Genomic DNA, 72089 nt, shown 5'->3' with positions numbered 1-72089 from the left:
TTAGTTTGTGATGTTTATTATTTGAACAGAATAAATACTTGTCATAAAACTGAGATTATCTTCTATCCCGAACAATATGCAATATAAATCGGAGATGCCGGAAGGGCATATAATGGAATATAATTACTAATTAGCCCACGTCATTCGGCACCTATAAAAGAGAGCGGGGCTAGAATAATTTTAGACATCATTTAGATTCTTTAAAGTTAGACACGTATTGGGTTCTTTAGACGACCATTTCATGTAGTAGTGGTTTTCTGAGTCTCGCCACGCTGGTTAGAGAGGGGTTGAGAGAAAGAGATGTTAAATTTAAACATTGTCATAGGCTATTGTGTAACCGTTGCGATATAAAACGTATAGAAAACAACTATTTTGGTTCCTGTTACATGATTTCGGTATCGTGAGAAAACTCAATGGTGAAACCGTAAGAAGTGAGATACAACAGAAGCCAGTCCAGAGTCAAACCAACCCGTAGAGTTCAGGTCAAAACAAAGATATGTGGCAGCGGTAGTGCTACATTAGCCATAAAATTTATTAACATTGTTACTTTTAAACATGTGTATGATACCGCTTTTGTTATTTCCTTTTTAAAAATAAACAAAACCAATATTGTTTGAAACTTGCGGTGGATCAGAAATGGTTCTGGTATTTGGATTGAACATATTCACATTCATGCAAAAACTCATTAGGCTATGTAAAAGGGGGGGTTGGGTGGCCGAATGGTTAAGACGTGCAGGTTTGATCATAATGTCTGTCATTGAGTCAAGTGGCGTAGTTTAGTTTCGATTCCACACTTGTACGTGAAAAGGAGTTGGGTCGCATGTCCAACCTCGTGGGTTTTCTCCGGGACCTTAAGAAACATTTCCCTCTCTCTCTCCCTTTCTCTTTCTCTCGCGCTATGTAAAACTTGAGGTGGATTATTCATGTAAAAGCCCATCAGGTTATGTAACATGTCAATATAAAATATATTATATTAGGCTATGAATATTAGTTGACTGAATCATATATAATGTGGTGAACAATATACGAGTTCACCCAATATACGTTAAATAACTGAATCAGTTGGTGATAAAATGTGGTTTATAGTATAAAAGTTATCTCAATGCAGAACACCGTTTCATTTCATTTTCAAAGTATTTAACTGAATCCAGACCGTGATTTATTATAAAATAGTTCAACCCATAGAAGATGTTGAAAGCTAACACCGTACCCTTTTATATAATAAATGAAATGAAATGAAATGGGTTTTAACATCCTACTCTTTTAATTTTATAGAATAGATTAAAACGTGATTTGTTGACTAAAACTATAGCTTGTTTATACAATAAACATAAATAGGTAATACTCACGGTAAATGCCTGAAAATATAAACAATACAAATAATTAGTATACAATTATTTATTAACAATATGAATTACATATAAATATATTTGTATTTTCAATATAAGATACGCCTTGGTTTTGATTAGCCGTGCTGCTAATCAACTGTGAAAAATTACCAACAGCCCTGCCCTTGACAAATATAAAAACCAAGAGGGGTCGTGTTAGGAACGACCGAGGCCAATTTAGTTTGTACTATGGTTATGTTCGGACAGGAACATGTACACTCGAGCGGGAGGGGGCTGGGTGAATCCAGAACAGGGTGACGACATAATGTGCCACACTAAAATGTGGGCGTATAATTAGATTCATATTAGACACGACTGCATAGATGTTTATAAATTCATCATTTAATGCATCGTAAAATATTCTATCAATAGTTGGCAGTGTCCCACTATTGCAATGGGAGTACGAATGGTGATTGTTTCTTACAAAATCAAGCAGTTGCCATGCAAAATACGTCAACATTTTGTAAGAGATGTACAGAGAACAAGCTAAGAAATAATCGAAAGGAACCGAAATCCATCAAAGTCGGATAAACATTTTGACCTTTAGAGGGTCCACAACCTTGGTATTTCATACTTTTACACTATTTGCGTACCAGGAGCGGCCATTATGGTTCTTTCGTCAAAGGCGATAGACAGGTTTTATCAATTTATATAAAATCAGAAGAAAAATCCTAGACCATCTGTAAGATGCAAACTATCAATATTTCGTTTTATTGTTTCATTTAGAATACACACACTGAATGTTTAGTTGAAAAGAAATGTTGTCCACATTCCTACTGTTTAAGTAAATTGTCATGTTGAGTAAAGTAATCAGGGAAAGTATTTATATAACTTTTATTAGCTGTCACATACATAAATAGTGTTTTTGGACGAGTTTAGTATTCTCTCATTGTAGAACCCACCAAACATGGTTGCTGAAATTCCCTCTCATAAGGCATGATGAATTGCATATATAATGTTAACGCTTTTTTAAGCCAAAAACTTATTCTTGTGATTATTTTCTAATATTCGTATGCGCATGTCCTTGGTATATTCAGTAGATAAATATGTTTAGCTTATTTTGACTTATGTGAAAGATGTTTTACATTTTATCATTGGAATTTAGAGGTCGCATAAGACAGTCAGGTAGTAATTTGTATGTACTGAGCTTATGAAAGTTATCTTTGTGTTTTCAAACAATAACCATTGTTGTCAACGTTATCACCGTTGGTTTTTGTCATCTTTGTTAAATCCATCTTCATTAGCCCAGTTTAGGAGCAAAAGAGTAGGACGTTAAACCCATTTCATTTCATTTCACTTTTGAGAATATAGTAGGGTGAATTACGACCCAATAGTAAATGTTTAATCCGTCGTGCTAATCCACACAGTATTACTTAATTCAGTAAATTATATTTTATTGAATCTTAAACCACCTTAATTACCTCTCATTTATATCTATTTCATATTGTCATATATTTCTTTAATCACCTGTCTCCAATATTCTTTGTTTTACACTTTAAATTGGCCTGATAAATTGTAAATTAATTCGTCTACGGACTAAAGCGTTTTGGTTACCATGGTATATAGTTTGTATAGACAATAGATTTATAGGATTAATGCCCTAGGCAATGCATGGGGATATACAGACCCAAATGACAGAATTAAGGGGATCTTTCTAAAAACCTGTCACAAGGAGATCAACTTCAGATCACATCCCTAAGGACAGACCTTATTTACCTGTATTTGGATATTAGCTTATTTACTATTAAATATTGAACCAATAATTGTTATATTAAGAATGCGTTTGCGAGAGAACCATGCAGAGACCGATTTTCACCATTTTTTTTATGTATGATGGGTAACCCCTCCAAAACTCCAGTGCCACAATTTTAGATCAATCGAACTATTTTTAGAGTGTAGAAAAAAGTTTGAAATTTTAAGACCGAAAAAAGCCAAAAAAATCATCATTTTAAGGCCACTTTTCAATTATGGTGTACAACTAAACTACGGCGAGTAGATTAATGAAACTTTATAGGGTAGCAGATATGGTTAGTGAGTATACATTCTGAAAGTTTAATGGACTTTCATTGAGTAGTTTTTGTTTTGGTATAGGGACTTAGTGCTGTAAGGTACCAAAATAGCTAAAGTTAGGTATGTCATTTTATTCTATCTATATCTCACCCACTGCGGGTTTAAGTATGTTTTTGGAATTCTGACTGAAAAGGCAATGATCTATAGTATTAAGATCAAGAAAAAAATTGGGTGGCACTCGACCCGTTTAGTAGTAAATAATTTCCATTTTTGTCCAAAAATAACGATTTTCAACAAAAATGACGAAACATAAACCGCTTTATTTACACACTGAAAAGTGTAACATGGCACTGGAAACCAAATTAACGTGGGTTCCAGTTCCATTAAGACGGGCCATAATAGAAATAGAAATAAACAAATAAATATAAACGCATTATATACTTTCATCAAACAATTCACGTTTAAAAAATGTTCCATTATCAAAACTACAAATACTTATTATCAATAACTATTTCAAATTAAAAAATATCGCTATACTTTACTATTTACTATCTATCTAATCATCTATTTATCTATTAATCTATCTATCTGTCTAATAAGTATCTAATCATGAAAACTGAGCTCACAATTACACCGTTAAAATTTTGAAAAGCTCAATTTACTGTAAATGCCAATCTCGCTAGACTATTTTTCAACATTTTTTTAATTTGGCAATATAATCTCATAAAAACTAAATAGTGTAGTAGTCATGTACATCTGTCTATACTTGACAAACGAATCAAGCGATATTTCAAAAAGATAAAAACAAACAGTATATAAGCGTAAGGTCACTGTTGTAGCATACTCCCCGCAGTGTTTCGTTTGATTAGACCTAATCCCACTCAACACTACCGTAATGAAAGCAAATTTCTGTTCAAAATTATGACTGGTCAATAGTCAACAACCAATACCTAACTGCGTAACAATATCATTCGGGTTTAAACAGAGCTCCAAATATGTTTACATAACGTTACGTCATGATTCACGAAATTTATTACGCCCATTGACCAGTGCATAGCAGAATATTGCAGAAAAACTAATTCCGTGACAAACGAGGCTATCAAAACGGCTACAATGTAAACAATACTGTTTGGAGATGAACAATACTTTTACCGTTTTTAATACCTTAAATCACTCTCCAAAGTTTTAGGGAAGACCCCAGATTAAACGAAAGACTGTACTTAGGAGCGATTTGATTGAACGGGAAGGATAGACACACTTCTCCAAAAACATAAGTATTAGAAGTCAATCCAGCAAAGCCCAGAGCGGTATTTCTCAGGTTATTGCTTCATGAATATGCTATTGTAGTGTCTTCAGGATAACAGGCTACTAAACCGCATTTTATTTGTGCAAAAGACGGGAAAATGAACAGCTGATTACCGCCGCCATCTTGGATGCTGGAGTGCAAATGTAACTTCGGCCTGACGAATAATAATAATAATAATAATAATATGTACATTTATATAGCTCACGTACTCCATGTACAGAGGCATGTCCACTGCACATACAATTAAATTAATTTAATTATTCCTGATAACAAGATGAGTTTTAAATCTTGATGTAAAACAAGAAAGGATTTGAGATGATTTAATTATCTCTGGAAGATTGTTCTGCATTTTAGGCACATTCATTGAGCATGATCCGTATCCAAATGATTTTAATTTCCACCTTGAGCAACACAACTGATGAAGGTTTGTTCGACCGGAGGTTACGCGAGGGAACTTGTATTCGCATAAGGTTAGATAAGTATATTTGAACTAAGCCATTCACACACAGATACGTCAAAGACAGACTTTTGAAGATGATTCTTTCATGAATTGGCAGCCAATGGAATGATTTCAGAACAGGAGTAATATAAGAGTATTTTGATGATCTGGTAAGAATTCGAGCCGTGGTATTTTGTACAAGTTTTTTTTTTTTAAATATTGCCACTAGATGTTTCTATTAACATGCTGTTACAGTAGTCAATCCTTGAAAATACTAAAGAACATAAAAGTGTAGCAGCTGCTTCCTGGCTAATAAAGTGTCTTATATGGCCAATGTTCCTGGACCGAAGATAACAGTTTCAACAAAATGGACCCTAAGAGGACTTCACAGTGTCTCATGGTACAAATATTGCATCTCGTACAACCACATCATTTGAACTTGTATTTTTCAGATGTGTATTTGGACCACATAAAATACATTCTGATTTACTTAATTCAATTAAATTTAATTTCAACATATTTCTTGTCATCCTATCTTTAATTTTAGAACTAGAATTCTAGTTCTATGCTTTAATGTCATGTGTACAATTAGGGGATGGAACAGTTTTTGAAAGGGAGTAATTTGCAATCAGCTGTATATCATCTGCATAGTTGTCCTAAATTCTTAGTATACATTACAGAAAAGACAGGTCCAAGGATTGATCCTTGTGGAACTCCGAATCATCTGGAAGTCGGTTGCTTTGGGCATTATCTGGCCTAATAATCCCGGCAATGAATGATTTTATTGGAAAAATGATGTCAAAAATGAAGTCATTTTCTTCAAGTTTGACCATCAAATTTAATATGAAAGAAATCCTGGCTAGTCATTTTGTCAAAACCAAATATTAGTATTAGTTGTCCCCAACTTCCATTATTAATAGAATTGTCCTCAGCCCCGCAGTGGGTGAGATATAGCATCATGAAATTTATATGTTTTAGCATATAGCAAAAACTACATCTCAAAATAAATTCCTCATAGCCTCAAATGGTTTCGGAAAAATTTAATAGTCATATATATTGAAGTAGTAGACAAGGTCATTCATAAAAAAATAATTTAAAAAAATCAATAGGCAATTTATGGGAAATATTTGAATTTAGTAGGCGGAGGACTGGGAAGTTCTAACTAGCTTAGTTTTCAAAAGTCGTGGCAAATCACCGCTGTGGAAAGTTTTAATATTTATTTCTCGAGAAATAACCCTAATGTGTTGTAAACAAAACTGCCAGACTCCAATTTATGTGCCAGAAACGTTTTAAACAAATAATCTAAACGACAGCATTTTTTGTCCTCGCAATAATAAAAGTAGTGAGACGGCGAGCTTTCAGCCAATGAAAATCTAGTAAATAGCGAATAACAGTAAATACACGTGACCTTAAGGAGAATTTAATAGATCAATGTCGTTGTTTTGCTATAATATAATTAGGTCGATTTTTTTTAGCCAAACTCGTTGTAAATCATATTTCTAATGAAAAGAAAGTGTGCGCTATTAATACTGGTATTTACCGGTGTCGGCTAACATGTAATAAGTGCATAAATGTGAAAGATTTAGGTCAGCAATGACTCATTGGGTAGAGTGTCCAACTGACAGCTGCTTACCACTTGGCGATTATGTGCCGTGTTTTTGGACCCTCCACCCCATCAGACGGACAGTTTTCCCCGATGCCAGACAAGCTTTACCCCTCTTATAACCACGAAGCCGCTGTCGGTAATACCGGACGGACTTGTCCTCTCTCAACAAATTTTAAGCTGTTTGTAGCCTGTGTAAATGTGATGAATCAATTTATTATTCTTAAGAAAGTAGGCCTACACGACACTGTGGAATTAATTTTTGCATGCATCGTGTTTAACGTCCCACCACAGCTCCAAGTATTAAGATAATTTGAGAAGGGTTGGAAATGTTGTTTGATAGCAATGATATAGGCCTATATATAATCGAATATAAATATAGATAATTGCCAAATATCAAAATCAATCAAGGTGTGTGAAGCTATATTTTATTAGAGGCTCTCTTCCTACTGTAGTCTTTGCGTGTGTAGACATACATACTTTGCATTGTCGAGTTCACCCTAATATTAACTGGTTAGAATAGATCCCCGAAGCCCACCCTTCCTCATCTCTAATATAATATAACTAATTAACTATGCATAAATCAAAGGCAAGGCCCAGCACCCCCCCCCCCCCCCATACACTGCTTAATCCCCCCCTCCATATAAGGTTGGAAATACCTTTTAGTATCAATATACCCACAAAACGGAAATTCCTAAAGCCCGACCACATCCATACCAAAAGCACCCCTAATAAGGTTTGACAATGTAATAACAATTAACTGATGTTTTGTGGACAGTTATTTGTGTTTGGTAAATTATGACTTTTTGAAATTAATGCATAGGTATAATACAGGTTGTGTTCTAACAACTGGCTAAAATGTCTTTGTTTGTCCATTCCCCTATTTTAAAAAATATATATAGACTACTTGGTCTTGCTCAAAGGAGCGGTCTATGGGAGTTTTAAAAATAAATTATTTTTTTAAACATTATTTATTAAAGATAATTGGATTATAGAGCAGGCAATCCCAATCTCCAAAAAAAAAAAAAAAAAAAAAAACACAAACAGATATAAATATTACAATCAAAACATAATGAAATTAAAATAATAAATCAAATACATAAATATACACATATATATACATTTGTATTACATACACTCACACACACATGTACACACTACACATACACTAATTCATTGATAATTAACATCAAACAACTGAGAAAAAATGTACCATAATAGACTAAAATAAATATGTATGCTGCACATGTCTGATATATAAAGAAATAGTTAAGATTTTTAATACATGTAGTTCAAAATTTAAACATTAAATATTACTGTAATGACTTTAATTGACAAAAGTTCTGATTTTAATGAAAATGAATATGGAAAAAACAGTATGTACAAGCTCTGTTGATAAGATATGAGTTTATAGGCTTGAATCAGCATACAATAGGTATGTAAAAACATCATTTTAAAATTTAATAAAACATGTTGATTTTGATTTTATAATTATACTAAATCATTCATGGACTAAAGTGTACAAAATATGCATAATGAATTTGTTATGGTTAATATATGTTATAGCGAGTTCAATGATAGGTTCAATATTAACAAAGATTACTTGAATTGTAAAACTGTTCAAAATTTAAACTCGACTAATGATACAGATTTAAAACATTAGTTTTACTATAAAATAAAACAAAATTATAATCCGATGGAATAACTTGATTTTAAAAATATCAGAAATCAAGAGAAAAAAAAATCACTAAACTTCAGCCGATCATAAGGGACAGACACAAAAAAAAACCCTGATGTAAGAGTTATAATCCCCCTCTCATCCCCCTGTGATACATTCTCAATAAAAAAAATAAATATATATATTTTCATTATTACATCAACAAATATTTGTTTTAAAAGTATTATTATTTTTTCCTTCTCTTTAAAATGATTTTCTATCCCCAATTCTTTGTACACCTTTAACCTGGCATTACTAAAATTAAAGCAATATATGGGAGCATGGATTTTATCCTCAGTTGAATGCTACATTCTCACATAGTTTATATTCCATATATGCCCTTCGGGCATCTCAGATTTATATTGCATATTTCTCATTATTCTTTCAAACCATGCACACTCGCTCAAACTTTAAAGGCTAAAAATAGCTCACCGAATCAGTGTGTATAAACACGTGACCACGCTCTATATAAACGATCACAACACTTTCAGTATTGTCTTTTTTAAAGATTTGTTGACAGCCGAATATAGCACAGGGAGGGCTTAAGGGAGGGAAGATAAATCCTCGAGCCCTCGGGCTATATATTCATATTATCCTTCTCATCCGTCACGCCCTTTGGGCGCTAGGATGAGAGGGGGATTATATTCCATATATGCCCTTCGGGCATCTCGGATTTATATTGCATAGTTTAAAGGGTTGTCAACAAAGGAAATAACAACTAAAACAAATTAGTAGTTCATTTATTATTTATTCCGCAGCCAGCATACAAAATAAACAAATTTCGCACATACTGGTGGTAAAACCTGGCAAATATATATCCATATTTCCTGTTTGCAGCCTTCAAAATGTCTGAATGTGAACAACCACCATTAAATGTCGAAGAAGTTGATGCCCCTCTAATTGAGTGGGCTTTAAAAATAGAAGTATCAATACCAGCTAACTTTAATATTTGTCTTAAACACCTAGCAGAAGTTCCTGGAGCTACAGCCTTCTTCGTATAAAAGGAAAACAAATCCTTGACTGGATTTACGGTATTCTGCTGTTATACGGATAAACTGTCTCGAAGTAAAACAAGGACAGATCCTGACATCTTAAAAACTTGGAATTTTAACCCTGAATAACGGTGTTAAAGGTCGAGAAGTTTTCGAAACTTTATTTACTCTCAAGGTTATAACAGAACCTGAATCATATAATGCATCAAGGCAAAAGTCTGTTAAAATTTGACATCTGAGCTGTAGCTAAAGCCAACAAACCAACTGGTTTTATATGTCAGTATTCTCAAAGATAAATTTTGCAATGGATACAGCGTACCCAAATAATTTACTAATATTGAAGCATTCCAAGTAAACAGATATTTATGGAGTTACAGAGAAACAAAAAATGTTTTTTACCCTATAAGGAAATTGTTTCGAAATATCACTTAAGAAATTTATAAAACTACAGATGGATGAAATGAATTAATTTGTTGTCCACAACACCAAAAATTCCATCTTCTCCAGCTAGGCCAATGCATACTGTTCGTAGTAGATGGCCGCCAAGAATTAAGGATGATATTAGCAGATTGCTTTGATATTCCTCTATTATAGAAGGATTGCCAGGTATCCTGCATCCTGTTAGATATAGATTCTTCCCTCGAAGAGAATGTAAAGCACCATTGTGGCTTAAACGTAAAGAGGTTCTTGCGAACAGGTAACCGAACTGGGTCGGCTGTGAGCATTGATAGTAAAATTGGATACCATACAGGAGTTGACCAGCCTGGAATGATTATGGCTGCTTGATCTACTGTTTTGAAATACCTTTCCAGAACCATTGATACATATATAGAAAAAGCATTGCATGCTAGAAAAAAGGTCGGGATGTCAAGAAACATTTTTGTAATTGTCTATTAAGTCTGGAAGCAAACAGATCAACATCATGTATGAAAAAATGATTACAAATCTTTGTAAAGATATACTCGTTTAGCTTACTTCCGTTGAACTAGAAAATATTCTAGACAAAATGTCCATCAATACATTAGATTTACCAACAACATGTTTGGCTGACAAAAAGATTCCTTTTTTCAAAGACCACAGCCAAACTTCTTTAGACAATTCAAAAAGATTACCAATATAACCACCCTGATTATTTATATAAGTAATACAAAAGTATTATCAGACTGGATACAAATGTGTATAAAAAACAAATATGACCACAGACAGAACATTGAATATTACTCAAACTTCTAAATAATTTATATAGTTTCCTTGGTCTTAAAGATTTCAACGGCCATTGCTTTGGAAATTACCCCTGTGGGCACCCCATCCATATGGGAAAGCATCTGATGTTATGAACCATTTATACATGTATACTAGGTGGATGAATATAAAACCCATTATATATATAAACCTTTGATATCCACCATTCTATTTCCAAAAAGATTGCCTGAATATGAATGATATCATTATCATAGCTGAAGATACAGAAATATATTTTTCTGTTTGTCTAAATAATGGATAAAAATAATGCAAGTATAATAGCAGTTCTACTAAAGGAACACTGACCAAAATATGATGGCTCATATGAATTAACAAATCTGAACTAAACAAAATTTCCTCAGCCATAATTATTTATTTTAGAAACTCTCTCATATGTCAACAAGCTTGATAACTTTCTGTATTAATTATGAAGCCTAAAATACTTTCTGTATTAATTATGAAGCCAAAACTAAACCAGCGGCTGCAAGGCAGGATACGCCCACATTTCCGAGAGATGGATTGAGAACTAGCTAACAGGAAAGTGATTTTTTCTACAATCAAGGGCCATAATTCAGGAAATTACAATTCGATATGCGCGAATATCGAAAGGAACCGAGATCTTTGTGTTATAAACTTACATTTCAAGTTTCAACAAAATCGGATAAAAATTGTGACCTCTATAGGGTCCACAAGCTAAAAACGTGATTTTTCGTACAAACAGGGGCCATAATCCATAAAGTTTCGATCCGATACATGCCAATATCGAAAGAATTGTGACCTGTAGAGTGTCCATAAACAAATTGTGGACGGACGGATGGATGGACGGCCGGACGGACAGGGGCGACGGCATAATACGTCCACATGAAAATGTGGGCGTATAAAAAGCCTGTAGCAGATAAAGAATCATCTATAAAGTATGTACATATAATGTTCTGTTTCCTGAGCCAAGCAAACAAAGGTTTGAGAATTTTTGTAAACATACATGTATGTGTAACCGAATAAGAGCAAAAGGTAAACATGTAAACACATAAACTTGATCTCGCCATTTGAAACATAGAGATATTCGATGATCAAGACAAACAGGAATTGAAAAATAAGTCTCTTTAATATCAATGGATGTTAAAAAAATCGTTCCGTTTAATAGCCTTAGGGCAATTGCCAGTGTTTCCTGCTTAAAAATAATATAACTGTATGCTAATGATACAGAATCAATGGCTTTCTTACATATCATTTAAATGACTTCCTCATCCATTAAAGACATCTGTTTATGATTAAAAGGCAGGCTATTTGGAATAGACTTCTGAATATATGAGTTGAAATAAAGTCAATCTTATAACCACTAATGATATTCACTGATCTGAGGTAATAGTGGCCCAGTAATATATAAATTTGAAATTTGTCCAGCATAAAATATTTATTACTTTCCAATGTCTAGTGGTAGTTTTGGCGAGGTAATCTGCCTCTCGCCCTGCCCCAGTTGGAGATGACAGCCCCTGAAGGGCCTGCCGGAACAATCCAGCCGGACAAAGTGTCACCAACAGGTCTTGTTGTTAAATATATTGGGTGCTACCTTTTGCTGCGATATTTCCCAAGAAATAATCTATGCTTCAGAGACAACTCTAAATGGGCCTTACCTAAGGTTATGATAGAATCTACAATAGAGGACTACCTCAGGGTCAATATTTTTATTTAAAAGAGGTATCAGAGGGCATAAACCCAGACATAACAGTTTTAGAACCTCCTGAAGATAACAATCCTGAGCCGCTTAGGGCAAGGCATGACAAATATCCTGGTCCAACAAAGGTGGCAACAATCTCTTGCATTTACCGGTAACTGATAGAGGATAGTTGAATGTCAATTACTTTTTCTCGACCCTATTTATTGGTAGCTTGGTTGATCACAGAATCATTAAAGACATCATCACCCTAAAAGATTTTGGGATGTCAAACTTAGTTTCTTGTGTTTACTCCATGAACTCATCATACAAACTTTGAGGATCCATGATATCTATACCTGATCCATTATTAGTTACTTAAAAATGTTATTGTATACTTTTTATCTTCATGATGTACTGATACCGCATCTTCAAAACCATGTGATGCAAGTCTATTAGCCGACCTAACAGACTGATGAACATAAATTACCATCAAGACTTTGATTTTAAGATGGATTGTTATATTAAATCAGTGAAGATTGGACGTCAAGGAAACCTGGTTTTGAAGAAACTCAAATTCATTTTTATCTACTAAAATGCCACCACCTGAAAATATTACTTGCATTATGATTTAAGCCTATAGCAAGGGCCGTAACGGCTCATTTTGTCGTAACGACATTATTTGTTGCAGGCTTATTAATAACAACCTTCTTATTAGATCTACTTATATACTTATTATTACTACTAGTATATAGTCCATGTGACAGACCTCAGATTTCGGAGTATTATTACCAATTTGATGAATAAATTCAACCATGATTTTCAGTTAGCCTGGTGCCCGAAGTGTTCAAATTTGGCTGATGGACTTCCGGTTCACTTTGCTAAATGCCATTTTGGCGGCCATCTTTAAAAATGGCCGCCGTTTTTTCATTGCAATTGAGCGCGTCAAGGAAACCTTCATAACTCTTTCACAGATTGACCTATTGATATGGAATATGGCTCAAAATGTTCGCAATAACATTCTACAGCTGCTGTTATATGACACATGTTGGTGAATGAATCATATATTTTCCAAATCAACAGATTATTCTGAAAAAAGCAACGTTTTGGCATTTTTTTTTCAAGATTTATTTTATAAGTTCACTACCAAATCATGTTCAGGGTAAATTTAGCCAAATTTTGTGTGTGGTCTTCTTAAGTTATTCATTTGGCATAAATAAATACGCTCAGTGACCCAGTCTGTACAGCTGCGGTGGTCGGAAACTCAACAAAAGTCTTGAGTAGACTGTCAATTTTAAAATGTTGAGCCTCGGCGAGTTAGGGTACTAACCATGTGAACATTTATTTAGGGTTGTCGCAATCGCAACGATATTTGGGGACCGGTTGTTTCTGAAGAAAAATTTGTCACTGAAGACGATTTTGATATTATGTCACTTCTGTGACGTCATTTTCGGTTGAATCCGTCCGATTTCCAAAATGGCCGCCAAAATTTGACGAAAAATGAATTTCTTGTTAGGATGGATGAGTATCACGCAAAGCAAGACTTGTGATATATCATATATAGGGTTTCGGTAGTCATTGTACTTTGAATTGATCTATAAAATTAGTTTCCCAAAATCCAAGATGGCGAAAATTCAAAATGGCAGTCAAAATTTGATCGATGCCTCGGATAATCGTTATTTTACAGTTTGATATGCCCTGTAATATGCCGCTTAGGGGGTTTTCGATGTCACAGAACATAAATACAACCTCTAAAAAAAGGGTTTCCAAAATCCAAGATGGCTAAAATCCAAGATGGCGGCAAGATTTTCCCTAAAATGAATGATTTTTCAGATAATCGTCATTTTTCTGTTTTGTACGGCTTGTAATATGTCCTTTATGGGGTTTTCAGGATCACTAAACTTAAATATTACCTCAAAAATAGATTTTGGATAAGGTAGATGATTGCCCCAAAAATAGATTTTTAATATCGTAGATGATTGCTTAAGAACAAAACGGGACAATTGTCAGTCTTTCTATTGGCTTTGCTTATTATAAAATTGTGTAGTAGTTTTTTAGGGGAGGATGGAATTAATTATACTAGATCTCGTAAATTAGAAAACAAGATTTAATATTATTCCAGCAAAGCTGTATGGAATTTTAATATATCTTTGCAAATATATCTAGTTGTTAAGAATTACCTATTCTGTTTGTTCACAAATGGGCCGAAATAGTGGCTCAGTGGGTAAGGCTCAACAAGGTCCGGAATTCGATCCCTGCGTCTGGGCAAATTTTTCCTCATTTCACACTGTATGACAAATAGCCATCCTCATTGACCAAGTTAGAACAGTAGGACGTTAACCCACATTGCATTTCATTTCTGGTCCACAAATCGTAATGTGATAGATTTTTACTTTGAAGAGTCTTGACAACCTTTTGTGGTATCATCTAGAATCTAGACAGATGGTATCATGGATTCATATTTGTAAATTGTGAAAGTGTAAAGTGTATTTCACAACAAGTTCTAAGTTTAAAAATGATAATTACAGAGATAATTTGAAATACATTTACGACTAGGTATCCCAAAAGCCATGGCTCACGATTTCCTCTTTGTTAATGTCACAACCATCCACCTCATTGGAATTACTGTGACAATCGCAACTACAGTTTTTCTTCAGCAATGTACATGTACACTAGCCAAAGTACAAGTAGAAACAGGAGATCTCGGCAGCGACAATGATGATATCATTTTAATATCATAGGCCTGCCTAAAGCGAAAGAGGAAATTGGTCGACATTATTTTTGTGATGCCTAGTCGTAAATGCATTTCAAATTATCTTCGCAACGATTCTTTTTAAACTTTCAACTTGTTGTGAAATGGATCTGTCGATACAATATCTAGACTATACCACAAAAGTTGCCAGTCATAGAGTCTTTGATGAAAAACCGGTCCAGTTGTACCATATAACGAAAAAATGCGAAAAGTACCGAGATAAAAATCTGAAAAGTACCGAAAAATGCAGACAAAATACGGAAATAGTGATAAATACCGAAAAAACTTTTTGATACTAATTACCGAAAAAATTCGAAAACCCCAAAATATCGAAAAATCAATAAATAACGAAAAAACAACACTAATTACCGAAAAAAAACCTAAGCCACAGATAAAAATTGCTAGGTGGGTCAGACTAGACCATGCATAAAAATGGGGGGAACTGTAGGTTACGCATTAAAATTATGGACACTCTTAGGTGGGTAATGGGTCAAGCAAGATCAGGCATAAATATAGTGGTACACTTTCAGTCAGGGGCGGATTGGGGCCGGGAACCGACCCGGACTTCCGTGTCGGAGCTGCCCCTTTTACTGACCGCGGAGCACGGACGGGGGTTCCGGGGGTTCTCCCGCTGGAAAAATTTGAAAAATGAACCCCAAATATGCGATTTTGTGGCATATCTGATTATAATCTTTGTCAAATAATATATCTTATAAATCGGTTAATTTAGGCCAAAAGCCCGATCTACAAGCAATTTACAACCATCAACCTGTGAAATTATCATATCGTCATATTATTAATTAACGTATTATCATTGTATCGTCGGAGTCAAGAGAATTTAACTGGTTAAAAAATGGGACTAGTTGAAAAAATTTTGACCATTTGATTAACCAGTTAGGAATATTGAATAAGTAAAGTAGGAATATTTTCATTGTAAAATGTCCCATTTTTGTTGCCGGGAGCGCTAGTTGATTCCTCCTGTGATGGGATTCGAAATCCCCATTGCATGATTCCGAATTCCAGCCCAGAAAGTCTATTATACCAGCCCATTCCAGACTCCAGTGATGGCGTGGCGGCCCGTTAAGGCCACCGGCCACATACAACATGATCATCGTCGCTCCATGGCCGGATTTTTAGACGAATTGGACAAAATTATTTTTTTCATTTTTTGTCCCACCGGCCCTTCGGGCGATCGCATGGCCCAATCAGCGCCTGCATTCAGTTGGCCATTGATCACAATATGTCCCGCATAAGACTAGTTGGGCATTGTAGGTGGGTCATGGGTCAGGCATTTAGTAATTGAAGCATAATCAAATAACACACTATTAACGGATAACAATTTCTATAGTTTATTTCACGGCGACGTTTCAACAAGATTTCACAAGTCCTTATCAAGCATATAACATTAAGAAACAAGCCAACAGTGAGGCTGATGTCCCCCGTCCAAATCCCTAAATAAATAGATGACCAATATTAATTAATCGCACATTTTTTTTTTCAAAAGTATCGAGCAATCAAACTGATTATCAACTATACACTAAGAAGTTTCATCACTCTCTATCAGATAGAATCAAAGTTATCTTGTCTGAAAGCATCGATCAATGAAATTGCTTAGCTCTGCTTAGCTTTAGCCCGAAATGTTAATTACTGAACTGAGTCAAGACATTCACCTAATGAACATTTACATCAAGTTTCAGCATTCTACCCCAATTAAAAGCAGAGTTATTGTGTTCCAAAGTCTTGACCAATCAAATTGCTTATCGCTCTTTAGCCTAAGCAGAAAATTCTCACGATCGAACTTAGTCAAGCTAATATCGCCCTGACTTCATTATAACCAAAGTTTTCGTGCCCCAAAGCATCAACCAATGAGATAGCTTATCTCTGTTTACCCTAAACAGACAATGTTCGTCATCGAACTCCATCAAGGCATTCACCTAATGAACGCCTACACCCAGTTTGAACATTCTACCTCAATTAGAATGAGAGTTATTGTGTTCTAAAGTCTCGGCCAATCAAATTGCTTATCGTTCTGCTTACCCTGAGCAGAAAATGCTCATTATCGAACTTAGTCAAGGTATTGATGTAATGAAACTATACACCAAGTTTTATCACTCTCACTTAATTAGAACTAAAGTACTATCGTGTCCCAAAACATCAACCAATCAAATTGCTTATCTCTGCTTACCCTAAGCAAAAAATTCTCATCTTCGAACTCCATCAAGGCATTGGCCTAATAAACACCTACACCAAGTTTGAACATTCTAGCTCAATTAGAAAGAGAGTTATTGTGTCGCAAAAAGTGTGACGGACGGACAGACGAACCCATTTTAATAGTCCTCTGCTTTCTTCGAAAGGCGGGGGACAATAAAATGAAAAGAATATGGTTATATATATATATACAAGAGCAGTGTGGACCCTCCAATGGAATGCAAAATCAGCTAGTATGGGCAACTGTCCCAAGCCGTTAGATAAACAAATGCACATAGACAGGTATAAACTGTAATTGGTATAGATAAGCACAAGAATAAAAGATCAAACAATTATTTAAGCGGTATAATGAACCACGGGCAATAGGCCATAACAGTAAAAACATGATAACGACTTGTGAAATCTTGTTGAAAAGTCGCAGTGAAGTAAACTATAGTAATTGTTATCCATAAATAGTGTGTTATTTGCTTATAAAAGACATATTACAAGCTACATCAAACAGAAAATCGATCATTTTACGGAAATTCTGGCCGCCTTTTTGAATATTCAACACTCTGTGTTTTGGTTCATTTTAAGTTCAGTAATCCCATTCAATTGGATATTACATGTAATATCAAACTGTGAAATAACTATTATCTGACAAATTGGCCATTTGAGCAACTTTTGGCCGCCATTTTGAATTTCTGCCATCTTGGATTTGGGGCACTCATATTAGAGATTATTTTACATGATCAATGTTTCTGATATCTAGTAAATCACTTTAGTTGACCAAATAGATAATTTGGCTTATATGGGTCTGAACAAGATTTTTTTTAGTAAACTTATGAACAGACATCATGAAAAAACCCCGAAAATATTGCTGTTTTCAGATTAATCTTTTATTTTGAAACCGAAAGCATTGATTAAACAACATGAATCATATACCAGCAGATTTAGAATTGTATTATGAACATTTTGAGCCATATTACATATCCGTAGGTGAACCTGTTGAGGAGTTGTGGAGGTTTCCCTGACTTACACTATTTCAAATAAAAAAATGGCGGCCATTTTTAAAGATGGCCGCCAAACTCATATTTGGCAAAGTGACCCGGATGTGCATCAACCAATTTTGGACACTTTAGACCTAAGGCTAACTGAAAATCATGGTTAAATTTATTCATCAAATTGGTAATGAAAATCTGTCTGTCACATTTCCTATATAAGGGTAACCCTCTTTACTATTGTTAATATTATGTTAATAATTAGTACCGGTAATAATGCAAAATAATATTACTTGCACTATGAATATGATTCAAGCCTATAGCAGGGGCCATTTGTTGCCGGCTTATTAATAACAACCTTTTTATTAGATCTACTTATATACTTATTATTACTACTAGTATAAGGGTAACCCTCCTTATTATTGTTAATATTATTTTAATAATCAGTACCGGTAATAATGCAAATTAATATTACTTTCACTATGATTCAAGCCTATATAGCAGGGGCCATAACGGCTTATTTTGTCTTGACGACATTATTTGTTGCAGGCTTATTAATAACAACCTTTTTATTTGATCTACTTATATACTTATTATTACTACTAATATAAGGGTAACCCTCTTTATTATTGTTAATATTATGTTAATAATCAGTACTGGTAATATAATGTTAACATTACGATCATCATTCTCATTATGAATATGATCATATATCAATCAAATTCTGTTGACTCAACACAACTGAATTGGATAAAGTTACAAACCAACTATATTATTGGCGTTCAATTCTCGTTTATGAAATTTAAAGGCCTTTACAGACCTTTTAGCAGAAAATTTCCGTTATTACGCTCGTTTTTACCTATGGGTATGTTAAAAATGTTATTATCGAGTTCGGAATCGGAAGTATACCTCCATCATCGGACTGCTGTTGTAAACATCCGGTTTATTCTCGATTGTCCCACTCATGGGGATATATTATAATCTCTTGTCTAAAAAAGCTGTATAATTTTGACATTTAAATCTAGCAAGTTTGCGGTTACATTATGATCATTTAAAAGATCTGCCTCGCAGAATCCCTCAAAATCGCTTTCCTCCATATAAAGAGTGAAATAAAGTCAACATTTTGTGATGACCGGGACTAAAAACAAACAAAACCCAGTGAATCAGCGATTCTACCTCATGTCATACCTGTCGATGAAAACGAAGGTAGATAATATAAATGGACCTTAAAATACAGGTCCATGATAAAACATAAATGATCAACACACATTGAACACAATGGAAAGAAAATTTAAGAACATGATAACAGCGTTATCACGAACACACGAATGTGCACGGTCTAGATCAAAAGAGAAAAAGACGATACTGAAAGTGTTGTGATCTTTTATATAGAGCGTGGTCACGTGTTTATACACACTGATTCGGTGAGCTATTTTTAGCTTTTAAAGTTTGAGCGAGTGTGCATGGTTTGAAAGAATAACGAGAAATATGCAATATAAATCTGAGATGCCCGAAGGGCATATATGGAATATAAACTATGTGAGAATGTAGCATTCAACTGAGGATAAAATCCATGCTCCCATATATTGCTTTAATTTTAGTAATGCCAGGTTAAAGGTGTACAAAGAATTGGAGATAGAAAATCATTTTAAAGAAAAGGAAAAAATAAGAATACTTTTAAAACAAATATTTGTTGATGTAATAATGAAAATATATATATTTATTTTTTTTATTGAGAATGTATTGATTATTATCTTTGTAACAATATATAGTTTTTACATTTAACATTCTTCTTCATCATCATGATGATGATCATCATCATTATCATCCATAGCCATCTCTGTGGGTGTAGGTGTGGAATTTTGACAGTCTTTACATCCACATAGATCTGTACAGGAAAGAGCAGCAACTTTACACGAACATCTTTTTGATTCACCTTTGAAGCTTCTTCCTTTGTTCCTAAAGAAAATAGGAAATATGACAGAAAAAACATAATTGTATGTCACGTGTGAATTTTTTGAGCAATGCAATCTCTAAATGAAATCAAAATCTAAAATTGCTTATTTAAATAGCATTTCCGCCTGTAGGATCAATAATCTTTGCAGATCTTTTTACGGCTTAGACTAATTGCCTTTGATTTTTCTGTAAAGGCTATTCCAAACTATGCTCCCACAAGACGGCAGGTTTTGTTTTAGACCAATCACCGACGGAATATAAATTTGACAAAGTTCCATGGAACCTGACTAAAATGATTCTAATAAGAATGTAATTTTAAATAGTATGTGCTGTACTCCATATTTCTAATATTACTTTATTGAAAATGATATTTCATAACCCTTGACATTGTAATTAATGACTAATGTAATTTGTTAGTTATGTTTCTTAAAAATGTTTTGTCCTTCTTAGGCTTCAGTTTTGTTTTAAAACTTGAAAGTTTGCCCACCACTGGTTTGCGTGATACCATGTATTGTGAACAAGTACTTTATATATTTCTAAACAACAACCAACGTGAACACTCACAGCCTAGAAAAAATTTAAATACTAAGACTAAGAAAATAATAATAATAAAATAACTAATAATATTAACATACAAACATACCTTCGAACACATCTCGATATGTGATTGCAATGTATTTTTCTTCTCCATCCAAAGTCTGCCACTGTTTTGAATATTACACACAATGCCTCCAGGTGTTGCCGTTAAAAAACAGTAACTTGCAGGGCTGTGTTGCATTCTGATGAATAAGGCACTTCATTTTTCTGGTCAGAATGCCAGAAAAATGTGTCCTTGTTGACTATATACGCCATGATTGAAGGATCGGGGCTAAAAGTTTTCTTTATTTTGATTGGCCAAAATGGCACTCGGCAACAAACTTCGGAGGTTTCCAGATGAGTATTTATCTTTCGAGTTCAAGGCCGATTGCACATCGACCGAACTAGCCGTTACGTCATTGATCATAGTGCATATTCCTACGCGTGTAATGTTTATTTTTTAGGTGATTAGGTTAAAAAGAATTCCATTTTTAAAAAATAATTATTAAATACTGGCACATGCTGAATGTGTGGAGATCATGGTTTTTAAATTAGTACAAAGAGACGTGTAATTTAAAAAATTAAAATCTCCCACAGAGGTTGTTGCAACGAACTTGAACGATAAATTTCTTCGGTCTTTTGCCTATAGGGATTTTTTTGAAAAAAATAAAGTTTTATTTTACTCTAAAATGCCATAGCTGGTTCTCCGTAACTACAAGGTTGGTGAACCTCATATTTCATGTGGGATATACGGGGTACCCAATGACCAAATCTGCAAAGTTTGGTCAAAATCGCCCGACACCGCTTGTGCCGGATTTTTTAAATTTTGCATGATTCTCTCGCGAACTCATTCTTAATTGTCTGCTGCAATTTATGTTGATTATTGTTAATCAAAGACTATATAGTAATATTAACAACCAACAAGATTCCTGTCTTCATTTATTCAACCCACAAGTTTGATGAAACTTGAAATACATGTTTATAGCCCAAAGATCTTGGTTCCTTTGCATATGTGCGCATATCAGATATTAACTTCCTGAATTATGGCCCTTGACTGTTCGAAAAATCACGTTTTTAGCTTGTGGTCCCTCTAGAGTTCACAATTATTATCCGATTTAAAAAACTGTGTGAATATATCACCGTTACACCGTAATGATGGTTGAGTTCGAAATTTTTCCGATTTTGATTCAACCTTAAATTTATGCTTATATCACAAAGATCTTTGTTCCTTTCGATATTCACGTATATCTGATCGTAACTTCCTGAATTATGGCCCTTGATTGTAAGAAAAATTGCGTTTTAAGTTTGTGGTCCCTCTAGACTTAACAATTTTTATCCAATTTATAAAACCATTTGAACATATCACAGTTACACCCTAATGATGGTTGAGTTCGAATTTTGTGAAAATCGGACCAAAACTGGGGAACAAAATGGATGCCCCTCGTACCCTTATAGTGTAAAAATATGGTATATCAAGATTGTGGACTCTCTAGAGGTCACAATTTTCACCCGATTTTGATGAAACTTGAAATGCATGTTTATAACCCAACAATCTTGGCTCCTTTTGATATATGCGCATATCGGATCGTAACTTTCTGAATTGCGACCCCTGATTGTACGCAAAATTGCGTTTTTAGCTTGTGGTCCCTTTAGAGGTCACAATTATTATCTGATTAAGAAAAACGTTCGATTATATCACTGTTACACCGTATGGTTGGTTGAGTTCGAATTTCATGAAAACCGAACCAAAACTGCAAGATAAAATGGCCCCCACCCCCATATGCAAATAGTGTAAACACCTGTTATATCAAGGTTGTTGACCCTCTAGAGGTCAAAATTTTAATCCGATTTTAAAGAAACTTGAAAAGCATGTTTATAACCTACAGATCTTGGTTGCTTTTGATATTCGCGCATATCAGATCGTAACTTCCTGAATTATGTCCCCTGATTGTACGAAAAATCACATTTTAGCTTGTGAACCTTCTAGAGGTAACAATATATCACCGTTACACTGAAGTGTTGGTTGAGATCGAATTTTGTGAAAATCGGATGAAAACTGCCAGACAAAATGGCTACCCCTCTATGCAAATAGTGTAAACATCTGGTATATCAAGGTTGTGGACCCTCTGGAGGTCACAATTTTGATCGTAACTTCCTGAATTATGGCCCTTGATTGTACAAAATTTAGAGGTCACAATTTTTATCCGATTTAAAAAAAACGTGTGAATATATCACCGTTACACACTAAGATCTTGGTTCCTTTTGATAATCGTGCATATCCGAATGTGTGAATATATCACCGTTACACACTAAGATCTTGGTTCCTTTTGATAATCGCGCATATCCGAACGTAATTTCCTGGATTATGGACCCTGATTGTTCGAAAAATATCCGAACGTAATTTCCTGGATTATGGACCCTGATTGTTCGAAAAATTCCTTTTTTAGCTCGCGGATTCTCTAGAAATCACAATTGTTTTGTTCGATTTTAAAACCGTTTAAATATATCACCATTCCACCATAATGAAGGTTGAATTCAAATTTCGGTAAAATTGAAATGAAACTGCCCAACAAAATGGCCGCTCTTTGTACGCAAATTGTGTAAAAGTATGTAATACGAAGGTTGTGGACCCTCTTTGGGTTATAAACTTACATTTCAAGTTTCATCAAAATAGGATTAAATTGTGACCTCTATAGGGTCCACAAGCTAAAAACGTGATTTTTCATATAATCCATGAAGTTTCGATCCGATACATGCCAATATCGAAAGCAACCAAGATCTTTTGGAGATAAACTTATATTTCAAGTTTCACCAAAATCGGATAAGAATTGTGACCTGTAGAGTGTCCACAAACAAATTGTGGACCGACGGACAGGGGCGACGAAATCACATTATTTTTTTAGCTCGTTCTCTGTCCATCTCTTGCAAAATGTGGGCGTATCTTGCATGGCAACCGCTTGTTTTAAATTGGCTAATAATTTTTCGTACAATCAGGGGCCATAATTCAGGATGTCAATAGGAACCAAGATCTGTGAATTATAAACAGGTATTTCAAGTTTCAACAAAATCGGATCAAAATTGTGTCCTCTAGAGGGTCCACAACCTTGATTTACCATATATCTACACTATTTGCGTACGAAAAGTGGCCATTTTGTCCGGCAGTTTTGGTCTGATTTTCACGAAATTCATTACAGTGCAACAGTGATATATTCGAACGGTTTTTTTTAAATCTGATAGTAATTGTGACCTCTAGAGGGACCACAAGCTAAAAACACATTTTTCGTAAAATCAGAGGCCATAAATCAGGAAATTACGATCCGATATACGCAAATATCGAAAGGAACCGAGATCTTTATAAACATGCATTTCAAGTTTCATAAAAAATTAGATGAAAATTGTAACCTGTAGACTGTCTACAAGCTAAAAACGTGATTTTTCATAGAATCAGGGGCCATAATTCATGAAGTTATGGTCAGATATATGCCAATATCGAAAGGAACCGAGATCTTTGGGAGATAGACCTATATTGTGACCTGTAGAGTGTCCACAAACAAATTGTGGACGGACGGACAGAGGCGACAACAATATACATGAAAATGTAGGCGTATAAAATGTTAAATAGGAGACTCAACCGTTCGGTCACAGCGCAAACGATTTATTAAAATATCTAAGATTAGATCACTGTCCGATTACTCACTAGGTATTTTTTTTTTTATCAAGCTCGGTGGACTTTATCAAATCCAAACTATGATATAAGCCTAAGCAATGTTAATAAGAAAGAAAATCCGCAAAACGCTCACATTTTATCAGGGAATTCTTGAACGAAACATGGAGGTCTCATGTGAAAATATACATAGACGGATCTCACTATCAAAACAAGAACAAAACTGCGCTAGGTGTCAACATCCCTGAATCCAACCGTATTTATTAGCCCAGTGGGACGTTAAACCCTATTTCATTTCATTTCCTCAGTAATGTCAGTATAAAAGGGTTACCAGATGGATGTTCCATCTATACAGTAGAATCAACGGCAATATATCCACAGCTTTTAACTGGCTTTTATCATCAACCAATCAAAGAGCTGTCATTGTGTCAGACTCTCTTAGCAACAATGAGTCAATAATACTTAATAAAACAACATGTAGACCAGAAATTGTTCAGAATATTTGGGCAAGTGTTGATTCCCTACGAAATAAAAATAAAATCCGTAGAATTTACATAAATACCATTCCATGTCGGCATAGTAGGATATGAGTTTGCAGACAATGAGTTATCAGACGAACTCAAGGCCTGCGAGACCGAAGACTTAAAATATAGCTTCCTGGAATTTAATAGTATTCTTAAAACTAAAAATAAATCAGAATGGGCAAACGAGTTGGCAAGAGCAAATATTTTCAGACTCAAATTAAATGTAAATTTAGATGTAAAGACGAGGATCAATCACCTGTCGCGCAAAATTTGTGGATTTGTACGGAGTTAAACCCTATTTCATTTTTTTCTATCTTTCATTTTTTTCTATCCGGATTGATGATACCAAACACCAATCAGCTGGACCTCCTGTTCTACATTGACACTGTATTTTAGTGGCTTTTTTATATACAATAACTTTTCATTAATTGACCTTCTTTTAGTTTAATTACTCCCTCATATTATAAATAACCTTAATTTAATCAACCTGTCAATCATATCATGTATTACATATTGGAAGTTAAATTTGTAATAAACAACAACTGTATCAGTATTGTGGTTGTTAACGACAAGATATTCCTTGTAAAAACGTAGCTCCGATTAAAAATACATTATTTTAATTTAAATGCAAACAATCTAAAACTTCTATAATATTAACTAGCTCAAAATGTTTATATAGAAGTATTTATCAATTTTCTTTGTGGCCATTGTCATACATTTTTCAAATGGCTTGACTACCATTTCTATAGACCAAACAAAATATATAATTCAGCACAAATAAAGTTGAACTTACACTTTTAGAGTGATGATTTTATCTGTACCACTTTCTGATGTTTTATTTGTTTCATCCTCCTTGCCCTGAAATAAAACACCCATATATATTCAACTTGGATATTAAGATTAACGTATAGATCTTTTTACAATATATATAATAGTATTGAGAGTACAAATATATCTAGAATAATACATGGACCTTATATTATATCTAGAATATTACATGGACCTGATGCATGACCTGTCTTTCATCCAACTGACAACTGGTATCATGTGTTTCAGAAAGAGTAAGTATGTCTGTCACGAATTGCAGCTATGGAGAATAAGGTCATACTGATAATTAGTTGATAAAACCTTCTAGTAACATGTCTCACTGATCATTAGTTGAGAAATCCTTTAATTATAATTTGTTGCAATCTATAAGTACAGTTATATATTGTCAAAAGATGGTTATATAATGTCGTCATCATTAATTATAGTTATATATTGTCGTCATCTTTTTGTCCATTGAATATTGGAATTTATGTTTTTAAACCACTTTACTATAGAACATATTTTAAGGCGCCATATTAAATATGGCTATCCATCAATATATAGTGTTTTGAATACTGAAACATATGCCCTTTAAGGAATTGTATACGTTAATATCTTACTGGTGTTAATGTTCTTTCTGTTGGCTGTGCAGCAGATATATCTGCATCTGCAAGAAAATAAAACAACAATTTGTCACCGTAAACAGTACTAAATATAGTTTGGCCTATTTGTCTAAATCAAGCTTTAATTAATTACCGTTTACAGAGAGAGCTTTGAAAAGAGATATTCTTCAAATAAAGTTATGCAAATAATTAAACTATGATCAATGTATTACAAGTTTGACAAAAGCCGAAATTTTAAACCACAGAGTAAAATTTTGTCCTTTTATTTGGATCCTGAAGTGACCCAATGTCTGTATCTCATGTATAAATAATGATGATGTCCAAAATGTAATTACTTCCTATGGTACAACATGCAGACTTAGGTGACGATACTACTTACCTATTAATAGCCCATCCACTACTTTATTTAATCCCATTTCTCTCAAGCACCCAACAAATTCCTTAAACACACCTTCTTCCTTTGTGCAAAGGACATCTATCAACCTCGATATACCTGTCTCTGAGTCGCCCACATCGCTAACCTGTTGAATTTTCTTCATTTCAAATTCTTGCACAGCACGCTTTTCAAGTAATCTTGCAGTGAGGTCTCTGCAGGATTTAGCAAGCTCGGAAATTAACAGTCGTCTGTTTCTTTGGAGTTTTAGTTTGTGATCAGCATCGTAACCTGAACATAATGAAAAGATAGGTTGTCAGAAAACAAAACATTCATCCACCAGCAACTGTTTCAAAAGGTACTATATGGGTTCTCATTGTTTGAATGGTTTGTGAATTTTTATTTTAAAATTTCTCCACAAATTTTCCTATATTTTGTCAAAGATATGATAACATTAATAAATTGTTCCAAAATACAATGCATTTATGAAAAACTTTTGCATAGTGCGTGAGCGGTATTATTCAGACTTGGTTAAAACTGCTACATGTATCTATCCACGGTAACATGCATAGTGTGTAGAACCTATCTCTAAGTATTGACTAACTGGCCTATGGGTTAGAATATCTATATATCAATTAGAAAGGGTTCATTGTGGTTACTATTCATGGAAATTCGTGAGAAATATACGTGTTGTCAGTAGTCGCTTAAACCCGTCAGTATTTGTACCGTGCGTCAGTATTCCTATAAATGGTCAGTAATAATCATAAGGTGAGTATTTAAGTCAATTGGTTAGTATTCCTTACTTGTGTCAGTATGTAAAAATAACGTGAGTAATTAAACAAACGTGAGTTAAGCCGACCATATCAAAAGCGTGACTAATTAAGAAACCGTCACTATTTGACCTCTGGGTCACTATCAGAGTGAAACCGCCAGTTATCTTTGATGTGCGTCAGTAACTGGATCCGACGCCAGTAGAGCGTGAAATCGTTAACTATATAAATTTTTGGTAAGTATTGTTAGCGAGTATCGTCGCTATATGCTGAATAAATTATTAATTAATTATTTACTAATATTCTCGAATCGGGAAATGTTTTTAAACAATAATGGATGACAGTCAACAATAGGAATATTTGTCGGCGATTTCTGCAGAATACGGCGCAATGTGTAGTGTTATTTAATTTACAATTTATATTTATTCTCGTTATATAACATGTTTTGGGACTTGCGGCACTTTGATATCTGTATGGATTAAATTTGGAATCACTGTATGGATTAAATTTGGTATGGATTAATTTTGGAATCATTGTATGGATTAAATTTGGAATCACAACTAATGGTTAAAAAAAAGATCAACACAAATCTGTTTTCACTAATTTTATTTAAACAGATAATATGATAGCAGATAACAGAAATAATGAATTTCATATACGTACATACAAGCTGAAATTCTGATCACTGAACAATCGTGTGAATATCTATATACATTATTATTGATATCTTCAGATTTGCAACATATTACAAACCGATTCCTTTTTTTTAAAAAAACATATAATTCAAACGTCAACCCGACCATTTCAAGAATAATTGTCCGTGTCAAGGCGACTGCAGTTCGATTGCTTTATTTAAAAAGATAACTGATATTAAACTATACAACTGACTGAGCTATTCAGGGTTCATATTGGAAATATTTTGGTGTCAAGGCAACTGGAGTTTAGTTGCTTTATTTAAAAAGATAACTAATATTAAACTATAAAATTGACTGAGCTATATCCGTTTGAGGTTGTTTGAGGAAAAGCAAGTTAAAGATATCGTTATGTTCTAAAAAAAATCACATAGCAACCACGCCATATAATTGTTAATTTTTGTTTAATATTTCTCTCGGTGTTATAATTTAGAACAAAAGAGAACATTCCATACATTAGTAATGTAGGTCTTGTATATTAAACTTTTATGGGAATAATTTTTTTTAATCTCACCACTTAATTAGCACCTTGGTGTTATATCAGGAGATTAAGAATGTTGATTGGGTAATCGAGTTTAGCTTCTTGATTATCAAAGAAGCTGTCACAGCTAAGCGTATATTCTGTGACTTTCGTAACAGGACTCAATTAAAATAAGGTTTTGAGTGTACGATAGGTCTACTTTTATTTTCAGGTACCGGAATGGTATCAGAATCCGAACCCCAGATAGGGTAATGAACGTAACCATGATATCACAATGGGCCGCGCCGGGTGTCTGGACCGAACATTTTAAAGTATTGTATGGGTTTTAAAACTCGTTTGTATTCGTTAAAATTGGGATTATCGGTAATTCATAAACTAGAGATTCACGGCTTCACAACGATGCCAAGTATTACTTAAGGATGCTGATCGGTCGGCACTCTGCATTATCTATTTTTGTAATATAGTTAGAATGGCCAGCTCTTTATCTAAATCTTAGTATTGAACATGCTTTACGTTTCAATATTCCAGACCCACTGGTTGATGGCTATCTTAAAATTTTGTGGTTTAGTTAACAGGAATAGAGATGAGAAGAACGAGACAGAACAGATACAGGTAGACGAGGAGAAAAAAAGCTTTTGACAGAGCGCGGCCATTGCTCCGATGATGGTAATCTTTACGAGGAAAAGATTGTCACAACAATGAAAACGCAAGAAATGAAATGAGGCTTAATGTCCTGGGCTTATGAAGACTGCCATATGCCATACAGTGTGGTGGTACTATGGCCTACTCTTATATTGAATTCCAACTGCCAATTGACCTTTTACGTGCACGCCAATGTATGCACAGGATCTTGGTTTTTTGTCGCACCCGAACGACAAGACAGCCGTCCTTGTCACGCCCTCCGTCCTTCACCACTGATAAGGGGAAACCACGCCGGAAAATCCAGATGAACTTTCGTGGCCTATGCAGGCATCGAACACGCGACCTCCTTCCTGTCTAGCGAGCCAGCGTCTTTATCTTTATCTTACCCACTTAGCCACCATGGCTCTCCGAAACATACAGGAGCGAATTTACGAACAAGTGTACGTAGAAGTAAAATGGTGATTTATTTTGTGGAAGAGTTGCAAAATTGATAACAGCTCACAGGAAACTAAAATTTTGTAATGTGGATTTGGTATCGTTTAACTATTATGCAAGAAAAGAAAATATGAATTCAAAGAACTATATCAACCTTCGTATTTTATCCGCGCCTCTCTTGCACGCGTACCAAAATGATAAATTGTGGAAACTCTCTCTCCCTCTCTGGATAGCCATAACGTGGATGGGTATGCTGTGGCGGTCTTCATTTAATTTTATGATTGGTTTTTTTGGATGGATGATGTTTTCAAAAGGTAATAAAATTAACTGCCAAACGACTCGCTGTCCAGTCAGGTAGCACATGTTTGTGCGTGGAACGTTTGGCAGCTCAATTTGTGATTTTTTGTATTTCAATCTTTAATACTTATTCTTTTAAAGTCAATAAAATAAAGTGCCAAACGAACGATTTGTTACCCCATCGGGTAGCGCATTCATGCGCAGAACGTTTGGCATTGAATATTATACCATATAATATGTTATTACTATTTTCATCGTTATAAATATTTTTTAAAAATTGTTATAAAAGCTAATTTCTCAAAGGTAAAAAGATATTCACATGACTATTCTGTGCTCATAATTTTAACCTACATGTTTGTTTCAGTAAAAGCAGTGAAAATATATTTACTTTGTTCTTTCTTAACCATTAGTTGTCATTCCAAATTGAATCCATACAGATATCAAAACATAATAATCAAGAGGCTAAACTCGATTACCCAATCAACAGTCTGAATCTCCTGATATAACACCAAGGTGCTAATTAAGTGGTGAGATTAACATTGAGATGTGGAGTAGCTCCGCCCCGTCTAGAAACTGGGCGATATGAAGGAATCCCCGTTGAGAGCCGTCTTTGTTTTTATTGTACAGATAAAGTCGAAAATGAAGAACATTGTCTTTTAGAATGCGAATTATATAGCGATTTTAGGAATGTTTTATTCACTTTTATACAGGATGTGTGTCCAAACTTTGCGTCTTTTAATAGCTCTGATAAAATGTCTTTTATTCTGTCCAGTGACGAAGTAGTTAAGTTGAGTGCCAAAACCTGCTGCGATATTTTAAAAAGACGGAGGCAAACTTTATACCCATGTTCGTGATTGGGTTCCTATTTTTAGCCTAGTGTAGATGTACATTTTAAAATTCACATTGTATGTGTGTTTTTCTGTTATTTTTATTTTACTATGCTTATTTATTTGTGTCTATATAATGTACATCTCGTCTCTCATAATTCTTAATGAATGGCAGTTTCTTTTTATTCTTAGTATATTATAATTTTTTGAATGTGATGTATTTATAACTGGTGAGACGTTAATAAACAACTACTACTTTATTCCCATAAAAGTTTAATATACAAGACCTACATTACTAATGTATAGACTATTCTCTTTCGTTCTAAATTATAACACCGAGAGAAATATTAAACAAAAATTAACTTGCTTTTCCTCAAACAACCTCAAACGGATATAGCTCAGTCAATTTTATAGTTTAATATTAGTTATCTTTTTTAAATAAAGCAACCGAACTCCAGTTGCCTTGACACCAAAATATTTCCAATATGAACCCTGAATAGCTCAGTCAACTGTATAGTTTAATATCAGTTATCTTTTTTAAATGAAGGAACCTAACTGCAGTCGCCTTGACACGGACAAATCTTGAAATGGTCGGGTTGACGTTTGAAATATATGGGGTTTTTTTTAGGTGTTTTTTTTTTATCAGGAATCGGTTTGTAATATGTTGCAAATCTGAACATACCAATAATAATGTATATAGATATTCACACGATTGTTCAGTGATCAGAATTTCAGCTAGTATGTACGTATATGAAATTCATTATTTCTGTTATCTGCTATCATATTATCTGTTTTAAATAAAATTAGTGAAAACAGATTTGTGGTGATCTTTTTTTTAACCATTAGTTGTGATTCCAAATTTAATCCATACAATGATTCCAAATTTAATCCATACAGTGATTCCAAATTTAGTTCATACAGATATCAAAGTGCCGCAAGTCCCAAAACATGTTATATAACGAGAATAAATATAAATTGTAAATTAAATAACACTACACATTGCGCCGTATTCTGCAGACTACGGCAGTAATCGAAATCGCCGACAAATATTCCTATTGTTGACTGTCATCCATTATTGTTTAAAAACATTTCCCGATTCGAGAATATTAGTAAAGTAAATAATTAATTAATAATTTATTCAGCATGTAGCAACGATACTCACTAACAATACATACTAAAAATTTATATAGTTAACGATTTCACGCTCTACTTGCGCCGGATCCAGTTACTGACGCACATCAAAGATAACTGGCGGTTTCACTCTGATAGTGACCCAGAGGTCAAATAGTGACGGTTTCGTAATTAGTCACGCTTTTGTCTATTTCTCCCGCACGCGCCTGACTAGTGATATGGTCGGCTTAACTCACGTTTGTTTAATTACTCACGTTATTTTTACATACTGACACAAGTAAGGAATACTAACCAATTGACTTAAATACTCACCTTATGATTATTACTGACCATTTATAGGAATACTGACGTACGGTACAAATACTGACGGGTTTAAGCGACTACTGACAACATGTATATTTCTCACGAATTTCCATGAATAGTAACCACAATGAACCATTTCTACTTCATATATAGATAGTCTAACACATAGGCCAGTTAGTCAATACTTAGAGATAGGTTCTACACACTATGCACCCAGCAGTGATCGCTTCCTGTACCATTGCATTATTTTATTAGTGTGTTCTTTTAAGATATCCTAGCACAAAATGGACGAAGGACACAGAGGATGATGTAAAGTTGGTTTACATCAACACTTAAACGAAACAAGAAGAACTGGGAATATAATTAAAGTTGACTTACTCTTTAATACATCAACACATCTAGGTTCACAACGTTCATCTACGTCTGACAAAGGTGTTCTACCATTACTGTCCGTACTGTTAACCGGGGAACCGGCTTCCACCAACTGTTTTATAATACCAGGCTTATTTATATCCAATCTTCCCACATTACAACTAACAGCTTCATGTATAGGTAATCTGTTGTCTTTGTCGATAGACTTGACACTGGCGCCAAGTTTGATAAGACAGGATATTGTAGCTGCCTTCCCCCTTTGGGTAGCCAAGTGTAATGGGGTGCGTCCATCTCTATTTTTGGAATTAACCTTGGCTCCTTTATCGACTAGAAATTGTATTATTTCGGTATTGTCGTAGATCGAATTACAGGCATGGTGAAGACAGCTCTCTACTGAATTGATATCTATAGCTTTGGCTAAGTGTTGTACTATCTCAATATTGTTTGATCCGACAGCAGTGAGAAAGAACTTATCAGTATCCATTCGGAATGCTGGTGCAGTGGATAATTTGCCATGTTTTTTATTACGTAGATAATCTATCTTCTCAATGGGGTCTATTGTTGAAGCAGCAGCCAGATCATAGAAATCTAATCCATCTTTTGTGCAGATGTCAAATAGTTTAATAACCCTTTTTTGGGAATGTTGTATAATTAATTGGAGGATTTCCACACAACCAAACATGCATAAATAGTGAAGGAAATGGCCCTTGTCATTGGAATCGTGGATCGTAAAATTAATTGTTAACTCGGTATTGAAAAGTAATTCGGACTTGACTTGTTTCATGAAAGCTGCTAAGAATTGGGTGTCGAGAAAAGCTTGGTGAACTAACACGTCATGGTTTTTTTTCTGCAATTCATGGACAAATCTTGAGCACAGGTGAGTGAAAAAACGAGGTTTAATCAGAACATGATATTTGGTTTCATGTACAAACGTAGTCACCATATCCATAAGCAGGTCCAAAGGACAGTGTTTTATGGCTACATCGATAAAACGGCTGGAGAGATGAAGCAGATAACTTCTTACCACCGGATCAGTTAAGGACATGCGTCCAGCATCCTCTTTTATAAAGCAACCAACAAGTGATTTACAGGAATCAATAACATCATGAATCTTTCCGGAACAGTCACCTATATCATTAAGTAGTGCTATCTGGTCCGTCATATCGCCAGCTCTAAGATCGTCTTCAATCAATGGCTGATTACTGAAGACAAGAAGTAGACTTAAATACTTCATTCTGTCTTCTTTCCAGAATATTTCAAACTCTGAATGTAAGAACTCAAATAGACTTGTTCGGAATCCTAGCGACGGTAAATGTCGTTTCCATGATGTACTGCAGATATGCGATAAGTAAGGGAATCCGACTTCCACTGAGCCAGCGCTAATCCTTTCGTACAGTTCGTGATCAATTTTATCTCCGAAATGATATCGTAAAATATCAATTTTTTCATCTTTGTTGAGCTGGAAATGGTTGTCATTCAGATGTATTCGCGTTTGGTGTGCAAAGATTTCATATGCCCGCAGAATATGATAACAATCCTGGCTGATATCATTTCTCATTGTATAAACAAGAGCTAGTTGTTTCTGCTTTATTTTCAGGTAAAGTAATTCGAAATGTTTTGGCCAATCTTGTATTTGTTGTTTCATTGTTCTTGTCCAGATACCAAACAAATCATCCACTATCAATAAGTATTTGTTTTTCTCTGAACACCAAAAGGTGTCCATATCATCAGGGCGTTTAATTATGAGAGGAATAAAGTCTTTGTTTTCTTCCAAGAAGTTGTTGGATACCATCCGCGACATTATGGTCTTGCCGTCGCCAACCGCTCCAATAATACCCAGTTTAAAATGTTTACTGAGTATCTGCTCCCCTTCTCGGCATGCACGTGTTTTGACAAAATTTCCTGAAGCCGTCACATGAAGATGGGTTTCTGCTTCAGCTAAAATTGAAAATAAATTAATATAATATTGAAATGTACCAGCTAATTATTAAATATACTATGACATAAATGCAGTGCCTACTAAGTACTTTCGGTAAGTTGATTATTAGCGAAATAAAACGTGATATCAAGTGTTCTATAAAGAGTTTACATACACTGCCTCATACATAACTTATTACACTACTTATAACTTATTTGAACTATGTCTATCACATAATATATAAATACTGATTAATATTTCCTTATAATGTATCTAGGAATAAATGTATTGGTTGATCATCATCATAATAAACTAACCTTGTAGATTATCCTGTCGACTTCCAGGTTGTGGGATAACCCTTCGGAGGTCATATATTATTTCCTCTAATGGCGCTGATGATTCTAAAAAATAAAGTCACAACTTTGTTTCACAATAAACAACGAAAAGATCAAACGAATGCCAACACAAACTGTCTTCAATACTGGTTTAACAATAGATAAGATAAGATAAGATAAGATGTTTATTGCATCAAAACGTCCATGAAGGCCAGCATGCATACATATACACTTAGACATAGTCATATACATTCAATAATAATACATATTACATAGACAACTCAATACATTCATACAAACAGTATTACATGTACAACTGTACATGTATATCAAATAGTAAGTGTAGGAGGACCGCACTACACGCAAAACAAAAATCTACAAAACAAACCTGCAAACAAGACAGAAAAGAGACAATGCACCAAATAAACAGATATCAAATCAAGTGAATGGAAGGGGTTTCAGTTACTTGTAGTTGCCACCAAATTTGATTTAGCTCTCTTATCAAAAGCCAAAAACACATATAAAGCCACTGCCTTGGCAATCAATTTTGGTGGTGTAAAGAGATTAATAAAATTGTAGGAAATCTTAGGATTTGCCGAGAAGGCTGGGTATAAATGGGCTTGGTGTATTTCTTCATATTTGCTACAGTATAGCAAAAAATGTTGCTCGTTTTCGATCAAGTTTAAATTGCAAAATTTGCATAGACGCTGATCAACAGGAATTTTTTTGTATTGGCCCCTCTCTATTTCTAAGTGATGTGTACTGAGTCTAAGTGTGGTCATAGCTTTCTTATGGTCTCTATTTTTAACCGAATATAAATAGTCTGGAGAGTTGGTAACAGTAGGTTTTGAGATGAAATATGTATGTAATTTGCTATTAATGAGAGAGAGAGAGAGAGAGAGAGAGAGAGAGAGAGTATGCAATAGTATACAAACACTTACCTTTGTATTTTGACTGGATATATTCAGCCAGTTTACCTAATTTTATATTGTTATGGTTTAAACATTCAATTAAAGTTGAAACCCATTTCAATCCTGTATCTTCTCCTCCTTTCTGGGACAATATGTCCCATAGATGACCTGCTGCAGCCGTTCTACCCCTAAGATTCATCCTTGTTCGAACCATCTCCTGTAGATACGAAATTCATTTAAAACGACTACTTAATATTCATCTTGTGGCTTCATATAATAACATTACAATCAGAACAGACAGACAGACGCTGGGGCGTTTTTCCAAATATGTGTTTTGGTTTGCCTGATCACCTTGGATACGAGCACTGCTCTTTATTTAAAGCACATGCATCAACAGATTTAATAACTTACATACTGGTACAGAATATAGTCACCCATCTTCTAAACGGTATCAGAGACTCGAATTAGTAAAAAGACCAAACTATCAGGTATTCCACATAAATGATTTTAAAACATTAAAACTACAACTTACCATTTCTGTTTCTGTGAGGATTTCCTTTGAATACAGTAAATCCATTAAAGGCAGTGGCTCAATAGAATCAATAAATCTCTTTGTAATATCATTAGTGGTGGTTTTATCATCCTGATGATCAACTGTTGCTTGGTGAGTATCAACTTCTAAATAAAGGAACAGAATGCAGGTTTCACATCTCATCAACAAAATATTTCAGTTGAAAAGATTGGAAAGTAATAAGAAACGGACATAAATAAAATAACTTTATCGAGTGAAAGACGACAATTGTCCTACATATTGATACCGGCCATTTCTATTTTTATTAATATTCAGTATTCTTTACACATGGATTAAATATTCAAATTATATTTTAATAACAACACAAGTTTTATGTTAAAATATATACTTGATATTTACCTGTTGTGGACCGGTCTGTGTTTTGATTCTGTAATACAGAATACAAGGTAGTTTAATCAAATAATTGCACTATGATTAAGAATAAGTTGCCACCACAGCATATTCTATATCTATTAGTAAGTGCAGGGGGACTGCACCACACAAAATTTACACAAAAACAAATACACGGACAGGACATCATACTCAGGAAAACACAAACATACAGACAATTTAAAAAAAGTGAATGGATCCAGTATGTAGTCAGTTATATACTTACAAGAAATGTCAAACTTGGTATGTTGAAGAAATGGAAGTTTTGAAATTTCTTTTAAAATGCGTAATTGTGTAGCGCCTTTGGCAGTGCATTTAAAGTAAAAAGATTTTATTCGGGAGAGAAATAGTTCTTTATTGTTACATATTGTCAAAAATCGTAATGTCTGTGAATAGAAAACACTATATAGCGTGGTATCTGGTATGTTACTATAGATTGACGGGTATTTTACTACACCATATTCTATATCACATGATACTATACCACATCACATTCTATATCACATCAAATTCTATATCACATCATACTCTATATCACACCATATTCTATATCACATCAAATTCTATATCACAACATACTCTATATCACACCATATTCTATATCACATCAAATTCTATATCACAACATACTCTATATCACAACATACTCTATATCACAACATCTGGCACCCTTGGGGAAATTAAACAATTCAAGATGGCCACCATGAGGCATTTTCTGGTTATTTAGTAAGGTAAAATATGTGACAGATTCTCTCAGACCTTGGTCTGAAGATGAGTTTTACAAGAATGTGATCCGCTGAATTCATTGAGCTTGGCCATTTGTCCCAAATGTGATGGCTAATTCCACTAGGGGACCAAATTTAAGATCTTGACTTATTTTGGCTGAAAACTTGCAATATATTGAAATATAGGTTTTGGTGTATTATATATCTTCAATATGTGTAGTTTTAGATATATAATACATCAAAAACCTAGATTTCAATATATTACACACCTTTTTAGGGAACTTTATAAGTTTCCTGCCAAATTAGCCACCATTTTGAATTTGGCCCCCTAGCGGAATTAGTCGTCACTTTAAATAGGAATACCAAGCTTCTTGGATTCAGCGGGGTGAATTCTTATAGAAACCATCTTGAAAGTCCAAGAGAATCTGGCACGTATTTTACCCCATTTAAAAAACAGAATATACATCATGGCGGCCATCTTGAATATTTCAATTTCCCCAAGCGTACCATGGTGGCATCATCAGGATTCTGAATCTACACATAAGGATGATATATAAGCTATCAAAATAAATTAGGTGGACTATATTTCCTGGTTTGTCGACCTGCTGCTGGACTATATTTTAACGATTTGGATATCCACCAGTGATGGGATTTTGCCCGTATATTCCGGACATGTCCAACGCTACTTTCTGAACTTCCAAAATTGTCCGACCGGGAATATGCGGAATCGGACATCAAGATATGGTGAATAATATTCAAAATTCCAAAATTAATATATTGTACTGGGTGTATAACTACCACTCAACCCGATTATCGTTAATAATAGGCTGGATTGATTAGGTAATTAAGTGATTAACGTATTTATCGTGTTATACTGTCTATACACCCACCTTGATTAACTATTTAATCTGCCATGATTGACTGGCTTAATCTTTTATCGGAAAATTCATCAATCTAATCTTAAACAGATGTCATTGCTTCTCCTTTGTCGGGCTATTCATCAATCCAATAAGAGCGATTAGAATTTTAATCACAGCATGTATAAACTAGTCTTAGGGGTCACATATCATTAGAGTACATGTATATAACACCCCAAATCAATGGATAGTCAATTTGGCTACGATATCTTTTACGTTTTTTAAGGCTCCATATAGAAATTCTCATCAACAGTGGCACTTTCCAGCGATCTCCATTGCCGAACGAAAATCGCTTACAAGCCAGTGCTTACGATGAAGCTATGTGCTTTGAGTCACGTACGCCATACGCTGAAGGAAACTTAATTAAGTAGTTACGGATCGGCAAACTTTCCTTCTATCGTATTACGAAAACACGTAATTTTATAGGAATATTACTGACAAAAATTTGAACACCACACGGGAATTAAATATGAAAAATAGCGAGGTGTTCCTATTTTAATTACGCGCGGATTTGAATATTTTGTTGACGTAAAGAAAACGATTCTTATTCCGGAAGTTCTGCATTCATTTGCTGCCGTATAAACAAAGACACGTAATGCATACTATTGTGAATTTGATGCCGAAGCAGGAGTTTGTAGGAATGTTACTGAGTTAAATTTAATTACCGTACTGGAATTAAATATGAAAAATAGCAAGGTTCACCTATTTTTATTACGTACGACATTTGAATATTTTGTTGACAAGTGATTGACACGTTCGATTGCCGAACGAAAATCGCTTACGGGACAGTGCTTACTATAAAGCTATGTGCTATGAGTCACGTACGCCATACGCTGAAGGAATGTTACTGACATATATTTGATTACATTACAGGAATTAAATATGAAAAATAGCGAGGTTCACCTATTGTTATTACGTACAGCATTTAAATATTTTGTTGACACGTGATTTTTAATTGTGGTATGAATCCGTATGTTTATATATCGATAAGAGTTATGCCCCTTTATTTTCGGTAAAATGTCCAACAAAAATTTCTTTGAAATCCCATCACTGATATCCACATATGTATACATTTGACTATACCGTAAATTCACGTCAAAATGCTAATTGTTCTTTCAAATCCAGATCCAAATTACCAAATCTAATACAACCGACCTATATACTTACATCAAGTTGATTTGTAGATAATTCTTCTGGAAGTGGAGACGTGCATGGACACGTGATCTCACGCCCACATGTCTTACATCTGGATAATTCTTCTGGAGGTGGAGACGTGCATGGACACGTGATGTCACACCCACATGTCTGACATCTGGATAATTCTTCTGGAGGTGGAGACGTGCATGGACATGTGATCTCACACCCACATGACTTACATCTGGATAATTCTTCTGGAGGTGGAGATGTGCATGGGCACGTGAAGTCACATCCACATGTCTGACATCTAGAAACCTTTTCATCAGCATCTAAACCAAATCAAACAAATCATATAGATGGTGGATTATAATACATAGTACATACTCTGATATGTATAATAATAACATCCACAAACATATCACACACTTTGTAAATAGTGCATTATAAATGGTTAGGAAATAAACACTTTCTGTTTCAAATATAGGGACATGTTATCATGCAATATAGCCTCCCCTAGCCCGCATCTCCTCTCATACTCATTGACTGACAGGGATGATGGATCTGAACCCTGGTCCAAATTGTCACGATTCGGCACTGGTGGGTACCTCTGACGGTCTTTACACCCAAGAATGTCCCAGGTGGAGCTTAATTACATTAAGGCCAGAGCTTCAACGACTAGCTTTTGTGGAACAATGATCGATGATTGTCAAGTCAAAGCTGGACACTACAGCCTTGTCCAGGACCCCTCTTTGGTGCAGTTGACCACTGAGATTACCTAGAGCTGTTACCAACTGTTACAGCCACATAGAAGGCAATCCCATATCATAATAGAGACGCCGATTTGAGCCGATTACGAACAGTTCTGTAGGATGTGTGCGGTGAGATGACCATTCCACTTTTCAACCGTCAACGCCGTGTTTTACGCAAAAACGTGACATCGCATCTTCTCTTGAAGGCGTACTGCGAGGTCCACCAGAACGTTGGTGGTTCTATCTGTCTTTAGTCGGTTGATGTTTTAACAATAATCGACTAATTGTCGAGGAATAGTGGCCTAATTTTCGTACAATCTGTCTACAGACAGAGAACACTGTGATTTTAAAACTGTCTTTAATGCAAAAACATATTTGTGGTAAACAGCTAACTAGTGTATTTAAAGTAGCTAACTCAATATTATCCAAAATCTTCGACATTGAAAACACGAATTATTTGTCAATTTAAATCAACATTGATGTTGTGATCTTACCGGGAAAAGACGGGCTTCTGGTATCCAATATTTAAGACAAAATAAGCATTTTACCATTGGTACACGAATCGTGTACCATAATGTGTTTCAGGCCCATTCTAACAAGGGACTCGAAGAACGAGGCTAGACATTCAACAAGTCATGTCAAACGGTGACGGCATATTAATATCGGGAAAGTATGCGCAATAAATACTATGTAGACTAGAATAACCAGACGCTAGAAATTTTCATTCGCCGAACCAAACTGATTTGAAATGAGAGTAAAAATGGAAACGATTGAATGTAAATCAGTATATATAAATTCCTATTACATTATTATATGCGTTACGACCCATTTGTGTCAATTTCTTGGTCTAAAATATTAGCGATTTAGCTCCTTTAAGGCTACGTTTCGAAGAGTATTCTCTCAACGTTATCAAGCTAATGGCAGTAATGCAATGACTGATTTCTCTAAAACGATCTTCGTGTTACAAACTACAATTGGTAATTTTCACTGGTATATATGTAGGACAGAAAAAATCAAAATTTTGATTTCACTTTCGCATATTCATTTACGTAATCATTTTCGTTTGAGCGCATACACATTCAGGTGTACTTTTTTCTCTGTACATACACGGTTGACTGAAAATCTGATCAAAGGGATTTTGTATTAGGATATTATAAACATTTAACGTATAATACACACCGCCTTGTCATAGATTCACCCATTCATATTGAGCAGTACGCTGTGACTCAATTCACCCCATGTGACTAATTGTTTACATCAAGAGGTTTGTTTGGCGGCTTGCGAGTGACAGATATTTTGTTTGCTTGACGAAAATTGTTGGTCTTCCGATTTTCACGAAAAGAAATAGCGATCGGCATTTTGTCATAACATAATTGTCTTGACTTCTGATAAAAACAACATAATTATTATACGCCCACGTTAAACAGGGGCGCTGTTATGTGTATTAGTCATGAATATACAGAATAGCTTTGTTAGCAACAGTCCTAAAGTTTACATTATTATTCTTAAATTGTCCTGGTTAGCACGTGTGTGCTGTATCATAAAGTCTGCCATTGAGTCTGTCATTGAGTCAAATGGCGTGGTTTCGAATCCCCGGTTGTACGTGACAAGGAGTGGGGTCGCCTGTCCAACTTCGTGGGTTTTCTCCGGGTCCTCCAGTTTCCTCCCACTGCTAAAGACCCCTACGCGCAAGCGAATTATGGAAATAAAATTGAACCATGTTAGTCCTGAAATGACCTAGTTTGTGTCGAGTGGACGTTAAACCCCATTTCTCTCTCTCTCTCTCTTAAATCGTCCATGCAAAAACATATAGTGAGTTGAAGAAATAGTAAGTTTACTAAGTAATATTATTCTTATATGGAATCTACCTACCTTTATCACTCCTTTTCTGTCTAGAAGCATCCTGGAATAAAAGGGTAATTGGAAATTTAAGGCCTGATGTGCTATTTGCATTTGTCGGTAAAATATCAAATTTCTCACGACTTAATCCCCGCTAATATACACTCAGATTGATTATTTAACATTTAATTAAGAAACCAAGATCAAAATACCAACGCTAGATAATGTCCCGGTTTGGATTCTATCATATTTAAAGATAGGTTGCCATGCAACGAAACATACGCCCACAGCAGCTAAATCATCCGGGCAGTCAACAAGTGTTGTCCCATATTTTTTTACTTTTTTTGGTAATGAAACATTTATAATACACTAAAATCTGATTAAGAGTAACAACTCATGAAGTAATTATCAATCTGAAGTCAATCAGATGATAACTTTAGCTTCTAGAATGTCACAAGTTTTTTCAAAGTGATCAAGGGCCATAAGTTTGGCAGTAATTATCGGAAATCAGTGAAAATCAATAGGATTCTTTGTCTCATGACCTCAAACACTGTGTATAAATTTAAAGTCAATCGGATATTAACTTTAACCTCAAGAGCATCCACAATATTTTTTGAAGTGATCAAGGGCAGTAATTATCGGAAATTGCTGAAAATCAATACGCTTCTTCGTCGCATGACCTCAAACACTGTGTATAAATTTAAAGTCAATCGGATATTAACTTTAACCTCAAGAGCATCCACAAGATTTTTTGAAGTGATCAAGGGCAGTAATTATCGGAAATTGCTGAAAATCAATACGCTTCTTCGTCTTATGACCGTAAACACTGCGTATAAATTTAAAGTCAATCGGATATCAACTTTGGCCTCTAGAGCGTCCACAAGATTTTTGAAGTGTTCAAGGGCCATAACTCTGGATGTAATTATTGAAAATTGCTGAAAATGAATAGACGTCTTCGTCTCATGACCTTAAACACTGTGTATAAATTTAAAGTCAATCGGATATTAACTTTGACCTCTAGAGTGTCCGCAAGATTTTTCAAAGTGATCAAGGGCCATAACTCTGGCAGTAATTATAGGAAATCGCTGAAAATCAATAGGCTTCTTCGTCTCATGACCTTAAACACTGTGCATAAATTTAAAGTCAAACGGATGTATTAAAATGAATGTATTAAAAATCTATTTAAGTCAATTGTCTTCAATGACTTACAGTTATAATAATCTTTTAGAGGCATTTAGTAACTGGATAGAGCAATACACAAAAACACCTACTTATGGAAAAAACAGCTACTTATTTATTTGGGCCACGTTTCGAAGAGTATTCTCTCAACGTTATCAAGCTAATACAGTAATGTAAGAATTATGAGATCAATATATACAGAAAAACTATAACAACAATTCATGAAACCATACAGGACAACAACAAGATCAAAGGGGTTTATTCTACAAAAAACTAATTAAGTGTTAAGTGAAGCCATTGAGTATAGTTTAAGCAATTAAGTAGCTATGATGATAGATACAATACTACCGACAGTATAGTACCTACAATACAATTATGATATACCATATTGCATTACTGTATTAGCTTGATAACGTTGGGAGAATACTCTTCGAAACGTCGCCCAAATAAATAAGTAGCTGTTTTTTCCATAAGTATGTGTTTTTGTGACTTACAGTTAGTTTAATGTTTAACGACTGTTTGCTGCGGCTATTCTAATACATTCAATATCCAAGCCATATGACGGTTTAAATGTTGGTCAAGGGCGTGCCATGTGAATAAATGTCTAAATACTAATTAATATTACATTTACAGCTAGAAAAATAGATGTAAGCAGATTGAGCTCTTGTATAATGCACATGTAATTAATAAGGGCAGATTGAGTTCTTGTATAATACAACCTTAATTAATTAACCGCTTATTACATGGAGACATTGTCGATGTCGTTGGTCGTGTTGGTATGCACCGGTTACCGTTAATTTCTAATACATATTTCAACTCAATCGGTTAAGAATTAAAGGGCCAATCTCGATGATATTTTGGAGAATAAAACTGCTTAATTTTGTGTTAAAAGCCCTTAAAATCCTCTACCTGAGGGCCGGGCAGTTAATTCAATATTACATGATACGTTTTCAAACCCATCAGTCGTCATCTGGAAATGGAGACTCAATATTTTGGGCTGAAATTTTGAGACAAGGTTAATACATCATTCCTCTATATTTTGGCTATTAAATTTCATACGTAAACAGACTTTTATTTTTGAGGCTGTTAAAATCGGGATAGTCCCTTTAAGTGAGATGTCTTGAAATTGATTTTCCATAGCTATTGTAATTGCACCCAAGATGGCCTGACAAGGACAGCTGTCTTGTCGTTCGGATGGGACGAAAAACCGACGTCCCGTGTACACATTGGAATGCACGTAAAAGATCCCTTGGCAGTTGGAATTCGATATAAGAGTAGGCCGTATGCCCGTCTTCATTAGCCCAGGTTAGGAGCAGAACAGTAGGACGTTAAACCTCATTTCATTTCTGACCCATATACGTTGTACGAGAAACAGTACAATCCAAATACTACTACTATTGCTTAACATATAAATGTATAATTCTCACCTTCAAATTAACCGGTCCCCTGGTTCTATAGGCATGACGATTTTCATCTGTTTTTGCTTGAAAAAATTGCGTAGTTCTTGCAACTGTTGATTCAACTATATCGTAAGAATATAAAAATATTTTAATAACATTATAACCACCAGGGATGTCTGGAATTTATACAGTTTACCGTGTTGTCTAAATATACAGGTTTGTAGACCAAATCAGTCAACCTGTTTAGATTATATTCATTGAAATTTTATTTCATTATTCCAGCTTAATTCTAGTTTTAACAATTTCGATTTAACTGAATGATATTGTATTTTAATTGATTCATTACGTTAGATACTAAATGTTCCTTCTAAACCAGAAGTTCTCGAATTCCTTGGGATTTTCCGGGATGGTTTTCCCTTCTCAGTGGTGCAGGATGGATGACCTTGCGATGTCTCCTCGTTCGGGTAGGATCCGCATACATATTGCTGTGCACATAAACGAAATCTTGGCTGTTAGAATTCGAAATACTGTCCTTCGAAATTTCCCCCAAAACACACTGTATTGCGTATACCCTTCTTCATTATCCCAGTTGGTACAGAGGACGTCAAACCCCATTTCATTCCTTCTCAAATCAACAATATATATTTAAACTTACATTGGGTTTCTGTATCTTCTTTCTGTTCTGGACTATAAATAGAAAATGTTACATATTAAGTATTTATTAACGTTTGTATTTTGTACTTTAATTGCACCCGGTTAAGGCTTACTAATTGATATAAACAAATTAAAAGATTACCATACGTTAATCGACAATGGTTTTGGGATCATTTACTCGAAAATATCCGACTAGGAAGAGATCGTGATGTTAAAGGAGCTAAACCTCTGTCTCATATTGTCGAAAATTTTATTTTTTACAAAAAACTGTGTAGAATGGACAAATCCGAATTAAATGATGGTCGCTCAGTTTGGAGTGTTCACGTATTACACCCATCATAATTGATTGCAAACCACTACAAATACACTTATCTTGCATTCACATGTGCGTTAAGACCCATTTGTGTATAGTTGAATGTCCTAAAGAATAGAGCCATACACCCTTTAAACATAAAACCTACCTGGACGCCATCTTTATATTTGATAAGTTTTAATTGGAAACTTTCTGAATTACACTGGTAGAAATTTGATTTCCAAGTTGAAACCTGAAACTATTGAATAATCTCACATTAACATTGATAATTACCAGTTCCTCTCCAGTCATAGGAACAAAGTTATTTTTATTTACTTTTTCTGTATATTTTGAACAATTCTATGAGTATTCCAAAACGGATTCTGCTTATCCTGCTTCGATAATATCCTGATTTATTTCATACAGAATTAACCCCATAAAATCACAAATGTAGATAGACTATTTTGTAACATAATATGCAATTTTGACTCGCACATGTAAACCATCCGGATAGAGTCGTTATCTAAAAACGACTTAAAACTATACATAAATACAGAAGGCCCCCTACCGGTATATGATCGCAAGGGGCCTATTCTGTAATAGCGTAGCATTCTTATTTCTGTTTTATAATCGCTCAATTTCACAGTTCCAATAGGATTTATACAACAAGCATAACAGAAATAAGATCATTATATGCACATTCCGGGGAATCAGTGGATGATGTAAGAGAACAGGTAGAAACAGGACTTATTGCTACTTCTGGAAAATGCTTTATAGAAACTAGACATATATTAACTTATGCTTCTTTTTCAATTTATTGGGGTTGTGGGGTAGGGCTATATTTTTCCGGAATATGTATGAAAAGTAACACCCATCATATAATCTTTATGTTTATATCTACTGGCACTGTTGCAAGTTTAGTCTTCATAGTTACTAATTTGTGTTAGTCGTTTGTCTAAAATTGAAAGTGGCCATAGTATAAAAAACGTCGACAAGGTGTTTGTACCCCGGATTATGTCTATTTACAAAATGTGGAAACACAAATACCGATTACTTCACAGTCGTATTCTGTGCTTCGGTGATGGATAGCTACAACCCGTCAGTTTATAATCATTTCGATTGGCTCAGTTTTAAAGTCTTTTCCAATATTCTTCGGTTCAAACCACCCACAGCCGTGATGTTAATTTCTTGATCGTCGCAATGAAGTAATGAATGATACGTTATACAACGTTACCATCTTTAACCCATCATCATCATGATGAAAACGATTGTTTATATTTTTGCATTTTACAAAATAGATGTTTCTGTTAGAAGGATATCATCCATTAGACTAAAACAATAATGTCAAAAACACAAAAACATAAAAAAAAAAGGCTATTGTAATTTTTTGAAAATAGAAATGATCGAAATTTTGAATCTTGTTTTAGCACAGCCAAGAACCCTCTGCGCAAGCGCAAGATTAAATAAACGGTAAGGATTGCAGCTTAAGAGGAACGAAACATCGTCAGACCAGAGACCGTTTCTTAAGTAACACCAAAGTTGAGGACGCCCTTGGATTTAGATGAAAGTTGATACACGTTAAGAATAGCTTGAATGAGTTCCATTTTGGTGCCCATCAGACAGTCCGTGCCCAAGCTTTGTCGCCTGTTTTTTTACGCAAAGTTTTAAATTATATGTACAAAGTTTGTCCAATTCAGATGTTAATGATCAAAAAATTAGATTGATGTTTGTGGGCTTCAGACCTTCCGTTCTAGAGCTATGGCAACTGCTTATTACGCAAAATGTGAAATATGTACGAAGTTTGTAGACCCTCCTATGGTGGCTGATTGGTATCATGTCGTGATGTCGCCCTTCATAAGGCGACAACCCGACATCACGTCATTTTAACCCGACACCACGACAACCCGACATCACATTTGTAACCCGACACCACGACAACCCAACATCACAACATTTGTAACCCGACACTACGACATTTTAACCCGACACCACGACATTTTAACATCGCGTAAAAATGTTGTATTGTCGGGTTAAAATTTTGTAGTGTCAGGTTGTCGTGATCCTGGTGTTGGTCAAGAAAGTTTCCCGGGATTTTGTAGCGTGGTTTCTCCCTGTCAGTAGTGCAGGACAAAAGGTCTAGCAAAGTACAATGTCTAGTTGTGTAGATTGAACAAAAAACACTATCCTGTGTACACATTGGCGTGCACATAAAAGAATCCTTCACAGTTGAATTTCGATAAGAAATGCCACAGTCCATTGAAAATTTCCGTCATAGCACTTCGCATAGGGTATGCCTATCTTCAATAGCCCGATTGGTGCAGAAAAGTAGGAAAATTGAATGAAATGCAAGCCAAAATGCAAGTCAAAAATAAGAAATTAGGAAAAAATGAGGGGCGCTATTATCGCTGTGTGTTATTTCTTAATTTCCTATTTTCGAGTTGATTTTGGCTTGTATAGCGTGTTGTCGCCTCACATTTTGTCGTAACTTCTACTTTTCGACTTTTCGCGTTCTGAAGTAGGAATTATGAATGGTAGTTATAGGCTTCCATAAGAATCTCAATAGATCTGTCTTTGAATGTTTTCAGTCCCTTTCACACTTGTTTAAGTTGTTTAGTATGTATTACATTAACGACCCGATGCGGTATTTGCATTTGTCGCTAACACATCTATGGTGGCCTAATATCGCTATCATTCATTATTTTATCAAAAAAGTTAATAAAATAAAAAAGAATTATGTTAAAATTGAAAATGAAATTAAATTAAAATCAGAATTAAATTAAAATAAAAATTAATCTGACAATAAAACTAAATTATAATTACAAGCAAAAGTTAAATCAAATTGAAAAGTAAAATCAAATTGAAAAGTAAAATCAAATTGAAAAGTAAAATCAAATTGAAAAGTAAAATCAAACCAAACTCAAAATTAAATCAAAATTAAAATGAATTTCATATCAAAAATTGAATTAAATGAAAGTTAAAATTCAAATCAAATGGAAAGTAAAATGAAAATTCTTCGTAGCCTATCGCTATCAGGGTACCCCATAATGCTTTGCGACTTTGCAGAATTGACCTGGTTGAACTATGACCCGTTTTGACACACGGAATACGACGTTGTTGGTATTTGTCTGATATCCATGCAAATCGTTTCTAATCAATTAGATTTTATTAAATTAATGAATGGAATCTTTGTTGTAAAGAGAACCCATATTATTTAATGTTCCACAGTAGGCTACAAGTAGGCATTACCATTCGGTTCAAACTTCGAATGTACTTTGTATTTTTAAAGGGAGCCACACGGTGGCTCAGTGACGAATGTACTTTGATTCGTTAACCTGGAGGTTCCCTACTGCAGAGCCTCGTTTAACATGGTGACTAGGCGGCACCTCCGCCGCACACTGGCCAAACTGTGCCGCCTACTGAGCCCAAAAGTTGAAGACTGGGCGGCAACATACATACGATTTGAAAATCGCTGACAAGGTTTTTCCCATGTCCCAAGCATGCCTGAGGCTGATAATCTGTCATGTCCCTGGCTGGCTGGCCGAACTAGTCAGCAGCCGGCGCAGCAAGGTTCCCGTGGTCTCACTTTGGAACGAGTGTCCTGTCAGCCGCAGAGGTGTCTTGATCTCGATTTTACAGGGTATTAATCAATCCATGAACAAGATGCCAAAACTAATAGTGTATCAAATCTCCGAAACTATTTTTTAAGTGCCCAGAAATCTAGTCTAAGGGAGTCAATTTTCAAAAATTTTCTGGGGAGGGCCCCCCTGGACTAGGGAAGCCTATAACCACCATTCATAATTTCTACTTTTCGCCTCTTCAGAACGCGAAAGTCAAAAAGTCGAAAAGTAGAAGTTACGACAAAATATGAGGCGACAACACGCTATACAAGTCAAAATCAACTCGAAAATAGGAAATTAAGAAATAACACACAGCGATAATAGCTTCCCTCGTTTTTTCCTAATTTCTTATTTTCGACTTGCATTTTGGCATGTATACCATCTTGTCGACTTTTCGACTTAGTCATATTTTTGTATTTATTGATGTCAGTAAGAAGGTGCCAACACGCTATACAAGCCAAAATGCAACTCGAAAAGTAGAAATTAGGAAATAAACACACACGCTATTAGCGACCTATCATTTTGGCTTGCTGTCGTACTGGCGACTTTTCGCCTCGGAAGTGGCTGTAGTCACAATTTGCCAGGTCGCATTTAAAAACATGCAATTTGCGTTAACAAAATAGTCTGTATGATAAAGTCTAGTATTGAAGGATAATAATTGTGACCTCCAGAGGGACCACAAGTTAAATCAGCGGTTGTCAGGCAGGATACGCCAACATTTTCGAGAGATGAATAGAGAACAAGCTAAAAAGAAAGTGATTTTTCGTACAATCAAGGGCCACAGTTCAGGAAGTTACGGTCCGATATGCGCAAATATAGAAAGGAACCGAGATCTTTGTGTTATAAACTTACATTTCAAGTTTCAACAAAATCTGATAAAAATTGTGACCTCTATAGGGTCCACAACCTTGATATACCATATTTTTACGCTATTTGAGAACAAATGGCAGCCATTTTGTCTGTCAATTTTGGGCCGATTTTCACAAATTCGCACGCAGCCGTTGTTAGGGTGTAACGGTGATATAATAATACGGGTTTTTTTAAATCGAATAAAAATTATGACCTCTATAGGGTCCACAAGCTAAAAAGGCGATTTTTCGTACAATCAGGGGTCATAATTCAGGAAGTTACGGTACGATATGCGCAAATATCGAAAGGAACCAAGATCTTTGGGTTATAAACTTACATTTCAAGTTTCAACAAAATCGGATACAAATTGTGACCTCTACAGGGTCCATAAGCTAAAAACGTGATTTTTCGTACAAACAGGGGCCATAATCCATGAAGTTTCAATCTAATACATGCCAATATCGAAAGCAGCCGAGATCTTTTGGAGATAAACCTATATTTCAAGTTTCGTCCCTTCATATACCATATTTTTACGCTATTTGAGAACGAAGAGCGGCCATGTTGTCTGTCAGTTTTGGGCCGATTCAAACGGTTTTTGAAATCGGATAAAAATTTTAACCTCTATAGGGTCCACAAGCTAAAAACATGATTTTCCGTACAATCAGGGGCCATAATTCAGGAAGTTACAGTCCGATATGTGCGAATATCAAAAAGAACCGAGATCTTTGGGTTATAAACTTACATTTCAAGTTTCATCAAAATCAGAAGAAAATTGTGACCTCTAGAGAGTCCACAATCTTGGTATAGTATATTTTTACGCTATTTGAGAACAAAGGGCGGCCAGTTTGTCTGTCAGTTTTGGGCCGATTTTCACGAAATTCGAATTCGGCCATCCGCAGGGTGCAACAATGGTATACTAAAACGTTTTTTTTAAATCGGATCAAAATTATGACCTCTATAGGGTCCATAAGCCAAAAAACGTGATTTTTCGTACAATCAGGGGCCATAATTCAGGAAGTTACGGTCCGATATACGCTAATACCGAAAGGAACCGAGATCTTTGGGTTATAAACTTACATTTCTAGTTTCAACAAAACCGGATAAAAATTGTGACCTCTATAGGGTCCACAACCTTGATTTACCATATTTTTTACGCCATTTGAGAACGAAGGGCGGCCATTTTGTCTGTCAGTTTTGGCCCGATTTTCACGAAATTCGAACTCAGCCATCCTTAGGGTGTAATGGTGATATAATAATACGGTGTTTTAAATCGGATAAAAATTGTGACCTCTATAGGGTCCACAAACTAAAAACGTGATTTTTCGTACAATCAGGGGCCATAATCCATGAAGTTTCGATCCGATACATGCCAATATCGAAAGCAGCCGAGATCTTTTGGAGATAAACCTATATGTCAAGTTTCGTCAAAATCGGATAAAAATTGTGACCTGTAGAGAGTCCACAAACAATTGTGGACGGACGGACAGGGGGGACAGCATAATATGTCCACATGAAAATGTGAGCGTATAAAAAGACGAAAACGGGTCTAAGAAGCATAATGTTAATGTAATACGAGTGTGTATAAAGCAATTTGTATTCTATTTTTAGAATGTTTATTGTTATCTCTAATCAGTTATGTTGTAAATTGAATGGAAGTCGTTTTAGAATTATCATTCTGTTGTTTGTGAATCAGTCATTTTTAATTTCTACCGCATGCATTGTCTTCTGGGATATGATTTTCTGTGTCCATGACAAATTTTCGCTCGAAATAATTATTTTCATAGTACACTGCGTCGTGTATGGATTTTAAAATGTTCACTATGTCTTAAATATCAGATAGTATATTATCCCATATTAGCACGGCAAGATAATGTAGTAGGGTGTAATTTATATATGTTTTGTTGTATATATGTAAATAAAGTTTATGTAATATGGTGTATGTGTTTGTATCTGTTTGGTGTCTTGGAATCTAGCCAAGATTTGGTGTCCAGTGTGTTGTGTTTTAATTGTGTTCACTGAGTTCTTTTAATGAGTTTACCTGGTTTGCACCTTCTTGTTTAAAACAGCACTAATATCTTGACATGACCAATGACAAGACCTTTGTGTATTTCTGAACTTCAGCTTGTGTAACTGTAATATAGTTTCTACATATACCGGTATTATTTGTGATAATTTGTGTTTTTTGTTAAATAAACTGTTAAGACCAGAGCTGTTTTCTCTCCTCTATAACATATAATCCCCGAGTGATAAATCTCTGGCTACAAAATCATCATCAATAATGATTGAAATGGACCAATTCACGTTTTTAATTTCAAATATTATGGATAGTATTGAATTAGAGGTTTAGCTCCTTAAAACTTATTGAAGCTTCTAGTCAAACTGCAATGAAGAGTGTCATACGAAAGAGATTTTTTTCATTTCTACTGGAAACCTGTCCATTTTTGATTTTGATTTTAATTATTTTTTTTTTTTTGGGGGGGGGGGGGAATTACCATCGGGTCTTGTGACTTTATAATAGGGTCCTCGCAATACTTGGCTTACCCAACTAATCTAAACTATCAGAACAGTGAAGTTTTGCCCGGTTCTGATGGGTTTTAATAATACGATTCAAAAACGGCTCGGGGCATATGGACCGATCCTATAAACTTTAACTATTGTTATTTAATAAAATTGTTTCGCATCGCTAATCTCGGCTGCTGGTCGTTTACATATAAACATGCAATGTACTTTTACATACTAACTTTGCTTCACCAGCTGTTGGGACACATAAATATGCAATTAACTTGCTTCAGATTTGCCAATATATTATATTTGGCTCGGTCCGCTGAAAGGTTCTTTCGTTTCTGATATCTCTTTGCCGCGAATGATCGGCGTTTCCACATATCGGTAAGAAATCAAAAGGGACAATATTTCGCAAACATATGAAACGGAAATAAGAATCTCACAAACTGTTTATACGTAACAGGCAACAAACTGCACTTTTTTCACCCACGTTGCCATGTTTTTTTTCTCTGAAAAATCACAAAAAAAGATCCCAGAGATTGTGCCAATTACTTCACTTGTTTTAGGCCATGATTATGAAGGTCAAGGTCACATTTCTAGTTTCAACAAAACCGGATAAAAATTGTGACCTCTATAGGGTCCACAACCTTGATTTACCATATTTTTTACGCTATTTGAGAACGAAGGGCGGCCATTTTGTCTGTCAGTTTTGGCCCGATTTTCACGAAATTCGAACTCAGCCATCCTTAGGGTGTAATGGTGATATAATAATACGGTTTTTTAAATCGAATAGAAATTATTACCTCTATAGGGTCTACAAGCTAAAAACGCGATTTTTCGTACAATCAGGGGCCATAATTCAGGAAGTTACGATCCGTTATGCGCGAATATCGAAAGGAACCGAGATCTTTGGGTTATAAACTTACATTTCAAGTTTCAACAAAATCGGATAAAAATTGTGACCTCTATAGGGTCCACAACCTTAATATACCATATTTTTACTCTATTTGAGAATGAGGGGCGGCCATTTTGTCTGTTAGTTTTGAACCGATTTTCACGAAATTCGAACTCGGCCATCCTTAGGGTGTAACGATGATATACTAAAACGTTTTTTTAAATCAGATAAAAATTATGACCTAAATAGGGTCCACAAGCCAAAAAACGCAATTTTTCGTACAATCAGGGGCCATAATTCAGGATGTTACGGTCCGATATACGCGAATATTGAAAGGAACCGAGATCTGTGGGTTATAAATCTACATTTCAAGTTTCAACAAAATCGGATAAAAATTGTGACCTCTATAGGGTCCACAACCTTGATATACCATATTTTTACGCTATTTGAGAACGAAGGGCGGCCATTTTGTCTGTCAGTTTTAGGCTGATTTTCACGAAATTCGAACTCAGCCATCCTTAGGGTGTAATGGTGATATAATAATACGTTTTTTTAAATCGGATAGAAATTATTACCTCTATAGGGTCCACAAGCTAAAAACACGATTTTTCGTACAATCAGGGGCCATAATTCAGGAAGTTAAGGTCCGATATGCGCGAATATCGACAGGAATCGAGATCATTGGGTTATAAACTTACATTTCAAGTTTCAAAGAAATCGGATAAAAATTGTGACCTCTATAGGGTCCACAAACTAAAAACGTGATTTTTCGTACAATCAGGGGCCATAATCCATGAAGTTTCGATCCGATACATGCCAATATCGAAAGCAGCCGAGATCTTTTGGAGATAAACCTATATGTCAAGTTTCGTCAAAATCGGATAAAAATTGTGACCTGTAGAGAGTCCACAAACAATTGTGGACGGACGGACAGGGGGGACAGCATAATATGTCCACATGAAAATGTGAGCGTATAAAAAGACGAAAACGGGTCTAAGAAGCATAATGTTAATGTAATACGAGTGTGTATAAAGCAATTTGTATTCTATTTTTAGAATGTTTATTGTTATCTCTAATCAGTTATGTTGTAAATTGAATGGAAGTCGTTTTAGAATTATCATTCTGTTGTTTGTGAATCAGTCATTTTTAATTACTACCGCATGCATTGTCTTCTGGGATATGATTTTCTGTGTCCATGACAAATTTTCGCTCGAAATAATTATTTTCATAGTACACTGCGTCGTGTATGGATTTTAAAATGTTCACTATGTCTTAAATATCAGATAGTATATTATCCCATATTAGCACGGCAAGATAATGTAGTAGGGTGTAATTTATATATGTTTTGTTGTATATATGTAAATAAAGTTTATGTAATATGGTGTATGTGTTTGTATCTGTTTGGTGTCTTGGAATCTAGCCAAGATTTGGTGTCCAGTGTGTTGTGTTTTAATTGTGTTCACTGAGTTCTTTTAATGAGTTTACCTGGTTTGCACCTTCTTGTTTAAAACAGCACTAATATCTTGACATGACCAATGACAAGACCTTTGTGTATTTCTGAACTTCAGCTTGTGTAACTGTAATATAGTTTCTACATATACCGGTATTATTTGTGATAATTTGTGTTTTTTGTTAAATAAACTGTTAAGACCAGAGCTGTTTTCTCTCCTCTATAACATATAATCCCCGAGTGATAAATCTCTGGCTACAAAATCATCATCAATAATGATTGAAATGGACCAATTCACGTTTTTAATTTCAAATATTATGGATAGTATTGAATTAGAGGTTTAGCTCCTTTAAACTTATTGAAGCTTCTAGTCAAACTGCAATGAAGAGTGTCATACGAAAGAGATTTTTTTCATTTCTACTGGAAACCTGTCCATTTTCGATTTTGATTTTAATTATTTTTTTTTGGGGGGGGGGGGGGAATTACCATCGGGTCTTGTGACTTTATAATAGGGTCCTCGCAATACTTGGCTTACCCAACTAATCTAAACTATCAGAACAGTGAAGTTTTGCCCGGTTCTGATGGGTTTTAATAATACGATTCAAAAACGGCTCGGCGCATATGGACCGATCCTATAAACTTTAACTATTGTTATTTAATAAAATTGTTTCGCATCGCTAATCTCGGCTGCTGGTCGTTTACATATAAACATGCAATGTACTTTTACATACTAACTTTGCTTCACCAGCTGTTGGGACACATAAATATGCAATTAACTTGCTTCAGATTTGCCAATATATTATATTTGGCTCGGTCCGCTGAAAGGTTCTTTCGTTTCTGATATCTCTTTGCCGCGAATGATCGGCGTTTCCACATATCGGTAAGAAATCAAAAGGGACAATATTTCGCAAACATATGAAACGGAAATAAGAATCTCACAAACTGTTTATACGTAACAGGCAACAAACTGCACTTTTTTCACCCACGTTGCCATGTTTTTTTTCTCTGAAAAATCACAAAAAAAGATCCCAGAGATTGTGCCAATTACTTCACTTGTTTTAGGCCATGATTATGAAGGTCAAGGTCACAGATATTGGGCCCCGGCGAACCGAGTGAAGCCTGGTATCCTGCTAGTATTATATAAAATGTTATAAAATCTGAAAAGGCACAATTAAGATAAAACCGTAAAAAGTATATTAATATATAACAAGATTCATGGTTCTTTCTTTTTTTATATCTCTTTTCAAAAATTATCGGAAATAAGAATTTAACCAATTGCACTTTTCAGTTCACATGCATCTGTCCAGGGAATTTCCAAGTCAAAGTTTCTGAGTCGAGTATCAAATGCTAAAACAAAGCTCGGAAATGCAAGTATTTAACCAAGATGTACGCCCGCCAAAGATAAATGAAATGGGGTTTAACGTCCCACTGTTCTGTCCCGGTGGTACTTTTTACCGCCGACCACCGCCGACCAAATGCTTTTTACCGCCGACCGTCGTGTAATTACCGCCGACCAAATACTTTTTACCGCCGACCGCATTGTAATGACTTTCGACCGTAATATAATTACCGCCGACCAAATACTTGTTACCGCCGACCAAATGCTTAATGATTCCTTGTTACCGCCGACTATTTTACGGTTGTTTTTTTTTTTTATAAAAAAGAATACAACAAGAATGTTATTTTTTATTTGAGGTGTAATCACGTACAAATATCGAAAAACATTCATATATATTTTAAAGAATATGGAAGGACAAAACTACAATTTAGATATTGAAGGGCAAATATATCAAGATTGTTTCAGCTACTGGTTATAAATAAATAACATTTTAGGCCTATCTTTTATTAGTGTTAGGGTTAGGGTTGTCGACCATATTTATATATAATAAAATCTATATTTTTATCAAACTCTGTGTATTTAACCAAATCTATTTATTTGTCACTAATAATTTAATTAATTTTATATAGTCCCGTCGTGTAATTACCGCCGACCAAATACTTTTTACCGCCGACCGCATTGTAATGACTTTCGACCGTAATATAATTACCGCCGACCAAATGCTTAATGATTCCTTGTTACCGCCGACTATTTTACGGTTGTTTTTTTTATAAAAAAGAATACAACAAGAATGTTATTTTTTATTTGAGGTGTAATCACGTACAACTGTCGAAAAACATTCATATATATTTTAAAGAATATGGAAGGACAAAACTACAATTTAGATATTGAAGGGCAAATATACTATTCAAAAAAAGTAGGGGATATTTGATTTTTAAGTGTTATTAAAGTCACCTAATGAAACTGACGAAGAAACAAATGACAAAATGAAATGAAGTTCACATTCATCGATTTATTCCAAATGATCGTTAGACTAAGTAAGGCACAGACTGACCATTATAAGGGTAAAATGATACCCGGGGTCAAACAGCAAAGTTACCACAGCATCACAACCAAGTCAGTAACGGGTAAATCCTCCTCTGTTTGCCAAACAAGCATTGATCCGACGTGGTATACTCCTAATGAGACGTCTAAGGTCATTTTGGTTCAGATTGTCCCATTCCTGTTGCAACGCAGCAGCAAGTTCTTGGACATTGGCAGGACGTTGTTGACGTTGACGTAACCTCTGTCCAAGCATGTCCCAGACATGCTCGATGGGGGAGAGGTCGGGACTCAGTGCTGGCGAAGGTAATGTGGTGATGTTCTGTTGTTGGAGGTAACCTGTAACGATCCTGGCCCTGTGACATCTTGCGTTGTCATCCTGGAAGATGAAACGGCGGCCATGACGTCGTGCGAACGGCACAACATGGACTGCCAAGATGTTGTCCCGGTAGTACTGGCCTGTAACACGCCCTGCAACAACATGTAAAGCCGTTCTTCCAGCAACAGTGATGCCTCCCCACACCATAACAGAACCACCCCCAAATCGATCATGTCTGATGACGTTAACGTCTTGGAAGCGCTCGTTTCGACGACGCCACACCCACCTACGTCTGTCCGAAAAATCAACAGTGAACCTTGACTCATCTGAAAACATCACATTGCTCCAGCGTCGATTATCCCAGTGTTGACGATCCCTACACCAACGACGTCTTGCCTGAATGTGATGATCTCTCAAACAAGGGATCACGCGAGGACGTCGGGCGCGAAGGTGACCCCTATGCAGTCGATTCCGAATCGTCTGGCCACTCACTCTCACACCAGTGTCTGTTTGAAGACGAGCGCTGATCTGATTTGCTGTGATGACTCGATTTCTCAAGGGGAAGGTACGGATAAATCGATCCTGGGCTTGAGTTTTCGCCCTTGGTCGACCTGAGCGTGGTCTGTCCTGTACAGATTGTGTATCACGGTATCTGGACCATAGCTTGCTTATGACAGACTGAGAAACATTCATCGTCCGCGCCACAACCGCCTGTGTTGTGCCGATCTGTAGCATGCCAAGGGCACGTAACCTTTCATTTTGGGTAAGCCGACGCATATCAAAATTTGTTTTCTGGTCACTAAAACAATTAAACTGATGTTTCCACCCTGGAATTCAATGCCACAATGACTGTAACATTCAAAGTCAGAGTCGTGCAAATCTTGGGTTGGACCCCCATGATGATCCCAAGCATCACCTGCATTCCATGCGGTAGCTATTGGTGCGTTTGGGCGTCACATGTAACTGGAAATGTTTCTTCTGTTAGGTTCTATAGTGACTTTTTTCGTAGTCATTTGCATATTTTAGTATTATGCCCCCAAAATCAAATATCCCCTACTTTTTTTGAATAGTATATATCAAGATTGTTTCAGCTACTGGTTATAAATATATGACATTTTAGGCCTATCTTTTATTAGTGTTAGGGTTAGGGTTGTCGACCATATTTATATATAATAAAATCTATATTTTTATCAAACTCTGTGTATTTAACCAAATCTATTTATTTGTCACTAATAATTTAATTAATTTTATATAGTCCCGTCGTGTAATTACCGCCGACCAAATACTTTTTACCGCCGACCGCATTGTAATGACTTTCGACCGTAATATAATTACCGCCGACCAAATACTTGTTACCGCCGACCAAATGCTTAATGATTCCTTGTTACCGCCGACTATTTTACGGTTGTTTTTTTTTTATAAAAAAGAATACAACAATGTTATTTTTTATTTGAGGTGTAATCACGTACAAATATCGAAAAACATTCATATATATTTTAAAGAATATGGAAGGACAAAACTACAATTTAGATATTGAAGGGCAAATATATCAAGATTGTTTCAGCTACTGGTTATAAATAAATAACATTTTAGGCCTATCTTTTATTAGTGTTAGGGTTAGGGTTGTCGACCATATTTATATATAATAAAATCTATATTTTTATCAAACTCTGTGTATTTAACCAAATCTATTTATTTGTCACTAATAATTTAATTAATTTTATATAGTCCCGTCGTGTAATTACCGCCGACCAAATACTTTTTACCGCCGACCGCATTGTAATGACTTTCGACCGTAATATAATTACCGCCGACCAAATGCTTAATGATTCCTTGTTACCGCCGACTATTTTACGGTTGTTTTTTTTATAAAAAAGAATACAACAAGAATGTTATTTTTTATTTGAGGTGTAATCACGTACAACTGTCGAAAAACATTCATATATATTTTAAAGAATATGGAAGGACAAAACTACAATTTAGATATTGAAGGGCAAATATGTCAAGATTGTTTCAGCTACTGGTTATAAATATATGACATTTTAGGCCTATCTTTTATTAGTGTTAGGGTTAGGGTTGTCGACCATATTTATATATAATAAAATCTATATTTTTATCAAACTCTGTGTATTTAACCAAATCTATTTATTTGTCACTAATAATTTAATTAATTTTATATAGTCCCGTCGTGTAATTACCGCCGACCAAATACTTTTTACCGCCGACCGCATTGTAATGACTTTCGACCGTAATATAATTACCGCCGACCAAATGCTTAATGATTCCTTGTTACCGCCGACTATTTTACGGTTGTTTTTTTTTATAAAAAAGAATACAACAAGAATGTTATTTTTTATTTGAGGTGTAATCACGTACAACTGTCGAAAAACATTCATATATATTTTAAAGAATATGGAAGGACAAAACTACAATTTAGATATTGAAGGGCAAATATATCAAGATTGTTTCAGCTACTGGTTATAAATATATGACATTTTAGGCCTATCTTTTATTAGTGTTAGGGTTAGGGTTGTCGACCATATTTATATATAATAAAATCTATATTTTTATCAAACTCTGTGTATTTAACCAAATTTATTTATTTGTCACTAATAATTTAATTAATTTTATATAGTCGGCGGTAACAAGGAATCATTAAGCATTTGGTCGGCGGTAACAAGTATTTGGTCGGCGGTAATTATATTACGATCGAAAGTCATTACAATGCGGTCGGCGGTAAAAAGTATTTGGTCGGCGGTAATTTCACGACGGTCGGCGGTAAAAGTACTGGTCGGCGGTAAAAAGTACCACCCGTTCTGTCCCGATAGGGCTAATAAAGACGGACATGTCATGCTATTTGGGAAATTGTACGTGCACGCCAGTGCGCCACTGACCCGGAGGAACTACTACGCCGGAAAATCCGATGAACTCAGGGATCGAGCACGGAACGTCCATATTAGTGAACCAGGGTTATCTTCAATGAGCCACCGTGGCTCTCTTTAAAAATAAAAATTTACATTCGAAGGTCGAACCCAATGGTAATGCCATTTGCAGCATTAAATAATACGGGTTATTTTTACAGCCGAAGATTCCATTGATTAATTTAATAAAATCTAATTGATTAGAAACGATTTGCATAGTTATCAGACAAATGACGACAGCATATTCCATCCATATCCGTTTGTCAAAGCTAACGGGGGCCTGATTCACGAAATTTTTAACTAAGATAAAAACAAAATTTTAGTAATTTGATTGGATAATATTAGATTGATTTTAGTGCTTAGCCAATCAAAATTGAAGTATCTACTAAAATGTGGATACTATGATAGCGATAGGCTTCGAAGCATTTTCATTTTACTTTTCATTTGATTTTAACTTTCATTTTTAATATGAAATTCATTTTGATTTTGATTTAGTTTTTATTTTCATTTGATTTTACTTTTCAAATTGATTTGACTTTTGCTTGTAATTTTTTTTTTTTAGTTTTATTTTCAGTTTGATTTTGATTTTAATATAATTTCAGTTTCAAATTTTACATGATTGTTCTTATTTTATTTTTTTTATGATAGAATAATGAATGATAGCGATAGGCCACCATACACATCAAATTTACAATATCTGTAGCTAAAGATTTGAAGTGCCTCATTTTTATGGTGAATACTTAAATCATATAAAATTAAACGGAAAGGAATATTAATAAATTCTACAAACTTTGCGCTAAATGGTTCCAAAAAGAACATATTAATCGGGGATGCTTTAAATATTCATATTATGTAGTTTTGTTTATTTTTCAATCGGATTAATTTAAATGGGTAACATTTTTACGCCTATTTCGTGTCATCTTGTTACGTCTAAAAAGCCCAATTATAATAGGTTAAAGTTCAAAGTTCATATTGTTGCTAGGTCATTGTCGAAAGCTTGAGCACAGAGTAAAAATACTGTGGTGCGCTGAAAGGAAATTTAAAGTCGTAAATGCCTCAATCGAACATAAATTCTAGAATAAATATTATCATGGTGCGTGTATTAAAATTTCCAGAAATGTTACGTCTTTATACAGTTATAAACTAATATTTGTTAGACCACAGAATCTTTCATACGTTTTTTTGATCGGCATGTTTTTTACGCCAACAATTGATATCTAGTGACAATGTTACACAATTGGGGGGATATATAATTGCATACCCTCACGAAATCAATTAGCAATCTTATCACAGGGCTAGCAGACAGATCACAGGTGGTCAAAAGATGGCAGTAAACATGATAAGTCTAACAGACAGACAAAGGTCGTTAGGAAGTCATTAATCATCACAGCTATCCCGAGTTACGCAAGATCTTGAATAGTAAAGCAATCTGCACGGGAAGCTTAATCTGTTATTATATAATGACCAGCTGCCAACCCCGGTCATAATATAATCCGAAATATAATACCTGGAATTAGTTGATTGGCCAATAACTATATGTCCGTCCAGGTTATTAACCCACCCCGACCGGATACTGACCAATCAGGTTACGGTGCATGGGTGTGGTATCGAGACTGCAAGGCTGGACATAGATTCGGCCCAGTAATTAAAAGATCAGACAAACCGTTTTAGAGGCAGTCGAGGCCAGAGAGCCGAGCTGGGAACAAGACGGCAACCAGACGAAAAACCCGGTCTATATAAGTAATGTAGTAGAACTGTTGTATATGTGAAAAAGAAGAAATAAAACCATTGTTTGAAGTTATACCAGTGTTGTCATCAAAGAACCCGATTTAAGAACCAATACTGTCACATATTAATTGGTGCCGTGACCAGGATAACGATTGAAGTCCTAACCACTAGAAGTTCACAGATCACAGCTATTTGTATATAAAAAGGTGAGTCTCTTTCTAAATTCTAACCATGGCTACGGTGAATTCTGACATAAGTGCTATGTTTAACAATTTAACTGGGGAAATAAGCGGGTTGTCTTCAACACTTAAGCATCATGGAGTTACTCAGTTGGTTCCAACATTTCCTGGAAATCCCGAATTTTTTACTAGTTGGATCAAAAGTATTGAGAAATATGCCCTTTTAGCTGATGTCCCTGACGACAAAATTAAATATGTTGCATATCAAGCTAGCAGTGGAACAGTTAGTGATTATTTATCCCGTCATATCCCTCTACACCCTCAGGCCCCCTGGAATGACGTAAAAAAAGAATTAGCTACCCGTTATGACGTCGTAAATGATGCTCAATTCGCCCTAAGTGTTTTACAATCAGCTAGGCAATTAGGTGATGAAAACGTACAAATTTTCGCCGAAAGAATTATCTCTTTGGCCACGAAAGCGTTCTCCACAGCGGAAATGGACCTCGCCCCAATTCAGCGTCAACTAGTTACCACATTTGCAAATGGCTTGAACAAAGACTATCTAAAGCTCAAATTATTACGTGATAATCCCACCACACTTCAGGCAGCTGTTGTCATCGCTATGGCAGAACAAAATATTAGGTCTAGATTCGCATTACGTTCTGATGCTTTCCCTAGAGAAACCCAAAACTATCCTGTTCCCATGGAAATTGACCATGTCCGCCCCCAACACCGTTGTTCATATTGCCATAAATTAGGTCACCATTCAGATATTTGTCGATCGAAACCACGTGAACGTGCTGATATTAATGCATTTTCAAGTAATACGCGTTCCCCTTATAACTCCCAACGGTACCGCCCAAATTCCGACGAATCATCCTTTCAACAATATAATCAGAATCACCGTTTTCAACCAAATCGTCAAGACTCACGTTTTTCAAACAATAATCAGAGTATAATCTGCTGGAACTGTCAGAAACCAGGTCATATTCGTAGGGATTGTAATGTTCCACAATCAAACCCGTACCGTGAATCAAGACCAAACTTTAATCAAAGACGTCAAGGAAATAATTTCAACACACGAGCACGTTTAAACTAATAGCGCCGACTCGCTTCGAGGCTAGTGACGCCGGCTCCCACAGAATTCCTAGTACGCCTTTATTTAACTTAAATTTGTCTTCAAATCCTAGTTCTTGTCTAATTAAGCTCCAAAAACAACGTTATCGTGCCTTAATAGATAGTGGCGCCGATTGTAGTATTATTAATTTTAAAGTATACAAACGGCTCCGTAGCCAACCACCACTGCAACAGCCAGATATTAATTTACAATCCGTCAGTGGAGGCTCCTTGCAAATACACGGGTATGTTTTATTATCTTTTCGCGTCGGTAGTGTCCTGTTAAATCAAAAATTTTACGTCGTCTCTAATATTAATTGTAATTTTATATTAGGTAGAGATTGGCTAGTAGGCCATGGTATACAACTTTGCTACAATAACGGTCATTTTAAAGTTCAAAATGAGTATATCCCATTCGTCCAAGATGCACATGTGTCATCAATTCTCCGCCTGACTAAATCCGTCAAAGTTAAGCCGCAGGCGTCCGTTCTTTGTCCCGCACGTGTAAAAAATTCAGCTAATCTGATCGTAGCTGGAATATATGCAGTGGCACCTGTCACTCAGGGTTTTATGAGTTATCAACCTGGTTTAAAGTTACATGACAGTATCAATGTCGCAAAATCCAATAACACATTTTCTATCGCAATTACCAATAATACTAATCGGAACTATTATTTACGCAAAGGCTGTGTTGTAGGTCACGTCGCGGCACTTGAGTCGAATAATATTAATTCTATCAGTGACACGTCAACTCTCCCTCACATCTCTACCTCGGAAGATACGTTAGATAATATTAATGTTCCACAAGAACACAATTCAGTTATGCGACAGTTTCTTGCCAAAAATTTAGATTTATTTGCCAAAACAGATCAAGATTTAACTCAAACCGACACCGTCAAAATGAAAATCGATACCGGTTCCCACCCCCCCATTAAGCTCCGCCCATACCGTACTCCTCTAAACCAACGTGATACTGTTGACAGAGCAATTAACGAAATGCTTGACGCTAAGGTCATCCGTCCATCTCAATCGCCCTGGAGTTTTCCCATTGTCATTGTATCAAAAAAGGACGGCTCAAAGCGTTTTTGTGTCGATTTTCGGAAACTAAATCAAGTCACTAAACCTAATTCATACCCCCTACCATTAATAGACGATATTCTTTCGCAATTGCATAATAAGACTCATTTTTCTACCCTTGATCTTAAGTCCGGATATTGGCAAGTAAAGATGGACGAGGCAGATCGCGAAAAAACCGCATTTACATGTCATCGTGGCCTATTTGAATTTAATGCCATGCCTTTCGGGATCGCCAATGCGCCTGGAATTTTTCAACATCTTATGCAAGTCGTTCTTAAAGACCTTAATGCGTTTGCTATCGTGTACATAGATGATATTCTAATTTTTTCCTCTAGTTTGGACGAGCATTATGCACATATCGAGACCGTCTTTCAGCGTCTCCGTGATCATAATTTAAAATTGAAATTATCCAAATGTAAATTTCTTCAGCGGGAAACCAATTATCTAGGTTTTGTAATTACCCCGAATGGGATTAAGCCTGATCCAGAAAAGGTGTCAGCTATTAATAACATGACTGAACCTAAAACAGTCACCGATATTCGAAGTTTTATAGGTATGTGTGGATATTACAGGCGCTTTATCCCAAATTTTTCTTTCATTGCAGACCCCTTAATCGCACTTACTAAGAAACACGCAAAATTTGATTGGACCCAAAAATGTCGTTTGTCCTTTAACAAGTTAAAAGATCATTTAGCTTCAATACCCCTGCTTGTTTACCCTGATCCCAACAAACCGTATCTTCTGTATACGGATGCTAGTAATTATAGCATAGGTGCTTGTTTAGTCCAGAAGCAGATGTCCGCAAGTGGCGACGAATTTGAAGCCCCAATTTATTTGCTTTCGCACAAACTGTCGGATACGCAAACACGATGGTCAACTATCGAAAAAGAATGAAATGAAATGAAATGGAGTTTAACGTCCTACTGTTCTGCTCCTAACCTGGGCTAATGAAGACGGGCATACGCCAAACAGTGTGCTATGAGGGAAATTTTGCCCGGACAGCGGCACTACGGCCTACTCTTATATCGAATTCCAACTGCCAAGGGATCTTTTCGAAAAAGAATGTTTTGCTATTCACTACGCACTCCAAAAGTTTGATTACTATCTCCATGACGCCAGTTTTGTTATTCGCACTGATCATAAACCACTCAAATACATTTTGGACTCCCCAATGCAAAATAAAAAAAAATCCAACTTTGGGCATTAAACATCACCGGCTACAACTGCTCTATTGAATATCTTCCCGGAAAACAGAATGTAATAGCCGATTTTCTCAGCCGAATGACATACAAACCAAATAATTCACCTGAAGTTCCCGTAGAGCCCGATATTAACGACCATACTTTCGAAATTAATGTTATTAACTCCAACAAATTTTCCCCTGCCGAATTTGCAAAGTGCGAGGTTGTTCCGGAAGTACGTCCCCAGGACGACATCTCGGTAGACGGTTATGACATGTACCAAGAACAATGTAAAGACAAAGAAATTTCAAAAATTATTTCGCAATTGAAAAGTGATAAAGACCTTCCCGGTATTCACAAGAAATTTATGTTAATTAATAATATATTACATTATATCTCTAACACCTATGATGAACCAAATCCTCGTTTGTACGTACCAATTCACATCAAAAATGAAGTCCTTAAGCAATATCATGATTATTTTCACCTTGGTATTGATAAGACATATAGCATGGTAGCGCAGAAATATTATTGGCCTAACTTATACAAACAAATTTACCAATACGTCGCTGAATGTGTACCCTGTCAAACACGTTGTTTACAGAAAGTCAAACCTCCACTCCAAGAGACCGACATACCGCCTTACCCGTTTGCAAAAATCTCACTTGATCTTTCCGGCCCATATCCAATCAGCCTTTCCGGAAATAAATACATAATCTCGTTTGTCGACTGGTATAGTGGTTGGCCTGAAAGTTTCCCGGTTAAGGATAAATCGGCTGCAAATGTAGCACACCTTCTTTTGGAAGAAATTTTTCCGCGTTTTGGCACACCGCTTCAATTGGTCAGTGATAACGGTACCGAAAATGAAAACAAAATGATGCATGAGACACTGGCTGAATTAAACATCAAACATGTGACTACTTCGTTCTACCGTCCACAATCAAACGCCCGTGTTGAAAGATTTCACAGAACGTTACATGATATTCTTTCAAAGAAAATGGCAGACAATCTTGAAACTTGGGACTTATATATCAATCAAACTTTGGCAGCAATTCGCTTTAATATCAGCGAAAGTTCACGATTTTCTCCATTTTACTTATTATATAATCGCGATGTTGTTTTGCCGATTGATAACTTACTTAAACCGCGTCGAAAGTACCTTGGTGATGATTTCCATAAAATTGCTCTAGAAAACCAGCACAAGTCATTCATGCTCGTGCACAAACACATGAAGCAAGCCAAACGTCGCCAGGCACATTATGCGGACAGAAATTCGAAAGTAGTTAATTTTCAAGTAGGCGATCCGATCTATGTTAAAAATCACATGCGCTCTAGTAAACTTCAGGGCAAATGGAAACCTTATTTTAGAATTATCGAACAAACCTCCCCGCTAACTTTTATTTTAAAAAACCAACTCGATGGCTCTATTTTGAAATCACATGCTGAGCACATGCGTCTAGCCAAAATCGATTCCTGGAAAATACCCAGACCCGACGATCAGCATCCGCAAAGAGCTGCCAACTACGTCATTCCACCAGACTCCGACGACTCCTCCGGGGACGAGAGTGACGTGGAATCCAATTTTGATATTATCGAAAATACTCGCCAAGCACGTGACGATTCATCCTCAGAAGATGATATTCCTTTAATGGAATTAGCCAATAGAATTCGTGCCAAACAAACCCAGTCCCCCGACAAAGAACACCCCATGGACGTTGACGCTGTAACGCGAGAACCTGTCCACACGACAGACGAATCTGCACAAACGGAGCGCGAACCCGACATAATTGCCAATTCTCAACAAACTGATCCCCTGCCCATCTCTACTTCCGATGACCCACTCCTTAAAACCCAAACTGACAAGAACTCGGATTTGAAAAATCTTTTATCAGGCATACTAGGAATGCTTGGAAATTAAGTCTCCCCTTTTTAAAACTATGTGTAAATCGGTTATTAATAGATGTTTAATGTTGTTTAATTAAATTTTTCTTTTGTTTATTTTCATCCTAGATGCGTAGTTTCCATTTTCTTCTTGTATTACTGTTTGGCCTTACGATTGGATATCACGTGTATGAAAATGTCATTTTTAGACCTGTTAGTGATTTTTCGACTTCCCGGTCTCGTTGGTTAGTTACGTTTATGGTGGATTTAAAACCGTCCCAAATTTTCATCGCTTCTCTTAGAAAGGATGCAAAAAGGGTGTTCACTACCTTATATGACACTATAAATAATTATTCTCGCGCTTCCGACGATATATTTTTTACGAAACTGTTGGCAAATGATTTCCAAAAGGTGCGCATTGTGGAACAACACTATTATAACTTGATTTCGAAATCTTCCCAGTTTCCCTTATTAAAAAGTAAACGTTCAAAACGCGCATTACTTCCCATAATTGGCAAAGCCTTAAGTTTCCTTTTTGGTACCGTCTCCCAATCAGATTTTAATGCAATCAAATCTAATATAAATAAACTTGCTGCAAACCAGAATAATGTCATCCATATTGTTTCTAAAAGTTTATCCATTTTAAATACTTCCCGGATCGCGATTGCTAAAAATAGAGCCACCATTAATAATTTGATCTACAACTTCAAATCGTTCGAGACACAGGCTCAACTAATGTTTCAAAATGTCACGAATGAGGTGATAAGAATCAAAAATTTTCTCCACCTTTCATACAAGATCCAATATTTATTGGCAGAACTACAAAATGTTATCACTCAGGGCTCAAACTATTTCGACCAACTTAGCTTACAGCTTAATATGCTATCGCTGGGACATATTTCTCCCAGTACTATATCCCCATCTGACCTTAAGTCATTACTATTCACTATTCGATCCCATCTACCGCGTAGCGTACATCTTCCCGCTCTTATTTCGAACCTTTGGCAATACTATAAACTCCTAACTTGTTCCGCTTTAATTTCGGACTCAAAAATTCTTATTATATTAAACATCCCACTTCTTGATTCCAATCGCAAACTTCAAATTTTCGAGGCTCATAATTTGCCTGTCCCATTCATCTCTAATCACTCAATTACCGATGATCATAATCTCAATCAAATGGTGGCAAATTACAAGTTAGAAAGTCAATATTTAGCAATTAATGCCGAGCGAACCCAATTCGCCCTTCTTTCCCAGAGTGAAGTCGACCGATGCTCCCATAAGGTGGTCCATTTTTGTTCAATTAGGAGCTCTCTCTATCCAATTAATCTTAGCCAACTATGTATTACATCCCTCTTTATGAGAAATCACAAATTAATAAAACGTGTTTGTGTCGTAACTGTTCAGCCAAAAACTATTCTTCCGATAGCAAACTATTTGATGGACGGGGTTTGGGCCATTACGTCTCGCGAGACGCTCCATTTTTCTTTGGTCTGTTACCATAATAAACATTCTACCTCTGACTTTCACGTCACTGCAAATCCTCCGATTGATCTGCTTAAACTGAACATGACCTGTTCAGCATCTAACACTTTCATCACCTTATTGCCTTATTTTCAAAAAGAAAGCCGTTTTCATTCGACCCAATCCTTTCGAAATTTGAAATACCGATTCAATTTAACTAATCTTCATTTATGGCGTCCGCTAACGCTTGCGTTTCCCAACCACTCATTTCCCCCACTGCCGCATCACCTGAGGGATCTTCAATCTGTTCCACTTGTTAGTTTAATAAACCAATTGAGTTCACTCCATAATGTACAAGTAGATGATAAACCCTGGGTACATTGGCCTATATTATTAACGGGGATAGGGATCACTATAGGGATAGGGGTTATTATATTTTTCATAGCACGACATGTCAGTAAACACCGTTTGGCCAAGCGGTATGAAAAAAGAAAGGACTACCGGACAAAACAAATGGTGGCAAATAATGCCAATAGTGGATCTACACAAAGCAGGGAAAATTCTAACCCCTCGCCATTATCGGAACCGGAACCTGGAACAGAAGAAGTAGAAGTAAAAGAGGAAGGGCATCAATTGTACCCTTCCCTACAGTTAGCTACGACAGCGAAGTAGCGGTCAAAGAAGACGAATACTCTTTGTACTTCCCTGCAATTAGCAAGTGAAGTAGTGAATAAAGAAGCATACTTCTCCCTACAGTTGGCTTGCAGGATGGTGTTTTGCGCCTTATTCGCGCATCTATCTGCGTGTGTGAACATCAGACCAGAGTGCCCCATAATATGTGAATAATTAGAATAGTGTGTGTTCGTGGTTCCAGAGTGCAAAGTAGTTTGTGTTCGTGATTCCAGACTCCACCATATATGTGAATAATTAGAGTAGTTTGTGTTGTGTGATTCCAGGATCTCGTTTGATTTTTTGTTTTTTTTGCATCGACTCACGTGTGTGACGGGTGTTGTATATATAACTTTTACGTTCGTGTGTTTATCATTTTCCTTTTGTTTATAGACATTTTTGGATATTATGACATTTTACAAATGCATATATAACTGTTAAATTCGTGTGTTCATTTACATGTTCCTTTTGTTTATAGACAATTTTGGATATTATGACATTTTACAAATGCATATATAACTTTTAAATTTGTGTGTTTCATTTACATTTCCTTTGTTTCTTTTTAAACATTTTTGTATACATTTTACAAATGTTTATCTTCTTTTCTTTTTCTATTTTTTAGTTCCATTTTATTCATATTGTAATTAATATTGTAAACAGTTTTAAAAAAGTTATGCAAAATAACTTTTCTTTGGCAATGTGAGGAATGTTACACAATTGGGGGGATATATAATTGCATACCCTCACGAAATCAATTAGCAATCTTATCACAGGGCTAGCAGACAGATCACAGGTGGTCAAAAGATGGCAGTAAACATGATAAGTCTAACAGACAGACAAAGGTCGTTAGGAAGTCATTAATCATCACAGCTATCCCGAGTTACGCAAGATCTTGAATAGTAAAGCAATCTGCACGGGAAGCTTAATCTGTTATTATATAATGACCAGCTGCCAACCCCGGTCATAATATAATCCGAAATATAATACCTGGAATTAGTTGATTGGCCAATAACTATATGTCCGTCCAGGTTATTAACCCACCCCGACCGGATACTGACCAATCAGGTTACGGTGCATGGGTGTGGTATCGAGACTGCAAGGCTGGACATAGATTCGGCCCAGTAATTAAAAGATCAGACAAACCGTTTTAGAGGCAGTCGAGGCCAGAGAGCCGAGCTGGGAACAAGACGGCAACCAGACGAAAAACCCGGTCTATATAAGTAATGTAGTAGAACTGTTGTATATGTGAAAAAGAAGAAATAAAACCATTGTTTGAAGTTATACCAGTGTTGTCATCAAAGAACCCGATTTAAGAACCAATACTGTCACAACAATTGAAATTATTTTACAGCTATTCTAAGTAAATTCTAATTGAGTTAACAAAGGTGGAAATTAAAAGTGTTTCTGGGAAGACGTAACATGACACCAGTGTATAACCATTTTGTTACGTCTTGATATTTCAAATCAGTATTTATATTATTCAGGATATTGTGACCACGCTATTTCTGGACTTATAAAATTAAGACTAAGTCCAAGTAACTTCTATGTGATTTATTAAACATAGATAACTCAACAAGTATTTACAAGAAAGAAAGAGATTCGATCCGTTCTAAACCATAGCTCACTCTATCTTTGAAATACAATTCTACAAAATATATAATAGACAATTATGACACATTGACAATTAAACTATAGAATATTGCTTCTGAGTTGAAATCTAAAACAATAGTTCATTCTATAGAGAGTTTGGTTAATGACCAATACTTATGCTTCCATTGTTTAGACTGTAATGCTTCGTCTAAATTATATCTGACGTAATAGCCAATGGCTGGTTTAATAAGGTTCTATATCCCAGGGCCGGTTGATATTTGGTTGTAAAGAGTTTGCATGACTATGTGTTTTTATAGGAACAATGTATCACTCATGCCAGTGTCTGTTTAATTCTGTCCTACTGTGTGACGTAAGCTTCGAGTCATGCGAGATTGCGTGCGCATCACCTAATCGCCATTAGTACGCTTCACCTTCACCGTGAAAGCACGGTGGAAAAGCTGTCTGCAAGTTTTTAGAAATTTAACTTCAA

The 72089-nt window shown here is 35.5% G+C and overlaps 1 protein-coding gene across 2 annotated transcripts; it reads right to left on the bottom strand.

Annotated features, from left to right (window-relative positions):
* Nucleotides 1–25733: 25733 nt before the first annotated feature.
* On the bottom strand, nt 25734–42311 carry LOC126827511 (uncharacterized). 2 transcript variants are annotated; one of them, XM_056102226.1, is made up of 10 exons: nt 42290–42311; nt 39699–39997; nt 36860–36887; nt 36461–36606; nt 35959–36145; nt 35000–35083; nt 32771–34702; nt 26821–27105; nt 26439–26485; nt 25734–25869 (listed from the first exon to the last, which is right to left on the bottom strand). In XM_056102226.1, exons 4-10 carry the CDS (start codon nt 36503–36505, stop codon nt 25801–25803), a joined length of 2649 nt encoding a protein of 882 aa, XP_055958201.1. In that variant the 5' UTR covers nt 36506–36606; nt 36860–36887; nt 39699–39997; nt 42290–42311; the 3' UTR covers nt 25734–25800. The 2 variants fall into 2 exon arrangements, with proteins under 2 accessions (XP_055958201.1, XP_055958202.1); XM_056102227.1 differs by lacking the exon at nt 26821–27105.
* Between the last annotated feature and the right edge of the window lie 29778 nt (nt 42312–72089).

This window comes from Patella vulgata, chromosome 7 (assembly GCF_932274485.2).
Source record: "Patella vulgata chromosome 7, xgPatVulg1.2, whole genome shotgun sequence".
Classification (NCBI taxonomy): Eukaryota; Metazoa; Mollusca; class Gastropoda; family Patellidae; genus Patella; species Patella vulgata.
This window is presented reverse-complemented; position numbering and strand designations above follow the sequence as displayed.

Coding starts and splice junctions, on each gene's coding strand:
- LOC126827511 (XM_056102226.1), bottom strand. CDS start 36,505: ATGGATTTACTGTATTCAAAGGAAATCCTCACAGAAACAGAAATG. Junction 36,146..36,460: donor TCCTCACAGAAACAGAAATG/GTAAGTTGTAGT, acceptor TCGTATCTACAG/GAGATGGTTCGAACAAGGAT. Junction 35,084..35,958: donor TATCCAGTCAAAATACAAAG/GTAAGTGTTTGT, acceptor TTTATTTTTTAG/AATCATCAGCGCCATTAGAG.